The 72,089-nt window shown below is 41.2% G+C and overlaps 1 protein-coding gene across 3 annotated transcripts; it reads right to left on the minus strand.

The window, feature by feature from the left end:
* Positions 1 to 28,050: 28,050 nt before the first annotated feature.
* Positions 28,051 to 52,915, minus strand: TNFAIP3 (TNF alpha induced protein 3). Of its 3 annotated transcripts, none has more exons than XM_078383327.1 (9): positions 52,442 to 52,915; positions 44,503 to 44,814; positions 37,994 to 38,184; positions 36,102 to 36,249; positions 35,090 to 35,260; positions 34,247 to 34,427; positions 32,769 to 33,313; positions 30,976 to 31,205; positions 28,051 to 30,059 (listed from the first exon to the last, which is right to left on the minus strand). In XM_078383327.1, exons 1-9 carry the CDS (start codon positions 52,479 to 52,481, stop codon positions 29,787 to 29,789), a joined length of 2,091 nt encoding a protein of 696 aa, XP_078239453.1. In that variant the 5' UTR covers positions 52,482 to 52,915; the 3' UTR covers positions 28,051 to 29,786. The 3 variants fall into 3 exon arrangements, with proteins under 3 accessions (XP_078239453.1, XP_020634713.3, XP_020634654.3); XM_020779054.3 differs by having other exon boundaries at positions 32,394 to 33,313; XM_020778995.3 differs by lacking the exon at positions 52,442 to 52,915 and adding an exon at positions 45,004 to 45,097 and having other exon boundaries at positions 32,394 to 33,313.
* Between the last annotated feature and the right edge of the window lie 19,174 nt (positions 52,916 to 72,089).

Raw genomic sequence — 72,089 nt, forward strand, 5'->3', positions numbered from 1 at the left:
AATGTTCCTTTAACATCTCCAATTTTCCTGAACAGATCTCTGCTTTTCCCTTTCTATTATTTTCCTCTATTTCTTTGCACTGTTCATTTAAGAAGGCCCTCTTGTCTCTTCTTGCTATTCTTTGGAAGTCTGCATTCAATTTTCTGATACTTTCCCTATCTCCCTTGCATTGGGTTTCCCTTCTCCTCTCTGCTATTTCTAAGGCCTCGTTGGACAGCCACTTTGCTTTCTTGCATTTCCTTTTCTTTGGGATGGTTTTTGCTGCTGCCCCTGTACAATGTTACAAGCCTCCATCCATAGTTCTTCAGGCACTCTGTCCACCAAATCGAGTTCCTTAAAGCTGTCCTTCACTTCCACTGTGTGTTCATAAGGGATTTGGTTTAAATTATACCTGACTAGCCCAGTGGTTATTCCTACTTTCTTCAGTTTAAGCTTGGGTTTTACTATAAGAAGCTGATGATCAGAGCCGCAGTCAGCTCCAGGTCTTGTTTCTGCTGACTGTATAGAGATTCTCCATCTTTGGCTGCAGAGAACATAATCAATCTGATGTCGGTATTGCCCATCTGGTGATGTCCATGTGTAGAGTCGTCTCTTGTGTTGTTGGAAAAGAGTGTTTGTGATGACCAGCTTGTTCTCTTGACAAAACTCTATTAACCTTTGCCCTGCTTCATTTTGAACCCCAAGGCCAAAAAACGCATTAGAGCTTATTTCCAGGGGATATTTTTTTTTTCATGTACAACAATCTACATTTATTCAAATACAGCCATGTCATCTTCTTCTGGTTGCTGCACCATGCTGGAGGGTGGGGTTTCACTTAACTAGGGCTTATTTTTGGGGTAGGACTTATGAGAATCCTGAAAAATCCTACCAAGGCTTATTTTCAGATTAGGTCTTATTTTCGGGGAAATAGGGTAGATGAAACTACTTAAAAATGATAATCAAACATATAAATCGCCTCACATTGTATAAAAACTCAATAATTCCAACAACCTTTGTTGTTATGTGTTGTCAAGTTGGAACTGATTTATGGCAACCCCAATAGGACTCCCAAGGTGAGATATTTAAAGAATGACTTTACCAGTTCTGCTCCCCCAGTGAGTTTCCATGGCTAAGCTGGGATCCTAATTTTTTTTGACTTCTGCAGCCTTTGAGTTCTCTCAAGCTTGCTGACACCTCCCACTTTTGTGTGGACAGCGATGTCAAGAAAACTCATTTGGGGTATCCTTGGAGAATGTGGAGTGCTACAGGGCAGCTTTTGACCCCGAGGTATGGCATGTCACCCCCCCAAATACTCCATCATTTCATTCATAAACTGCCTATGGATTACTATAAGTATATATAATTCCTTCAGAATGAAGAATACTAGGAAAATATAAGAAATTATACAGTTTAAAATCATGTGTAAGCAAAGCAAACACTTAACATGTACTGTACATTATAAATAAACTATTTTAAGGTATTCTGTTGCGAGACTGTGAGAACAGGGTGGGACAGAGATTTCATGTTAGACAAAAGACTTTATGAGAAATAGATGCTCAGTCAGATCTTGAATATCATATTATTCATTATTTCAGGAAGGATATTCATGCTTGTTAAGCAGCCACCTCTAATTAAGCAGCATGCCTCTGCATGCCAGTTGATAGGCAAGAGCTATAGATGGCTTTCATAAGAACCTGGGTAGCCACTGTGGGAACAGGATGCTGGATAGGAAGGGCCTTTGGTTTGGTCCAGCCAGGCTCTTCTCATGGTTCTGAAACAAAAGATACTGCTAAGAGTGAATCTGAGAGTAGAAACTATCCAACAGGGCTTCAAATGTGATGTAATTGCTGAAATAATGCCCCATGAATTACACCGTGTGAGGCAGATGGCATCATCAGATTTCTCAGAGACTGATTCAGATTCCCTTCTCCCAGTAAAATACTGATAAAATCTGATGATAATTTCAGATTTTGATAACATTTGCCACATAAATATACTCTATACTAATTATTATATACACTATGTATGTGAGTTATAAGCCATCAAGTCATACTGACTTACAGTGCCCTTAATAGGACTTTCAAGATAGATGAGGTATATAAGGAGTGGTTTTTCTAGTGCCATCCCCCCTCCTACTAGTTGGACACCCTGTCAAATGCATCACATTGGGAGTCGATATAACTGGTATAATATATACTGATATATTATACACTAATATAGTGTATACTAAATACTACACTGTATATTGTACTTATACAAACTCACGCACACCTTGTGTAGATATTGTTGTTGTTTAGTCATTAAGTTGTGTCCGACTCTTCGTGACCCCATGGACCAGAGCACGACAGGCCCTCCTGTCTTCCACCGCCTCCCGGAGTTGGGTCAAATTCATGTTGATAGCTTCAGTGACACTGTCCAACCATCTCATCCTCTGTCGTCCCCTTCTCCTCTTGCCTTCACATTTTCCAAACATCAGGGTCTTTTCCAGATAGTCTTCTCTTCTCATGAGATGGCCAAAGTACAGGAGCCTCAGCTTCAGGATCTGTCCTTCCAATGAGCACTCAGGGTTGATTTCCTTCAAAATTGATTGGTTTGTTCTCTTTGCAATCCAGAGGACTCTCAAGAGTCTCCTCCAGCACCACAGTTCAAAAGCATCAATTTTTCGGCGGTCAGCCTTCTTTATGGTCCAGCTCTCACTTCCATACAACACTACTGGAAAAACCATAGCTTTGACTATTCGGACTTTTGTTGGCAAGGTGATGTATCTGCTTTTTAAGATGCTGTCAAGGTTTGTCATTGCCTTCCTTCCAAGAAGCAGGGGTCTTTTAATTTCATGGCTGCTGTCCTCCAAGGAACTAATATCTGTCACTGCCTCCATATTTTCCCCTTCAGTTTGCCAGGACATGATGGGGCCAGTGGCCATGAGCTTAGCCTTTTTGATGTTGAGCTTCAGGCTGTTTTTTGCACTCTCCTCTGTCACCCTCATTATGAGGTTCTTTAATTCCTCCTCATTTTATGTAGATATTATTTTCTGTAGATATTGTATAGATATTACTTTGCAATAAATAAATCTATAAAGAGACTTCACAGATTTGGAGGAAAATTGTACCAGGGCCAATATTAAATAGTGTCCCCTTCCACTCATTTCATTTCATTGCTAGCCTTTGTGAAAGTAGAACTCATCAAGTGGGTTCTGGGTTCTGAGCTGTCCGTGACAGATCAGGAAAGAGATCTTGCTGGTGGTGAGCTCGATGAAAGCGTCAACCCAGTGTATGGCGGCAGTGACGAAGGCCAATTCCATGCTAGGTCTCATTAAAAGGTAAAGGTTCCCCTTGATATTTAGTCCAGTCGTATCAGACTCTAGGGTTCGGTGCTCATCCCCGTCTCTAAGCTGTAGAGCCAGCGTTTGTCCGTAGACAGTTTCTGTGGTCACGTGGCCAGCGCAAGTAGACACAGATAGCCATTACCTTCCCACCGTGGTGGTACCTCTTTATTTACTTGCACTTACATGCTTTCGAACTGCTAGGCTGGCAGGAGCTGGAACAAGCACCAGGAGCTCACTCCGCCTTGTGGATTTGATCTTACGACTGCTGGTCTTCTAACCTTGCAGCACAGAGGCTTCTACAGTTTAACCAGCAGCACCACCACATCCCTTCATTAAAAAGGGGATTGAAAATAAAACAGCCAACATTATAATGGCATTGTACAAAATGCTGGTAAGGCTGCACCTGGAGTATTGCATCCAGTTCTGGTTGCGGCACCTCAAAAACGACATGGCGGAACTGGAAAAGGTGCAGAAGAGAGTGACTAAAATGATGAGTGGTTTGGGGCACCTCCATTATGAGGAAAGGGTACAGTATTTGGGAATCTTTAGTCTAGAGGAAAGGCACCTGAGGGAAGATGTGATTGAGATTTATAAAATGATGCAGGGGATGGATAAAGTGGATAGAGGAAAGCTCTTTTCCTTCTCACACAATGCCAGAACCAGGGGAAATCCACTCAAATTGAGCGTTGGGAGAGTGAGAACAAATCAAGGAAAATATTTCTTTACCCAGCATGTTGTTAATCTGTGGAACCCTTTGCCACCGGATGTGGTGATGGCATCTGGCCTAGATGCCTTTAAAAGGGGATTGGACAGTTTTCTAGAGGAAAAGTCTATCTCAAGTTACAAGCCATGATGGGGATGTATAATCCTCTGGCTTAAAAGGGAGGTACCTCAAATTGCCAGATGCATGGGAGAGGTATCAGGAGACAGGTATCTAGTTTTAGTCCAGAAACATCTAAGGACCCAAGGGGATCACTGTTCTCTTATAAAGCTGTCCCAAAGCGGTGATAACAAGTAACATCCGTGAGGAAACTGAGACAAAATTAAACAATCAATCTATGATAAATTATGGCACAAGGCTATCCTCATTAAGTTTTCCTTAGCATTGCCTTTGTAACCAATATTTAAGTTAGTTTATGTGATTACATTAGTTCCATAACGGACTCTGGTGAGCATTGACTTAAAACCAAGTACTATCTTGGCACGTGATTAAATTTGCCTCTGCTAAGCAGTTCAATAGCTGTTTGGCACCAGGATGGGAAAGTATCAGTGAATCTTATGCTAACGGACAAGTGAAATAAAGCATTAAATCCCACCAAAAGCAGGAGAATATTTGTAAAGGACAGAGAGGGATGCAACTCAGAAAAGTTACTTTTTTTGAGTATAATTCCAGAATTCTCTAGCCAGCACTGCCACTAGTTGGGAGGTTCTGGGACATTTTAGTCCGCAAATCAATCAATCCTTTAACAGCAAGTTGCACAGCTAAAGAGGGGGATTGCTGCTGTCTTCTCTGGCAATGCCACTGATCTAAGGAGGACAGATGGGAGGAGAAAAACAGATGTGGCCGTGGTATGGCCTTGTGAAGGGGTGCCTTATATATTAGAACGTCCACATAGATCTTGCTTTACACCCTTCAAGGTGGCTGCTGTCAACACACTCTGAGCGTCTAAGCATGTGGTGACTGTTGATGCACAGGGACTCTTTCTTGTTAGCACGATTTTGAGTAGATTCTGTATGTACAATTCCATGCTAAAGCAGTGTCAACAGGTTACAAAAAAGACCCATTATAGTACAAGAATATAGCCGTTTCTTCTATCAAGCTATTAAGCCATTTCAAAATGCAGATGTACAGCAGGAATGTTTTGATGTTTTATGATACCATCAGGTCACATAAGGTAAAGGTAAAGGTTCCCCTTGACAATTTTTGTCCATTCGTGTTCGACTCTAGGGGGCGGTGCTCATCCCGTTTCCAAGCCATACAGCCAGTGTTTGTCCGAAGACAATCTTTCGTGGTCACATGGCCAGTGCGACTTAGATACGGAACGCTGTTACCTTCCCACCAAAGTGCTCCCTATTTATCTACTGTACTTGCATTTGCATGCTTTCGAACTGCTAGGTTGGCGGGTGCTGGGACAAGCAACTGGAGCTCACTCTGTCGCATGGATTCGATCTTACGACTGCTTGGTCTTCTGACCCTGCAGCACAGGCTTCTGAGGTTTAGCCCGCAGCACCACCACGTCCCTTGGTATCAAGTCACATAACTTATAGCAACTCAGGGTTTTGTAGGATTTTCAGTCCCTTCTTCTGAGGATCCTCTAGGACTGTGTAGCTTGACCAGTGCTAAACAAGTTGGCTCTTATCTCTGGGTGTCTGTGTGATTTTTGTTGTATGGGTATAATATGTACATACAGTACTTACAATGACAATAAATTTGATTTGATTTGATTTGAGAAGCACAGTGAAGAATCCTACCTTTAGCTCTGCTGCTGGGTAGTCAATTCACTGAGCTATCTAGATAAGTATACCAACTCCTAATCTCATGGTTAGTAGTTCAGAAAATTACAATTGCACTGGGACTTAGTACGTTCTTCATTTTAATTGTATGAGATTTGCACAAAGTCGTATACCAGATGCAGCTTTTTAATCATCCTTCGCTGCTGTCTGTGGAATTAATGCTCCTTCTCCTGCCTCATTTCCCCTGAATAGTTGGTAGTCTTGCTTTACTAAATAGTTCCTTGTCTGCTGGGACACAACTCTAAGCTTATTTTAATTTTTGATGCTGCTTTTAGCAGAAAATATTCAAAAGTCCAATAATACTGTTTTATAAAAAATATGCTAAGATGTATTTAACAAGAAATCTGCATCCAGAAGCAGATGTTTGAGATAGCCTGTAATTCAAGCTAAAATCATGTTAATACTGCACAAAAATGATTCAGTCAATTTTTTCTGGTATTGAAATTGGAGTTCAAGGGTATTTAAGTCTTGAAGACTGTCACCAAACAAAGCAAGCTGACAGAAGGTGACAGAACTCATTATGTGATAGTCAGACCAGAAAAAGAGCTAGAGACATCTCCTTGCAGTAATGTTCCAGGCAGGTGACTGGGACAGTCTTCTTATATTTGAGAAATCAGATTTCAAATGAATCTTGGTCTTAAATCCTGAAGACCAATCCCCAAGCAAAACAAGCAAGCCTGCCTAATCCTTATAGCAAGAGAATATTGTACTGTGGGACTGAAACTCTTCCATTAGTTAATGGTTTTTCCTCTTACAGTATAACATCTGTTTCTGGTTTCCAATGTTGGCATGGGTTAAGGATTTTTTTCTCTTTTAATCCAAGAACTTCCCCTGGCCTGCAAGGAAAAGGCTGGAGGATTTAATTTAGGTTGGCAGCAAAAGAACTCTCAGTTGTGAAATAAATCTGACAACACTTGCAGAAATTCAAAACGGATCCAGCAGTGGTAAGTAACAGATTTGCACAGGCTGTAAACTTCAGCCATTTCTTCTGCACTACCATCCTTACACATTAAATACAAAAGCAAGTAAGATTAAGAGAATTGGCTCTATTAGATTATATTCTGTGTTTTATTCCTCTCTTTGTTCCAGGGTGCCATACACTGCATAAACCGCAGAATTGTTTTCATTCTCCCTGCCCACTACCATATGAATCTAAAGTTCAATGTTAGGTACACAGATGCCACCTGGAGGAAATCTAATACAGTGTTTAACAGGAGAAGCATGTATATGAGATCAGGTGATGAGACAGTGACAAGACAGTGAGGGTGCCTTCAATGAGTTAAATAAAATGTTCATAGATTTGAAGTATAACTTGCACAGACATAACTCCCAATAAACCATATTTTTTAGTCTCAGTCTCCCTCCTTATCATAAAAAGATCAGATTAACTAAAATAAATGCTGGGAAAAACAAGAACAAAGGAAGAATTCATGTGAGATAGATTAACTCAATAAAGGAAACAATGGCCTTGAGGTAGCAAAACAGTATCTAATTCACACACACACACATATAAGTTTATTGCGTAGCACACAGGCTGTTGCAAAGTACATCAAATAAAAACAACATAATACAGTACAATTCAATACACTGTAGCATGAGGAAGGGAACTCAAACCAGGTTAAATTTCTATCACAGCTAAAAACCTCTAACGTCTTAAAAAATACCATAGGGAACACTAAGTGATGGCAGTTGAAAGACAATATCTGGTGCCAATAACAAGCATCTATCGAAGAAAGGGGTCCCCAAAGGGTACATGAACCTAAATAACAGCTTGATTAGTAATAGTGGGGGCTACGAGTTTTATTTTCATTTTCATAAGTATAGATATAAACCTTGCCATTCGAAATGTAATAAATTTATCTCTGTCTGAAAGTAGGATCCTGAGCATTTTCTGGACAGGTCTTCCAGGATCTTTTTCCAGAATAGGCTTCAAAAGCATTTCACGGTGGGTCACGAATAGGGGACAGTAAAACACGACATGTAATAAGTCCTCAAGTGATTTTTGGTCACAAGAACAAACTCTCTCATAGTATGGAGTTTGTGTGTAACGCCCTTTTAAGCTAGCAAGTGGCAGCATATCAAGACGTGCCTGAGTGAAGGCTTTTCTATAGTTGAAGCTCACTAAATCTGCAAAATAAGAAGGAAGATTTATAGGTGAAGATGAAATAATCTTATAGAACGGGGCTGTTTTTAGAGTGCTTAGCGAGCCTATATCTGTTTGGTAACAGAGATCAAATAATCTCTGCTTTAATAAGCTTTTTGCTGCAGACAGACCAAGGTGCCTTACATACTCTTCTGAAAATCCAAGTTTGGCTACTAGTTGCAATACGTAGGATTTCCACGTTCCAGAATTCATTTCCCCATATGATGATGTTAAATATTCTGACTGAGTGGTAAACAAAATTTTTAGCCAATGGTTAACTATTGATTTGTTGACGAGTGTTATTATTGACATTATCGACAATTCTAATCTAACTAGTGCTGAGGGAGTTGAGGGGGGTACTGCCAACAATAGTCGGGCAAATCTGTTTTGGGTTATTTCTAGTGGGTACAGTGGGGTCTCTACTTAAGAACGTCCCTACTTAAGAACAATTCCACTTAAGAACAGCTCCATTTGCTAAATTTTGCTTCTACTTGAGAACAAAAATCCAGATAAGAACAGGAAAAAAAAACTTTCCTGCTCTTTTTTTAACCTTAGGTCATCTTAGGTTAAAAAAAAGTTCTCCCCCTAGTGGTAGAGTATGTATTAACCAGCTTTGTACGAATGCACCTCTACATAAAAAAAACAGCCAGAACGGATTAATTGGTTTTCAGTCCATTGCTTCAAAATTAGCTTCGTCAGAAGTGCTTTTAACACTGTTCCCTGACCTAAGGGGAAAAAAAGAAAAAAAATCCCCCTCTAGTGGTAGAAGGCGGAATAGCAGCTTCCCATTAGTTTCTATGGACGGAAAAGAGCAGATACGGATTAAATGGTTTTCAATGCATTCCTATGGGAAATGCAGATTCTACATAAGAACTTTTCCACTTGAGAACCACCTTCCAATACGGATTAAGTTCTTAAGTAGAGACCCCACTGTATTTCAGAACTGTACAGAATCTGGGGGAGTAACTTGGTTTTATAAATTTCTCGAGTGGGAGGCATCAAATGTCCCCCTCTAATTCTGCAGAATCTAAGTATGCCAAACATGGCTTTTTCGAATTTCTGCTTTGTAAAATCAATCTGAAATGCCCAGGAACCTGACTGGTAAAACATCACACCTAAATATTTAAAGTGGGTTACCTGTTCCAATATTCTCCCATCCATTATCCAATTATGTACTTTAGGTCTTCTATTGAAAACCATAATTTTGGTTTTCTCATAGTTAAGCGAGTTCTCCTTGCAATAATTACTAAATTGTTTTAATAATCTTCTAAGACCTATTTGTGTGGGGGATATTAGCAAGGTATCGTCTGCATAGAGTAAAATTGAAACGGACTTTCCACCCACTTTTACAGGGAAAATTTGCAGTCCAGTTAATTTGGCTACCATATCATTGATGTATAAATTGAAAAGCAATGGAGCTAGGATACAGCCCTGACGGACACCTTTAGATGTTTTAACTATGTTAGATAGTTGACCAGAAATGCCGGCTCTGACCCTTAGGGAAGTATAAGTATGGAGGTCTTTGATTCTTTGTAGCAATCTAGGATCTATTTTAAGATTTATAAGTTTTCCCCACAAACGACCTCTTGGAATGGAATCGAATGCAGCTTTGAGGTCAATAAATGCTACATATAATAGTCCTGAAGATGCAGTAGCATATTTGTTAATTAGATGGTTAAGCAAAAAAATATGATCCAATGTTGACTGCCCCTCCCTAAAACCAATCTGTTCAGGAGCTAAAAGATTATATTCTATCACCCAGTCTTCCAATTTTAAAAGGAGATGTCTTGCATAAAGTTTGCCTATTACATCAAGCAAACTTATAGGTCTGTAATTGGCTGGGTCCTTTCGCTCACCTTTCTTATAGATGGGCATGACAAGTGAAGATGACCATTTTCTAGGGGTGCCACCCACCGTATCTATGTAAGTAAATAAGGTAGCTAGGGCTGGGGCCCACCAGTCCTGAAAAGATTTAAGTATATCTGGGGGAGTGCAATTTCCCCCAGGAGCTTTATTGCTCTTGATTGTTGAAATCAATGATTTTATTTCTTTAATTGTGACTGGAGGCCACATTGTTAGATCACTGGGGGGTGATATTAGAGGTATAGGTATTTCAGTAGTAGAGGGTGGATCATTGAATAATTTGAAGTAATACTCTTCCCAGCATTCAGTGGGCACATAAGAATCCAGATCATGGCGAAACCTCCCCTCTGCTGATGCAAGCAGTCGCCAAAATTTTGTCATATCTTTCTGGGACAAAGCCAGGGCAAGTTCCTGATAAGATTCTTTTATTGAGGCTTGTTTTTTCTTTTTGAGAAGCTGTTTATATTTATTGCGGAGATCAAAAAAATATCTGGGTAAACTTTTAGACTGATTTTGTTTGTGCAATTTAATAACTCTTCTTAATTGATGCTTCATAGTTTTATACTCTCTATCAAACCATCTGATATTAGTTGGTCTGCTTCTGGGTGATAATCTTACCCTCTTGGTCAAGAAGGGTTTCAAGGTGTCTATTAGTTTACCATAACCTGCAAGAGCAGTATTGATGTCTGGAGCTGCCTCAATTTCCCCTTTCAGTTTAAGCATAGGAGCACTATACAAAATTTGTTGTATTTCCTGCTGGAGTATAAGAGACCACTTCAGTCTAATATCTGCTGTCACCAACACTTGATCTATTGGGAAAAAACTATTCTCCCCATTATTTAATGAAGCTTTAGGGGTGTGCATGTAGAATATAAGGGGCTGATGGTCACTTTCTGGCTGTGTACCCACTGTAAAGTATAAAATTTTATCTAGTAAAAGGGGGGTAATAGCTAAATAATCAATCAAATTAGCTCCATTTTTACTGAAATATGTGAACTCCCCCAATTCATCACCTTGGAAATTACCATTTAATATTACCAGATTTAGCTTATCAATCAGCTGCCAAAACCTTTTTCCAGTCTTATTCAGAAGGGGGTCTTTTGTATTTCTTGACTGATTATAAAAGTCACCAATATGCTCAGCATAGGCAGATCTAAAATGGCCATTGCCCAGACGTGCATTAAAATCTCCAAGCAGTATTGTTTGCGCTCCATGAAATTTTGTCTCAAGATCATATGTACATTTCTAAATCAGACCAGCAATGCTCGTAGTAGAAAGGAGATGAATAAGGTGGAATATAAACATTCACAACCAAAATTTCCCAGTCCTTGAAGGTCAGGAGAACAGCCATTGCAATAGATCTTAAAGATGGTAAAAGTAAAACAGCACAGACCACTGAGGTGGATATTAGACAAGCCAACCCTCCGTTTGGTCGACCTCTAGCTACTGCAGGAGTTGCAGCGAGAGTGTATGAAGTAAATCCATTTAATAACAACTCAGATAATAACCATGTCTCCTGAATAAAGATAATATCAAAACTTTTCATAAATGACAAAAATGATGGGTTTTGAATCTTGTTCAACCAGCCAGACACATTCCATGAAATACATTTTAGATGGTGCTCGCTTTGAATTGCAAATTGTCAATTTGAAGCAGGATAATCCATGGATGATTCTAAGTCAGGCATTGAACTTGCCACTGAATCTATTTCAATAATATCAGGAGGGTTACTCTGGGCATTATCTAGGGGTGCCTCGGTTATCAGAGATCAGGATGGTCTACAGGCACTGTCAAGTTAGATCTGGGAACCCTTTTATTTATTATTACCATGGGCTCCAGGGGGATTTTCATTCTGTCCTTGAGCTGTGTCTCCACTGGGCATCCTAGTGTGGGCAGTTGATGGATTACTAGGTCATCCTTAGAATTTGGGGGCTGTTCTAGATCCCTCAAGGTTGCAACCAGTGAGTCCAGGCGATTCACTAAGGACGCCCGCACATCAGTTGGTAATTTACTAAAGGATGAGATAAGACGAGTCTCTACCTCCTCTTCTGGCCTAGCAAGGTCTGGGTTGATCTTTTCTGTTACATACCCATCATCCTTATAGTTTTTAATATCATTTTTGTAGTTATTTTGCCAATCAATTGGGTGATCTTCTAAAATTTGAATAAGGTCTTCCTCTGTATGTTTGTCCTGGACATAAGCTAGTGTCTCTCTTTCCACTTTTCTAGTGTACCCACTCAAGAGAGGTAGGGGTTGTGCTTTGTTTTTAAAATATCTTACAGCAGTTATACCCCACACAGCTAATTCCTTTCTTTTACTATAAATCCTATTGGTTATTATGCTGTCTTTGAATGTTACTATCGCACGTGCTTGGGTATAATTGTAGAATAAGTAGTCCACATTTAGAATTTGGGATGTGGAAGTTAGTTCAGGAATTATAGGTTCTAAAGTGCTGATCAAGTTCCATTTGCGTTCATTCTGGGTAAGTATCCCCTTTTGTTTTGGGTATCCACAGAATGCCAAAGTGTTAGCCATTAATCTTAACTTCCATCTAGTTCTATTCTCAGGCTGCATCAACTGGGCGGTTAACTGATTATTATTCTTAGGGTTACTATTTATCACATCAGTCCATGGATCATTTCCCACTATATCTATTTTATCTTCAATGTCCTGTATGAGGGGAGTGATAGCTATTTGGTCTAGATTTGTTAGGGTCTGGCTAGTATCTAACTTTTCAGAGTTCCTTTTGGATCTAGATCTTTCTTTCTTTGGTTTCCTCTCAATAAGTTTAAATAGATTATGGAAATCCATCTTGTCAGATGACTTTTTTGTCTTGCTTGTACGCTTGATATTTTTAGTCTTTTTTGTACACCCATAACTGTGCCCTGTTTTTAGACTTCTTTTTAGAAGGTTTTTTCCCTTTGGACAAATCATGCAGTGAAAGTGCGGATGTAGTACCTTGGTCAGTTTGTATATTATTGTTTCTGGGTAAATTGCTTATTGCAATTAAGTTGGTTAGTGTAGTTAGTAAATCATGAGATTTGAAAAGGAATGATTTAATTAACTTCATCTCATCTAGGATATCTTTTACCCAGCAGAACAGTGTGCTGATTTCAGACTTATCACTTGTCTTGATTATTTCTGGCGGGGGTCCTTTTTCTGTTTGGGTGCCTCCTTGTGTTAATTCCTCTATTTGTTTTAATATAAAGTCGTCTATCTCCTTTCTTCCTTTCTTCTCCAACCCACTGGTGTCCAAAGCATTTTCTGCAGATGCTAGTTCCATTGCCAAGTTAGGACCAGGATCATCTTTGTTTAATTCTATTATTGTACACCTATTCTCAATTGACCAGTCTAAAGTTTCATTTGTGTGTTTAATGCCCTCATCTTTGGGAGAAAAGAAATTAGTGATTTTCTTTTGACTCCCTTTCCTCCCTTTCCTTTCTTCCAGAAAGCTGCCATGTGCTAGGGAAATCCCATGTTTTTTATACCCTTGTCTAGTAAAAACCATTATTCAATAAAATCAGATTATTGCTGTAATAGACTAAATTAAAAATTAAATTTAAAAAATGTAATTAAAAATAATAAAATAATAGGAAAAAATAAAAAGTAAGATAATAATAAACTGTGATGAATTCTATACATATATAAAACTATAAAAGTATAAAAATACAAAAACTATAAATGCAAAAAAATTCCAAATTCCAAATTCTGTTTGACTAGTCCAGAAAATACTCATATATAAGTCCATCAACCAGAATTGAAAATTTAAATTGATGAGGAGCTCCCGCAGACTTGGACACGATATAGAAGTATGAACAAACACTGAGCGGGCACTCCCAAGTTTTCTTTAGAGTTCTTAAGAAGCCCACAACTGGATGTCCGTCTCAGCTCCCAACCGTCCACAGGCAAAATAAAGTTGTCTTTAGACTTTTGCTATCTTTAGACTTTGTGGCAACAAATATAAAAGTTTGTAGGGAGTTTCATTCTCAAGGCAGAGAAGTAATCTCAAATGACTTACCACACCTGCCGTTCTTACTCCGTGAATCTCTACATGATAGTGAGTACTTGATAATGAGTGCCTGCTTGATGCAGAAGTTGCAAAACTTTTCAATCAAAGTTAGAGAAAGTGGGGCGCTTCAGTTGGCTTTCTGTGGGTTTGGATTAATCTCGCCAATTAATCAACAGTTGAGCAGTGTAGAGGAAGTGGGAACAAAGGGACTGCCATCCAACAAAGCATTTATTCCCTGCCTCAGGTGAACCTTCTCTTCCAAACTTCAAGGCCTCAGCGACGGCCTGTCCTTAGAGTAGCAGGAGTATACAAAAGCTCTTTAAACAGAGAACTTAGATAATGTTGCCAGCTTTCGGTCCCCAGATGTTGTTGATGTCAACTTCCCAAAGCAGCAGTTATATTTTGGTTGATTATACTTGTCCTATCACCAAAGGTATGCACAACATACCACAAAGTCTAGCTTACAAGTAGTTTGTTTTCGAATCTATTTCCGTCTCTTAGTTCGGTGTCAAGCACAGCAAGGACACTAATAAGTACAGGCTGTCTTGAACAGGATAATTGTTTGAAGAAAACTTTAGAAGATTAGACTGGAGGACGCAGCACAAACAATGTTGTCTCGCCTAACCGGAACCGGAACCCCGAGTTGAGTCACCAGATCCCCCTATCTAATTCACAGAGTTACTATATATCAGAAGCAACTTGACAACTCATAGTAGGGATGAGGTTTTTGGAAATTTATTTCACCATAGTTTCCAGAAATAAGCAGAAATTCCCTAGCTAGAATTTTTTTTACTTATTGCAAAAAAAAAAAAAAAGGGGGGGGGGTAGAAATCCAAGTTCTCAGAGAAATTTCAGGATACTCACCTGCTCATCAAGGCCCTGCCTGCCATTGAAGCATGGAGAAGGACATGGGTGAAGTTTTCAAAGCTTCATGGGAACTGCAAAGCATTAGAGGATGGTGGTTTCTCTGTTCATTAGACTTCATAGAGGGTGCCTCTCAATAAACTACCATCCTGTAATGTTTTGCAGTTCCCATGGAGCTTTAAAAAGCTCCACTTATGCCCCCCTATATGCTTTAGTAGCTGTAAGCAGAACCTTGCCAAACAACAGCCACACAGCTCACAATTTTCCAGGGGCTCTGAAGGACATGCTGCAGCAGTGGAGTCTAGCTGCAGAAAGGCAAGGCAAACATAGCAACAGCGCTGCAGACTGGGAAATTGAAAGGGTTGTGGTGTATGACCCATGCTCTCAATCTAGTAGTTTAGGATGCTTTGCAGGATATGGAAAACACATACATGCCTAATATTACTGAGTGGACCAGAAAGGCAGGGCATTTTAACCACAATGACTGGGGCAGTGAGTTGTTCTAGCAGAGGCAGGAAAAATGAGCATTACCACTGCACCTCCTAATCCAGGATATGGCAACTCAATGGGACTTCACTTTCTACCTGCTTGAAAGCAGCAAAGGGCACTCTGTGATTTGGTACTGGAGACTACCATTGGTGTGGCTGATCCACTAGCCAGAGAAGAGTGGGCATGATGGGTCAAGTGGTCTATATCCTCTGAAGCTTTGAGAGGGCAATGCAGGTCCTTAGTGGGGAGACAGCTATCCTTAGTCAGGTGACCCCAGTGTTCCATAGCTTGGTTGGCATGGAGATATAATGAGAGGACAGTCTAAGTGGATGAAGGATTCCATAGAACAGCACTTTTTTTTTACCTGCTCCACTACAGGTTTGCCTCCTTGTGGAAGAAAGAGGAGTGCATGTAACTCTCTTAGACCCTTGAATTAACAGCAGGCAATCGTTATGATGCAGAAACTGGGGTGGGGGTGGGTGGGGCGGGGCGCAATGCCTGCCAAATTTCCATCACAAGGAGCAGCAGCAGCTAACCTGTTTTCCCAAAAATAAGACCTAACCTGAAAATAAGGCCTAGGAGGATATTTCAGGATGCTCATAATATAAGCCCTACCCCCAAAATAAGCCCTAGTTAAGTGAAAGCCCACCCTCCACACTTGTGCTGCAACCAGAAGATGACATGACTGTATTTGAATAAATGTAGATTGTTATACAGCAGTGCCTCGCTTAGCGATCACTCCGTTGAGCGATGAAACCGCTTAGCGATGGGGTTTTGGGCATCGCCAGAGCAATCGCTTAGCGATGGCCCCTATGGGGGAAAGTTGCTTTGCGATGATCGCGGGGAAGCGATCACCGCAAAGCCCCCATTTTTGGCCAGCTGATTGGCAGTTTCAAAATGGCCACCAGAAAACAAAATGGCCACCCGCTGTGTTGCCTCGCTTTAGAGGCACCAAAAATGGCCACCGCAATGGAAGATCTTTGCATAAGGTTAGTTTTAAAGCCCATAGGAACGCATTAAATAAGTTTTAATGCGTTTCTATGGGCTTTTAAAAATCGCTTGGCGATTAAATCGCTTAGCAACTTTTTTCCGGAACGGATTAACGTCGCTAAGCGAGGCACCATTGTACATGAAAAAATAGTCCCCTGAAAATAAGCCCTAATGCATTTTTTGGAGCAAAAACTAATATAACGGTAGTAGAGAAGGTCTGATTAGCAATGAGAAGTCACACAGAGCAGGAAGAAACTACCAATGTTTGTAGCATCTCAAACAGCAGTACTGGCCGCTGTATTCCAGAGTCCAAGTCCCTCACCCCTGCAATGACTAGGGCAAGGTTCCTGGAACTCTGTCTTGACAAGCATGGCAGGAACCTGCCCTCCAGAGACACCACGCCAGAGGAAGAACATGGCAGAGATAGAGGTAGAGGTGTACGTGCATGAGCCCTGCAGGCCAAGAGAGATTTGTCTTTCTGGGCTGAGAAGGAGTTTATTTGGGAGGGCTGGTCGAAGTGGCAATGGGACTGCTGTTTTGCCCACCATCTTGTGTGCCCAGTGAGAAAGCGTTCTCTCAGATAGGGGCCACTGACAGTCCATACTAAAGATGAGGGTTGTTGTATTCATATACAATTATCCCTGCACAGGTGGACATAATGAGGGGTCCAGCCCCCGGGACCAGACCGTCCACTCAGAATTCCGCTGATGCTGCTCCGTGCTCCCTTCCTATCACTCTGAAGCTCATAGTTTGCGAGCTACTCTTCAACCTGGCAGCGAGGCTCATCTTCCAACCTCCTGTCAGGAGTGGCCTGCAGACCTTGAGCTCTGGAGCAATAGGAAGGGAGTGTGGAGCCCATGGCAACAGCGGAAGGTGAGTGGATAGTCTGGCTCCAGGGGGCTGGACCCTCATTATGTCCACCTGTGCGGGTTTTTTTGGGTTGACCTTTTAAAACCCAATTAAAAACATGGCTATACATCCAGGCCTTCCCTCCAGCCAATTCCTGAATTCTTTTTCTAATTTTCCTTATACTATTTTCCTTATTTTACTGTGATTGTAATTGTTATTCCATGTCTATGCACATTTTGTATTTTAATTGTATTTTATTTTTATTTTATACTGGAAGCCGCCTAGAGTGGTCTGGTAGTCCAGATAGGCGGGGTACAAATCAAATCAAATCAAATCAAATCAAATCAATCAATCAATCAATCAATCAATCAATCAATCAATCAATCAATCAATCAATCAATCAATCAATCAATCAATCAATCAATCAATCAATCAATCAATAAAATAAGTTTTTCTACAAATCCGGCGTCTAGGTATGAGTGGTATGGACTAGAGATGGGGGTATTTGTATTCATATACAAGTACCCCCATCTCTAGTCCATACCACTCATAGCTGGACTCTGGATTTGTAGAAATTTTCTTTAAGGTCAACCTACCATTGCTGAGCTTCCTTGAAGTCCTTTTTAGTAAGAAAAGATGGCACACTCTGCTCACAGCACTCAGTATGTCATGCTTCAGTGTGCTGCCCATTCATTCTTCCAACTGCTAGCATTAGACTGTGCTCACTCAACAGCGCTGTATCCCATGCTGCTGGTACAGTTTCTGCCTACCACGGGCTATCTGCTGCTCCCATCTGCCCACTGCCCAGGGTGACCTGGCCTCTGCTTCCCCAATGCTGCTGGCATTTCCTGCTGGCATTCTCAGTGTTCCGAGTTCCATGTACAGTTATTTCCTATGTAGACACTGCTGGCTCTTGATGTGGACTCTTTTTGTTTCTACAATCTCAAGGTGTCAGAGGATACAGGGAAAACCTTTTAAAAGGTTTTGCCTATGTTTTTTTAAAGTAAAAAAAATATTGACTATATAGTATTCATATTGACTCTAATGAAGTTCTGAATATCTAGAAATTCTGAATTTTTAAAATTCTGAATTCTGAATCTGAATTCCAAATTCTGAATCTTAATTCCAAATCCAAATTTTGGATCTAGTGCACATCTCTAATTTTAAATCAAGGGTGGCCTGGTGGCCTATTTCTGAATAGGAGTAAAACAGTTTTAGATTTTTTAAAAATTGGAACTACAAATTCATTTGTCAAAACACCCCCAATTTTGGCACAGAGCTAGAGCAAATTGTCCGCTGCATGTATGCCACATTTGGTACTGATCTGAACCCAGTTTAAGAAAGAGTTTCTTTTTAATTTCAGCTGCCCTCATGTTTCCAATTGCCTTATATAAGTTGATTTGCTCTGCCTTTCAATATTGTAGTTGCACTCTCATGTATACTATACTAATAAAAAGAAAAGGTCAGGAGTGAGTCTAGGGGGAAATGCCATTGTCCTGTGCTTCTTCTCTTCAAGAGGCCTGCTTTGGAAATTATGCCTCTCTCTCCCATCAATCCCTTAACAGCAAGTTGCACAGCTGAAGAGGGGGATTGCTGCTGGCAGTGCCATTGATCTAAGGAAGGTGGATGGGAGGAGAAAAACAGATGTGGCCATGGTATGGCCTTGTGAAGAACGTCCACATAGATCTTGCTTTACACCCCTTAAGGTGGCTGCTGTCAGCACACTCTGAGCGCCTAAACACATGATGACGATGCATAGGGACTCTTTTGTGTCAGCATGATTTTGAGTAGATTCTGTATGTACAATTCCATGCTAAACCAGTGTCAACAGGTTACAAAAAAGACCCATTCTGTTACAAGAATATAGCAGTTTCTTTTATCAAGCTATTAAGCCATTTCAAAATGCAGATGTACAGTAGAGGCAGTCTGAAATAAGTTAAACAAAACTTAATAAATAGTAACCAATGTTAATTTGTTTTATAATATCTAAGGAGGACTCAACAAATGCAGATTCTAAATGTTCGTTTCTGTAGGGATCTACCCTCTTCTAGCTTATAAAGAATAACTTGCATCAGCATCACTACATTAATAACAACAATAAAAATAATCAATTTAACCAGCAAGTTTTAAAGTTAGAGTTTATACACTCCTCTGACCTTGAGGTGGCAGCATAGAACTAAAAAACAACCTGGGTCAAGAGCAGACACAACCTGTTATCAAGCTGATAAGCGTGATGCTATCATTTCTCTTGTCCTACATTGCCTTCTGTTATTTTATCTAAACAATAATTTATTGACATAGTGAAAACAAAGTGGACAGAAAGTAGACATCTTTTGCTGTGACTTTTCACTCTCTTCCTCCCTTGCCTCCAGCACAGCAAGCAGGGCTTTCTGGGTCGCAATATTTGCATGCCTAGAAAGGCTGTATCTGCTGGATTTCTACCTGTCCTGTAGCAATGGTAGAGGGGGAGGGAAGAACAAAGACAGAACATGAGGATATGGAAAGAAACCAATGTATGAGACCGGGAAGGAAACCAAACTAACGGAAAGTATCCACAATCCTTCAAATCCCAGACTGTCATATATTTAGGCCCAAAAACCAACAGAGCAGTAGAAGGAGGATCTGTGACCACTCTGGCAAGCTAGCATAGCCAGTGATGAGAGACCGAGGAAGCTGTAATCCACATTTGAAGGGTCTCAGTTCCCTGTCTTGATTTAATTTGTGATTTGAATGAATGTGTTGTACTTTTGACCAGACTGGAACAAACTTCCTGAGGCCTGATGAGGTACAGTCTTACATTCAAAATTCCATTAAATTTGGGCATATTTATAGGAAAGCATCCTAGTTTAAATCAGCATTTCACAACCCACAATCCTACCCATATTTCTCTTAGGAGAATAACACTTTCTCCTCAAAAGTAATGCAACTTTTCATCCCTGACAATGTTCTTACATCTTTAAAAGGTATGCAAGAGGCAGAAATTCAGCCCACTAACTGTGAACTATGGTTTCGTGGTGAATTTTAGTGGTGAATTCAGGGATATAAACGTATCAAAAAGAACAGAGAGAATAAAAAGGGAGGTGGAGTTGTAGTAGGGAACTCCCTACTACGTGGAATTGAGACCGAAATATGCTGGGAGTATCCATAGACTCGCCAGGTATGTTTGTCCACGTGGGAACAAACAACACAGCCAAGAGGAGCTACCAAGAAATCCATCCGACCAGTGCTCGGTGCTTGGAAGACGAATCAAAAGAGAAGGGAAGATCCTCTGGGCAAATGACTGGCTATGAAAGTGTTGTTGATGAGAGGGATTTGGTTTTTGGGACCACAGGCTAAGCTTCCTGGAAGGACTGCTAGCAAGAGATGGCTTGCATCTAACAAGACATAGTATATCTTGACTTCAGCAAAGCTTTTGACAAAGTGCCCCATGATATCCTGATTAGCAAGCTAACTAGGTGTGGGCTGGATAGATCAAGTGTCAGGTGGATACACAATTGGCTACAGAATCATACTCAGAGGGTGATGATTAATGGGTCCTTCTCTAACTGGGAGGAGGTAACAAGTGGGGTACCCCAAGGCTCAGTCCCGGGCCTGGTACTCTCTAATATTTTTATTCATGATTTGGATGGGGGAGTGCAGAGAATGCTTGTCAAATCTGCAGATAATACAAAATTGGGTAGAATAGCTCATACCCTGGAAGGCAGAAACAAAATTCAAAATGACCTTGATAGGATGGAGCACTGGGCCAAATGCAACAGAATGAAATTCAACAGGGATAGGTGCAAAGTACTGCAACTCGGGGGGAAAAAACAATTGCACACTTACAAAATGAAGGATAACCAAAACTACGAGTGAGAAGGATCTTGGAATTGTCATAGATCACAAGCTAAATATTGTATGAGCCAACAGCATGATGTGGGTACAAAAAAAGCAAATGCTATTTTAGGCTGCATTAATAGAAGAATAGTTTTCAAATCCAATGAGGTGCTAGTCCCCCTCTATTCAGCACTCGTTAGGCCTCACCTTGAGTATTGTGTCCAGTTCTGGACACCACACTTCAAGAAGGATGCTAACAAATTGGAACTAGTTCAGAGGATGGCAACAAGGAAGATCAGGGGGCTGGAAACAAAGCCTTATGAGGAAAGTCTGAAAGAACTGGGCATGTTTAGCCTTGAGAAAAGAAGACTGGGGGGTGATATGACAGCACTTTTCAAATAAAGTAATTAAAAGGCTGTCATACAGAGGAGGGGCAGAATCTGTTCTCAATCATTCCAGAGTGCAGGACATGCAACAATGGGCTCAAGTTAAAGGAAGCCAGATTTTGGTTGAATATCAGGAAAAACTTCCTAACTGTTAGAGCAGTTCGGAAGTGGAACCAGTTACCTCAGAAGCTGATGAGTGCTCCAACACTGGAGGCATTCAAGAAAAACCTAGATAATTACCTGGCAGATTTGCTTTGATTGTATTCCTGTATTTAGCAGGGGGCTGGACTTGATGGCCTTGTTGGCCCCTTCCAACTTCACTTTTCTGTGATTCTATGATTTTGAAGCACAGCCGCTGATTTTAGTAGGACATCCTCATGGAGAGCCTAGAGAGGCAGGCACCTCTGTTGAGACTGTTTCCACCTTTGTCAGCAGTGGGTATTTTGAAAGGTGTCTTAATTTTCCATTCAGCACTAAGCCACCACTGAATACTTTGAATTATAATTAGGACCCATTTCATCACCATGGGCACTCATCTGGTCATCTCTGACTTTAAGCATGGAATAGGATAAGAACACATTAGTGCTTAGATGGAAGACAAGGGAGTATCAGGGATCTCCAGGAACAGCTAGGAAAGACCCCTGGATGAAACCCAGAAGAGGCACTGGGCTTGATGGACTAAGGCAGTTTAATATGTTCCTAACCAGAGCTCACAACAATTTATTGTTGTTGGAAAAATCAATCTGCCCTGTATTTACTATGAGGATTGCTGTTAAAACTCTGAGGGAACTGGGAAGATGGTGTAAGTGCACACCTATGAATACCACAGCATCTGTCATCTCCTAAAATGAACAATTGCTTTCTTTCTAGAGACCAATCTTTCTTCCTACTCCAGTCCCAAGGCGCCCAAAGGCTTCCCCAGGGCAAAAAGGAGCCTGAGGGGGCCTCAGAACATTTTTAGCCCCCAATTCAGGTTATGCCAGGTGCAAATTAGTATTCCCCACATTACCTGTTCTATGTTAAGACTCAATATGCAACAGATAATGCCAGCAAAGGTTTCTTAACTCATGCAATATATGTCTAAAAATTTAGTGCCATTTGCATAACTGCAAAACAGGATTTCAGTCATAGTGTTTTAGAATTGATTTCTGTCACTTGTCGCAATAGTTTTAAAAGGTGACTCACAGATTACTTGTTCTGCTGCTATCATTGATGGCTCATGACCAGGGTGAGAGAGGCTGCCCCTGACATTTTGGAGTGAGACAACCCTCATGCTTGGTCCATGAGCTGCCTCTCTCTGCTTGTTATTTTTTTTAAAAAACAACTATTTTAAAAACAACTATTATTAAAATTTGACAATTGCATTAAAAATTCTTGTCACGATGATCCTGAACTAATAACCAAAGTGGCCCTAAAAGTAACTAAAATGTTACTTGTAAAGCAATCTCATCTCTTCTTGTTGCCCTGATCCTGAAATTTAATACAGTTACATCCTTATAATCAAAGGAAGCCATCATTCCAGGCAGTAATGTTACCTATAGCATCTTACTTCCAGATTCCACTTCTGAGTGCCATGGAGTGCTGCTGGCAACAGCCATGCGATCACAAAGGTTTTGAACCAGATTATTCTATCCCACAATTTTCCCCTCTCTTCTACAGAGATGGTAATTAAAAGAGAGATAACCCTTCCATGATCAAGGGACTTTTTATTAGTGGAAAGGCATCTCTGGATCTCTACACGGTATCCCATAACATCACCAGGAATGATTTCCAGAAACCTATTTCTGGACTCACTAGGTAATTACTTCTACAAATCCTCCTACAATGATCAAAGCCTTCACAGGAGCACAATAGTATGTTTCATTTATGCCAAGAAAGTTTCCACTGCAGAACGTCCAGAGGGATTGGTCTCACTCTCTCACTCCCAGCCTTTTATCATAATTATTAGCAATGGTAAAAGGATAATACTTCATTCATAGTAAATAATGAGAAACCTGTGGCTTGAATTCATGCTTCATGACTTCATTAAAAATGCAGGAAGGAGTGTAAGGGAAGTCTATCAGTCTTTATTTCAGATGATGTAAACCAGGACTTCAAATAACACTCCCCATCCTTGTGTTGATACATTTTGTCTGTTGGTTTGCCAGTAAACTCTAAGGAAGTACAGTACTAGACATGAACAGGGATACTACGGCATTTCACTTACTCTACATTGCTAATAAGGAAAGTGCCCTATGCAAATATTTCTGCCCAGTGTCAATGGCAAAGACAAGAAGTAAAGACTCCCAAAGGGTTTCTAATATACATTTTACTACATTGTTACATCATTTGTCTTCTGAAATCACAAGGTGCTGATCTATCTGCTGGGGGTAGATTTCAGGAAACCCGTCAGTGTAACATGCATTTGTGTCCTGGTTGTGTGAAACCTTCATTTCTAAATCAGTCAAACCGGCATCTGCGGGAAGCCCGTTGTTCCCATGGCTAATGGACAAGTTGGGTGCAGGGGAGCATGCTGAGGTTCAACACATTGGGAGGGCACAGGGTTAAGGAGGACTGTTCTAAAAGAAGGCAGCTTTTTCAAGGAATTCCATAGCTCCAGGCCTCAGACCATTTAATGGCAACAGTGCCCAACCAGAATACAGAAAAGTAGCATCTCCATTTAAGGGAGACAAGGAGATAAAAGTGTAGCTGCCTGGAGCCCACACTGTTTTCAATCTCAGACATTTGGTCAGCTGGTACGAAAGCTCAGCTGGCCCTCCCAGGAGGAAGAACTTTCTCTCAAGGAGACCCTTGCCCCCAACTCCTGAGGGAGTCCTGTCTCCCTAGGAGACTTTCCCTGTTGCTGAACATTTCTTATATCCTCTCTTCAGATTCATTTTCAAGCTGCAGTTCCTCCATGGGCTAGGCAAGGGTCCAACTTCCTCCGAATCAGCCTCGGAGCTGCTTTCATTTGGGGTTTCAGGATCCTGGTCCCATCAGGGTCTGCCATCCTCTGGGAATTTGGCCTCCTGGATACCAAAGGGTCTAGGATCTACTGGATCTAGCAGTCCCTCAGCCTTGTTGGGTTCTGGGTGGCTTTGAGTGACTCTTCTTCAGGTGCACGATTTGGAGTGTTCATATAGGTCACAGCAGAGATTGGCAGACATATTGTACAGCCCATTAGCATCCTTGTTCTTTATTGTCCACCCACCCAAGCTTTCTTGTTGCTGCTGATCTGTTGAAATTTGGTGACACAGCAGCACCAGCAGTGGCTGAAAACCCCCACATTTTCCTTTAAGAACAAGGTAAACAGGCAGTACACATCTTATTTTGAATCAGGATCAATGCTCTCACTCAGTCCTTTTTTATACGACAAGGGAATGGCACTTTGTACTTGGATGAAGTCCAAAACCAACCAGCTAGAAAGTTGTGCTTTGACACCTCAAAGGGACTGCCCTTGCAGGAAAGTACTGATTCTACTTTCCATTTCAAAGGGAAGGTCCCTACAATAAAGTTTACTATTATGTATCTTAAAGAGCAGAGACATCACCTTGCCAACAAAAGTCCGAATAGTCAAAGCTATGGTTTTTCCTGTATGGAAGTGAAAGCTGACTCCCGAAGAATTGATGCCTTTGAATTGTGGTGCTGGAGGAGGCTCTTGAGAGTCCCCTGGACTGCAAGGAGAACAAACCTATCAATTCTAAAGGAAATCAACCCTGAGTGCTCACTGGAAGGACAGATCCTGAAGCTGAGGCTCCAGTACTTTGGCCATCTGATGAGAAGAGAAGACTCTTGGAAAAGACTTTGATGTTGGGAAAGTGTGACGGCAAGAGGAGAAGGGGACGACAGAGGATGAGATGGCTGGACAGTGTGTGCGAAGCAACCAACATGAAATTGACACAACTACGGGAGGCAGTGGAAGACAGGAGGGCCTGGCGTGCTCTGGTCCATGGGGTCATGAAGAGTCGGACACGACTAAATGACTAAACGACAATGATTATGTATCCCAAGTGTGAAGCATTCACTTGTCCTTGTTTCATGCTTTAGGAAAGGTAGAGGGACCTTTGTCTTATTAACCTTCACTTTAAAAGGAGAACCAATCTTTTCCTACTAAATAAGGCAACAATGGGAAAACCACCTGGAGCTTGTACAGTGGTTTCCTTTGCTGAATGGCAACTTGCCATTTTGAATTTCCATTCATGATCCACATGATACATGCCATTAGATGTCACAGGAGTCATGATCTCCTGTGGCTCAATTGTCATTTTTTTAAATTGTAAGGTTAAAGGGGAAGGAAAATAGACCATATAGCCTCCTACTGTAGAAAACACCATGTCCAGAACCTTCACTGCTTCATGTTACATTATTCCCCTTTGGTGGAGGGATGGGTGAGAGACCCAGACAGCCATTGTCTTTGTTGACATTGCTGTGGGAATATTCCCTGTTTTCTCCCCCTGTCTGCTTCCACTTTGGATGTTTTCATTCCTGCTTTGAGTCTACATAGTACTTGGGCCATGTTGTAGTAATTCCGTCTCCAATATTGGCTAATGTATGATAGCAGAATGTCTATTTTAAAAGAACAGAACTGGTTGTCCCCCTTCACTGCCTGTACTTTTATATTCTTAGCTATCTCTGGTACTTCATGACGACACGAGTCACAGTGGGTGGGGCAAAAGAAAAAGGAAGGGTGGTGCTTGCTTTGAACATGCCTTTGGCAAGGAAGCTGTGTTGCAAAGCTGGGCATTGTGTAACAGTAGCACGGATTGCCACATGCACTGTGATATGTGGTCAACAGAGAAAAATCAAGTGTGCCTTTTCAATCACAACATTCTATCACAAGGTTTATAGAAGGGAATTAGTAGGTATCCTTCAGTCTCGAAAGACTGTGGTAACATGCTCTGTATGGAGGTCTTGGAACAGCGTCTAGTGTGGCTGAGAAGGCCAGTTCGAGAGTGACAATCCCTTCCACACTGAAGACAAATACCATCTGTCCCCTGTCCACCTCCCTGCTTTTGCTGGTTTCAGGACTGCCTCTTTGCCTCGGCCTGCTGTACAAGTGTCTCTTCAAACTGGGAGAGACCATGATGCTCCGCCTGCCTCCAGGCTGAATGCTCAGACATCAAGGTTTCCCATCTGTTGAGGTTCATTCCTAAGGCCTTCAGATCCCGCTTGCAGGTATCTTTGTATTGCAGCTGTAGTCTCCCTCTGGGGCGATTTCCCTGCACTAATTCTCCATACAGGAGATCTTTTGGAATCCGACCATCAGCCATTCTCATGACATGCCCAAGCCAATGTAGACGTCGCTGTTTCAGTAATGTATACATGCTAAAAATTCCAGCTCATTCTAGGACTACTCTATTTGGAACTTTGTCCTGCAAGGTGATACCAAAAATGCATCTGAGACAATGCATATGGAATGTGTTCAGCTTCCTGTCCTGCCATACACAAAGGGTCCAGGACTCACTGTAGCACATGAGTGTGCTCAGGACACAGGCTCTATAGACTGGATCTTGGTATATGCCATCAGCTTCTTATTAAGCCATACTCTCTTTGTATGAAAGGAAAGGCAATGCAATGCAATGATATACAGACGTGGGTTATATTCTTCTGGGGAAACCCTTCTTTCAGTCCCATCACCCTCACAGACTTGTTTACTTAGGACACAAGAGAGGGCCATTTCAGTGCCTGCTCCCAGGTTATGGAATGCATTCGCTTGAGAAGAGATTGACTCTCCACTTGCCCTTTTGTCATCAGGAAAATACCTTTTCAGCTTTGCTTTTAAGCCATAGGTAGCAGTTTAGAATTGCTGCATTTATCAGGGATTTAAGAAATTTTCTTAAAATATTTAAAATTGTAGTTTTAAATTTTGTTTTTAAGTACTCTGTGTTTTAACTGTGAATATTGTTGTGTTTCAGTTGATTGAGAGCCTCTATGCGCCTGCTGTGGTGAAAAAGGTGGCATATAAATTAAAAGAAAAAGCAAGAAAATGCAGTGAACATCCCAGAGGAGTCAGCCCCAGGTTTGTCTCATAGCAAGGCACCCTTTATCGGCTTACAACCTCCATGTGTGGTTCCTGATCAGCAGCAGGGTTCTGAATAGGCATCTGGTTTCCACAGCATCCTTTCAGTGCTACCTGTCTAGAGCATGCAGGAAATCAGAATGGTAGCTAGGCCTAGCTAGCTGCCCAATCAGAACTCCAGGAAAAAAATTGCAGGGCTCAGGACAGGCATTACTGTTGGGCCTGGGCAAGAAGCTGTCCTCTGCTGTTGCCTGCAGGTGAGAGTCCTATGGTCGTATGGTCTCAGGGTGTCAGCCAGAACCTCAGGAAGTTGTTGTGCCTTTCTGGTTCTCAAGGTGAAGGCACTAATTTTGGGGCAAATGACACTGGAGGAGGAGAACGTTTGACTTTTGTGTGAGAGAGGTGGCTTTAAAAACTGAGCCCCTGCGCATCAGTGGCTGGGAGCATTCGTGGTATGCACGCACTCACATGTGCTGCAGAACTAATGCCATTGCATGGGTGATTCACCTTGGAAACTGGTTTCCAAGTGCAGAAGGAGGAGGATGAACTAGGTAACTTTTCAGCTTGATCCAGTGGGGCTTTTATGTTCTTAACAAGGTCAGCTTGGCCAAGTCATAGCAATTAAAGGGTGCTCAGATTGAATGTTACTTCCTTCACCTTCTGATGCCAATATAGGCAAATAGGGCTTCTGAACCCAAACAGCCTTAATATCCCTTCATGGTGGATGGCATGGGGCTGCCACAGATACTTGTCCCCACTGACCCACACAGTTCCTGGACTGAACACAATGTTTTCTGACAAAAGTAAAAAAAGAATAAATTAAAATACATTCTTAAATAATTTATTTATTCCTCCATCTCTGCACTCAGTGATAAGATTTACACAGGTTGTCAGAGGGAAGTGAAATAAAGAGTAAATTATTACACTTAGAATGTGCAAATTTAAAATTACACTTCTGAAATATAAATATTTTAACATATCTTCACATTTGTTCACAAAGGTATATATAGAAAAGTCCAACAGCAAAGGGAACATACAATGAAACTGATTATTATTAAGGAGAAAATAATAGGAAATGAAAGCTTCTATACAACTAAACAAAGAACCAAGATTGATAGTCAAAGCAAAAGCGATTCATGGGTCGACAGGGATCTTAAATGAACTCGATACAGAGACCCCAATGAACAATATTTTGTTTGGCTCGAAAGAATGTGCTGTTAGGCAGAGAACAGCTAAGGGTAATGAGTCAAGGGGCACATTGCTTCAAATCTGATCTAAAACAAAATGAAAACTGATAAGGTTTGGGCAGGAGCAGTGTTTTTGAAGCTGCCTTCAATATACTTTACTCCTCATGTGAGGGCTGGAAAGGAGGAAAGAGAAAATGGCTGAAGCCATTTTAGAGGCTCAATAGCAAGTGCAGCAATTCAAAATGGAGCTCCCTCAGAGACAGGACCACCTCAGCTCTCTTCATAAATTCACCTTGTAATGCCAAAGAGGAAAAAAATAGCTCAGAGGTCAACTGATTGTTTTCTTTGAGAAAAAAGACACAAAACATATATAAGGACTTGTTTAGGGTGTGAATAATCCCTACCCTCTATGCATACAGAAGAGGCCCTGTTTTATCTCTGCCAAAATTCATTCTATGCCCATCTATATGCAGGGAACCTTTTTTTCAATCCTCTGGTTGCTTTCCCATCTTTCGATATCCGGAGGTAATGGAAGCATACCCAAATTCCTTTCACATTTCTATGTCACTGTATTCCAGTAACTAGACTTTAGCTCTTATATCCTCAAACACATACAGAACATTAAATAAAAAAAACTCTGGTTAACATCAGATGGCCAAACCTTTTACTCTTATACATATATTCAGGTTTGATTTGGAAAAAGTAAAAACAAAACAACCAGCTTTTCACACACAGATACACACAAAAAGAACATTTCTCACACATCTTGCTAACACACTTTATTTCTTTCTCAGCTCCCATGAAATTTCATCCATGAGCAATCAGCATTTTTAGGGACAACTGCCCCAGGCTGTTGGCTGTCCTGCAAAAAGCTCTTCAATTCAAACCTTGAGTCAGGTTACTCTACATCTGGAAATTCAGTATTCACGCAGGGGGCATGAGGTACCAGCAAAAAGGTCACACAAAAAAACACAATGCGTAGTATAGAAGCTATACTCATTCTGTATGGTTCCATATTCAGCAGAAGTCCAAAGAATTTTAGGCCTTTAGCCAAGTATTCAGCATGAACTTTCCGCCCAAGCCCACCTCTGTGGAAAACAAACTGCTCTTCTGTCCCAGGATATGAAATTCTTGACTGCACACACTATTGTCCTTTGTGCCGTTAGATGCATGCGTTCTCTCTCTCTCATGTGCACATGCAAATATATAAAATTCAGCTTATCATTTCCTGTCAAAGTCACACACCCTTTTCACAGGCCATGAAGAAGACCAGAAAGGATAAATGAGTGTTTTGGATGTAGCACCATTTTCAATATTGGGTTGTGGGTTTCTGTATTCTGGCAAGGCAAGAGGCATGATGCTTATCAAGGCACATTACCCATAGAGCTGTTTAAACTGGTAACACTCATTGCAGTAGCCATTGCACTTGTTGTTGCCATAGTGATCACAAGCAGGGGCCCGGCAGCGCTGTTTGGGAAGTTCTTCTGCTGAAGGGTCTCCCTGAGATGACCCAGACTGTATCCGCTGGCTGACCCGCATACATTGCTGACACGGCTCCCCACTCCTAGAAGTCAAGTTGTTCCTACAGGAAGCTGTGGCACACCTCTGCTTTTGGGAACTTGCAGTCGTCTGCTGAAGATCTCTGCGCTGAAAACATCAAAAACACAGTCAGCTCTCCCTGAAAACATTAGAACCGCACTGCTCTCATGCCTGGTCTTCAATTGGGCCTTGCCCATGTTTTGGTTGCTTTTAGCTTTATTGTCACAATACGGACAAGAAGCTCCAAAGGACGGAAAGCAAAAGGGGAGATCTAATGGCATTTGCTGGTTCTTCTCCAACAGAAAAAAACCAAAATAAAAAACCAAACCCAAGATTGATTCTGACCATGCAGCTTGCCTTACCCGGAAACATCCCAGAGCTTGCAAAGAACAAATACGTTGTTCCTTTCCCAGAAGAAAAAGGAAACATGCAATTGACACAGGGTGGAGCAATGATTTTTAAAATTCAAATTTATTTAAACCATGATTTAAATCAAAACTTTAAATTTTAAAAACTGATTTTTTAAAAAATTTAAATTTTTAAAAAATCCAACTTTTAATTTAAATTAAATCCACCCTGATTCGATAACCAGTGCAGTGTTGTGGTTAGAATTAGTAATCTGGGATCTAAGAGCTTCACTAAGCCATTAAACTCAATGTGAATTTGGACGATCCACTCCCTCAGTCTGACCTACTTCTAATATGGAAGTGGGGCTGAAATCCATGGTATGTTGCCTTGGAGAATAATAATAACAGGATATAAACATGACTAAATAATGGTAATAATAATACACAGCAGCAGCAGCAGCAGCTCTATTTTCATGAAAATGCTAATGGCTGCAAAATATGGAACACATAAGTGATTCCCTGTAATATGCACCATGTTTTCTAAGAGCTCTCCTTGAAGCTACCTTAGATTCAGATCAGACTCTGGCACTTTTAAAAAATACATTGATATATATGCCTTTCTAGAAAGGAAGCCACAGAATTAATTAGGTAAGAATGATGCTGGTATATTTACTGACTTCTTGCTGTCTCCCTTGCTGGTCTTCAGTCCTTCTGGCTTCCCGCAGCCGCTTGCTCTGTGCTTCGATGAAACACTTCTGGCAGTATCCCTCGAGCATGGTGCTCCCTATCGTGCCACATTCTCGACCCAGGCAGGAAACAGTGTTCTGGTATATTGTGACTGAGGTTCCGGAGTGCCCCAACACAGGAGAAGTTCGCTGTGACCGTCTGCCATGAAGCATTGAAGTATCTGTGATGGAGAACAGGAAGAAAACAGTCACATCAGCTATCAAGGCCATTTTTGAAGACATAGTGAGAGAAGAGCCAAACTGTCTATGCTATAACTCTTTCGTCACTGAACTGAAAATCAGTTCACTATTACATGCCCAGCAGCATCTCAAAGCGACCCCTTATGGGGCGTACAATCTACCAAGTTTGCAGAGCTTTATTTTTTGAAAGGGCTCCTGTGTCTCTTAGCAGACATGCAAGGTGCAGCTGACATTGAACTCTCAGATACAGCGTCAGTTTCTGAACTGTTCTGCACCACACCACTTCTGGTGAATATACAAAAGAGGACAATATGAACAGCATCCATTTTCAAAAGAGCAGAAGGGCCACTGGATAGCGGCAGCTGGTCTACATGAAAAAGGTGCCAGGTTCAATCTCCAGCATTTTCAGGTAAGGTTGAAAGGGGGGGGGGGGGACCATCTGATCTGAGCAGCCAGCCACTGACAGCCACTGAAGGCAATAGCAAGATATCTGGGCCAACCATTACGATATGGTATTGAGCAGTTTCCTATGTTTAGCATTTTTTAAAAATCAATCAATCAATCAAAGCCTTCGCGAATACAAATCAATCATCTATCTGTCTGTCTATCATCCTGTCTGTCTGTCTGTCTATCTAACTTATATGCCGCCTACACTACCCAAAGGTCTCTGAGCAGCTTACAACAATTTGAATTCAATAAAAAGATAAAAACAATTCAAATACAATTTAAAATACAATGCTTTCCTCAGTATTTTAAGTAGTTCTTTTGTTCAGTGCTCTGCCCTTAGATCATGGATTTGCCCAACTGGAGAGCTGCATGTCATATTATCCAACTAGTTCCACAATGGCTTACTCTTTTATGAACTTAGAACCTTCCAGCAAAATTTCAAAAAACACTCTAAACCCCTGTGCCCCCACAACACAATGCATCTGCAAGATCACAAGTGTGAGTAGCTTGATTGGTGCTCTCCTGTGCACTTCAGCAAAACCTGAACACGCTGGAGTTTTTGCAGTGACGGTAAATGACTAATACAGGTTGAAACATTTCTGCTGCGCCTTTACATTCTGTCTTGTGACAACATATCACTGTATCACTCTTTTTCATCTGCTTTTCCTCTCCAAATCTTTAGGTGAGTGCATGGTAGTACAGAACGGCGATCACTTACTCACCTTTATTTTCCTGGTATTCAAAATAGCACAGCGTGCAAAAGCCTTCGTTCTGGACCGTTCCGAAAAAGCTGCAACCTGGCTTCCTACATTTACTGGTCCCTTTTCTCTCTTCCACTCTCTGGGACTGGATGTGGGGCAATGGCTCTACTGTATTGTTGCCGGCTACCAAGTGGCCAGAACGTTGCAAAAGACTGTGTGACAAATGGGTGGGGTCAGACGTGGACCTCTGATGGCCCGAAGGTGCAATGCCCACCTTGGTGTTGGCCAAGCAGTCTGCAGTCCTTTTGAAACAAGTGCTGCACATCCCGTTGAATGTCCTATTGGTGTCCTTACGGCAGAAGGTACATGTCACACAGTCTGGATGCCTTGGCTCACCTGGATTGTCGCAAGGGCTGAATCCTGTTGAGTTGTAGCAGCGTTCACAGAGTCCGTTATATTGCACATTCAGGGTGAAGGGGCAGCCGGGTGTCCTGCACTTCATGGCAGTGGTTTCGCTGTACAGAAAAAGGCTCGGGGCTGTTGGAGGTGCAGAGCGAGGTTTTTCAGGCCCTGGCTTTTCACAACTCTGAGCTGCAAACTTGGCAAGCTCTCCTTTCATCGAACTGGAACTCTTTGCCCAGGATTTCTCAGACCCTGTCCGGAGAGTCTGCTTCCTCCCCTTATTTCCCTGTTGCTTCTGTTCAAAGCATTCATGGCAGTAGGGCTGGGTGCTCACGGACATGTAAAAAGGGCAATTGGGAGTCTCACACTTTGCCTCCACCAGTGACAGCTGGGGTAAGTGCAACTCCAGCTGCTCCCGTCTGCCTGTTTTCCTTCCGCTCGGCCCACTGTTCTCTTGCCAGTTCTTGTACTCATGTAGCACTAGCTGAAAGTAGTCTTCTACCAAATTAATATCTTTGGGCAAGTTCCCTTCATCCAATCTGCAAGGAAAAGAAACAAGAAACTGGTTATCAGGAGCCAGAGAAAAGGCAAACTGGCAAATGCTGGAAGGAAACTGGGAAGTCAGAACAGCTGCTACCTGATATTGCCAAAAGCCATGTAAGCGACATTTATACTGGAAGGCGGCATAGCATAAGGAAACAAAAGGGCAACAGCTGGGCTTCAGGAAGGAAGTGCTGCCTCCACGTTTGTGGGGGGAAATGTTGGGATAATAACAATCTTGCATGCATCAGCACTGGCTATTTTACACTTTTACAGCCTAACGGGATTGTTGTTGGTCACCAATTCGTTTGGTAAAATTCTTTTCCTGCCTCTGGCATTTGAAGGAAGCCCCTGTCAACCTCTTCCTGTTTGCTTGTTCGCCTCCATTGTCTGTTTTAGTTAATGGCTCTTCTTCTTCCTCTGACCCCCAACTAGGCAACAAGCATGGGAGGTCTCTTCCACATGGTGGAGACTCTATCTTCCCCTTTCTTTTTCTTCTTCGGAACTACAAATGATAACTTTAAAGATATCCTTTTTTTCCTACTTAAATGCTTCAGGAGTGATTTTAGCATGCAGTTTATCAAAGTGCTACTTTGTTTGGAAAAGAAGCCATGGAAAGGGGGTTGGAATGGTTGGTTGCCTGGGGAGGCAGGGCTGGGCTCCTGCCTAGATTGGTGTGCTGCTGCCAAAGAAGGACCCCAGTGATGCGTGGAGCTTGATTAGTGGCCTGGCTAGCCTGGGGGGTGGGTGGGGGAAAGGGAATCTGCATCCCCTGTGGGGAATACAAGGCACGAATACAAGGCACCTGTGTCTAATACTAAAAGCAAGTGACTAACTTTTTCGTAAGGGCAATCGAAAGGAGAGGATGGATCGAATACTCAACAAGAAGATTTATCATCATATTATAATGCTGGGAGAAAAGTAGGACTCACTTTGCAGCATTAATGAGATGTGTTGTCCCAGGATCCCAGCCTTGCACTGGAATTTCTATTACTATTAGGTACTCTCTTAGCAGCTTTTCTTTCTCCCTTTCTTCAGAGTCTGTTAGGAAGTGCACCTTCAGATCTTCAAACTTGCCTCTTTCACAGGTGACCAATGGGACTGCCCGGATTTCTGTGGAAGGGATGGGGGAGAGGGGATAAAATGTTATTTTCATGACTGAAAGAAAGCAGCAAGAGATGCAATGCAACAGAGAGCAATGTTTAGTCAGAATTTTACAACCCTCACCAACAAACTGAAACAAAAGCAAAAACAAGTCCGAAATAAAAAACAAACACCAATAACTAAACTCAAAGGCATGATAATACAATTGTACTGGAATTATGGGTATGGGCAGAGTCAGTAACTCTTCTCAGCCTGAGGGCTGCACTGAAATTCAGGGAAGTTCTGAGGGGCTGAAATTTCAGTGCTGGGTAGAGCCTGAAGCAAAAGGGTAGGAACCAAAAAATACAACATATTTAGTGTAAAGGTCTTACTGTCATTAACTAAGTCTTAGCAGAAGCATTTTAAATTTTTGGAACTTTGGGGAGAAAGAGGAAAGTACAAACACAATAAGATCTTGAAACAGTGGTGTCACAGGGAAGTGTGGTAATCTAAAATATACTGGGTGGTAGATTTGGTTGCAGGCCTTGAGGTTCTCTAAAGCTTAGTCATGGGCTACTTCAAAATGTAAGGCGTAATTCCCTTGAAGGTTAGTATTTCCTATATGGCAATCAAAACAGGCTTGTGTCTTGGTTGGTTTGGACAAAACATGTGAGAAATGTTCAGAGACATACCTGGGCCGCTGTCTTTCAGAACAACAAGCGGTGTGAAGTGCATGCTATCATAGCCGAGGACGATGGGATAGCGGTAGCACTCTTCTGGCGGCCAATGGAGAGGCAAGTAAATTCCACCAACATTCAGAGGGGAAAAACTAGAACCTGACTGTAAGCTTCTAATCATTCTGTCTGTTTCAAGGAAAAGGAAAGAGGAATGCAGTTAACACACCAAGGGAGATGCCTCTCTTTTCATTTTCTAGAATTATTGAAAGGTCAGTTGGCAACAAAACAAAACAAAACTTGCCTGTTTTAAACACTATTTTATAGAACCCATGATGTAAGCAGCACATCCCATATAAGGAATTTAATTATCATCATCCCATATAGGGAATTTAATTATCACCACCACCACCACAGAACTGCAGAGTTCATAGATACACTACAATTTAAGCCAAACAATCTGAGGCATCCTCTATTCTCATGAACAGCAGTCATTTATCTTCCAAGTTACAAGTTCCCAGTTCCATTTCTATCACACCGAAGTGATGTCCAGACTGTCCTCTTAGAGGTGTGGTCTCTTCTATGCTACCATTGTGTCACAAAAGGTCTGTGCCCTTTCTACAATATAACAGCACTTATTTCTGAACAGGCATGCTTGAGGGAAGCCTGTGTGATATCAAAATAAAGGAGGACGACACAAGTAGGATTTACAGGCCCTTCAAATATTCCCTGTCACACCCCATAAAAGTCTGGAGGAATGTCTGCAATGCAGAAGTCTGACCAATGAGTATAGGCCTTCCCCATCGTGTGAAGTCCTGATCTCAACAGTGAGAGCCAAGACCTCTTAAGCAGCCTTTCCACTGAAGACACTTTTCCGACCTATAAATGTCCAATGTGGGTGGTTGGGTGGGACACAAAAGTGGGGTCAGCTGGCCTTAACCCTAACCCTCAACAGGCTTATGCGAGAGAAGGACTGAAGGGGAACTTACACATCTTTTTACAATGGGGCCTTAAATCTATAAATTCTTACCTGCAACAACTATAATTGGCCGCCTTAGGATGTTAACAAGGACGAATATGTGAATCTCTTCTAAAGAGTTATACTGAAGGCCTCCTTGGGCAACTGACGTTTCTGCAGATGCCATCTTGATGAGGTTCTCCCATTCATCCTCCCAGTTCTAATGGAGAAAAATATTGTTATGTGTAAATAGCCTTGTTTATTATCATGTAAGTTTGGGGTCTTTACAAACCAGAAGTTCCTTCACAAGTGTTTTTTCTTATACTACAACTAAATTACGAGAGCCAACCAAACCAGCTTTCCACAAACATCATTATACTGCAAATAAATTATATAAAGCCGCCTTGTATAACTTATCACCCGGATACTTTTAATATTATTTTTTCCCTATTTTCTTGTGTTTTATTTTCCTTTTTTACAGTAATTTTAGATCTAGATTGGTGAACTGCCATGTTGATTGTGTTGTTATACATTTGATGTTCTGAGTTTTAATTTGTAAACCATCTGGAATAGTGTTTTCTCTAAAGGAGTGATATATAAATCAAATACATACATACATTCCAAAGGATATTACTTTTTTTCTTTTAAAAAGTAGCCAGACTTTTTATTGATTCCTTTTTTTATATGCTTCATGCACGTTGACTGGGAAATAAGTCCTGGTATGTTTCATGGGGATGACTCCTTTTTATATTTAATCTTATTGAACAATACCATGTACGAGGGACACTGAGGAGATCCACATTACAGCCACGGCTAGATCTTGAACCTGCTTGCTTGAAGCAGGGATTTTTCCCTCCATTTTCCACCTGGTTGTTCTTGTTCTGAGCTAGCTGAAATGGAATACCTAGCCGGGGAGCCAGAGTTTGGAGTTCAGTTCCTCACTATGCCTTCCACAAGAACAGCCAGCCAGGGTGGCCTTGGGCAAGCTACAAGATCCAAGAGTGACCTCAGAAGAAGGTGCAGGCCTTGCTCTAACTGAATCCAGTTCATTTTAGGGGACCAATCCAGGGATGTACAGGGAGAACAAAGAGGCTCTGTAAGCCCATGGATCCAAGGCTGATCCCTATATTGAGGCCTACTACAGTGGGGATGTAATAAGTGGATGCTTCTGTAAGTTCCGCTCAACCAAGTGGGCCTATTCTAGTTGCAACCATCAGTAGAGTAGGCCCATTTGAATCCATGGAACTTATAGAGGGGTTGATTTACCAAATCCCCACTCATCCGGTGGGCCCTACCCTATTGCATCTTATTATGTCGAACATCAGGATTTCAGCTGGTGAATAAACATTAAACCTGTTAAAGAATGATCAATAGATAGGTCAGCTAGACTACTGCTTCAGGGCAGGCAGATAGGCTACTGTGTAGAGAGGAAACGCCTGTCAACCCATAGGCCAATTTATCCTTTCAAGTGGATGTGTTGTTGCTGTTGTTGTTTTTTTACAGAAGGATTGAAAAAGGGGAAGGAAGCCTCACTTGGGAGCAATCCTGGTATGGGAAGCCTATGTCTACCTGTATGTTCTTAAGAAACAGAACGGCGTTCTTTATTTTTCGCTTGTGCAGCAACAGCTATCCCAAGGGCATCTCTCTCTAACAGGCAGAACAGAGGCATGCCAACTTTCCAAAGATGTGGGTGGTTCATGGAAATAATCCATTTCGAAGGTGGTTACTTAATTTGGAAACTTTACAGCAGTTAAATTCTTTGATTAAAGAATTGAGCAATCCTGTTAAGTTAATGGACTAAAATGTTTTAACTAGTTGTGACAGCCCTATAATTTTACTTCCTTAAACCTGTTGCCATAACTGCCACCCATCCTGTATAATTATGCAGAGAATATCATTAACAATCCTAACCAGATCAAGCTTGCGAAATGTTATGTTGCTTGTATAAATCCCAAATCTCTTACCCTGGTATCATAGCAGAGCCCTGTTGCCACAAATTCCTGTGATTTCAGTGTTTCCCGTTGCCAGCGCAGCTTGAAGTTGCGTGTATCAGCCTCCTGGAGTGCGCTAAACAGCGTTTTCCTGAGAACCAAGTCAACATCTTGGACGCCCCACATGTATTGGGAAGCAGCATGCATAAGGCAATTTCCGTCTCCTGCAATGGAATGAAAAGGCCAATGTGTTTTTTTGTTTTCAAATTAGCTATCCCATAATGGATAGCACACATGGTTCAAATGAGGACCTTCAAAATTCAGTCAGTGCCATATAAGCTGGCAATGCTTCGAGCATTTCTTGGGAAATTCCCAACAAAAGAAAAATGGAATACAACGTTACTCATTTTTACTCTGTCACAGTATCGTCTGAGTCTAGGCTTCCTGTTCCATTTCATTCAGCTGAAGACAGACAAGTCTCTGGTTTTTCAAATCCTGCATTCTCATACCAAGTTTGCCAGCCAACCAATACACATAATAAGAGTTCTGACTGCACTGTGCTGCAACAGGATACTGTTACATGCAGAAAACAAGACCAGATCCACTGCTATGCCTTTCTATGTGCAAGAAGGTAAAGGTAAAAGGTAGGTTTCTGGTGAAGCCTGATGGAACAGGACTAACATTTTATACTGATCTCTAAAGATATGCACACAGCCAAAATAATAATTACTGTGCAGACAAACTGGGTAGGAGCACCTTAATTCAGAAGTGAAAGAACAGCAAATGCAGATACAAAGGTTGTTTAAAAAAACCCCTAAAATTATACAACACTATCTGCATATAGATCCCATGCACATCTATGCATCAAGTCCCACAAGTTTAATGTTTATCCATTTTCCAGCAGCCATTATCCTTGCTGCTCAAAAGAATGCATTTTAGCCTCATAAATTACAAAATGTAAGTCAATCTATTGAACTGATGACACAACTAGAGTGATTTGCCTACGCCAACTGTCATGCATATGTGTTTAAAATCTAACACAGAAGATAGGATTGAAAATGTTTTAGTTCAAATTTTGAATTTTTTTACTCCAAAGGTATAACTTCCCAAAAAGCTGACATCAGCCAGAGCAATCAGCACTGGGTTTTACAAGCACTGCATTTTCCTTCCTAGGATAGTCAGATAAATGGGAAAGCAAAAGAGAAAATAAAAGTCGATTTATAAGAAATTGTTGGATGTAAATTTGGTACTAAGAATATAAGAGCTGCAATGAAAAGGCCTTTTCTCTCTCTTCAGAAGTAATCTGTTCAGAATCTTGAGAATGTTAGTTTTGTCATTCCTATATAACACACACACGCAAGTTTCTAGACCTCATGGAAAATTCCACCAACAACACTGCATTATCTGCCCTAGCTGCAGTTTCTCAAAACAGCCACTGCTGCACCACTCTGTATTCTCTCCAAGGACACAGTAGTCAGCACTAAAAAGTTCCAGACATGGGCCTTGTTAGATGGGGAACTCCTAAAACAGTGAACTTCTCCAGGAAAGGACTACATGGGGTTATGTGAAAGGAGACAACTTTGCTTTAAATTTTGCACTACCCAAATGGGGGGGGGGGGAAACACCACCCCAGGTGAGAAATTAGGATCTCCTGCGATCACTTTGCAGTGCACTTGCCAACCAGTTCTGCTAGACCTTGCATATTGCTGCAGGGTTTTTTTTACCACAAGTGGCTCACACTTTGTGTGTGGCCTTCCTAAAGCATCTGCAGTGCGGTAAACCATTTTACCTCTCCTCAATTCCAATCCCTTACCAAAAACCCTGAGAAACGAAAGCTCTGTTTCATGAGGTGGGAGCTCTTCCATTAAAACTGTCCCATAAAGTGGATTCCTCTCTCCCACCTAGGTTGACTTAGAGAGAACACTACAACAATACATTTGCAGCAAAGATCATTATTGGATGGTTTGATGGAGAAGGGATAGCCCTAGGAATGATGAGAGTGGAAAACATGGGGAAATGACCCCCCCATGTCATCTTGGGTGACTGTAAAAAAATCACTTAAGTTGTACTGCATGTGCATAATGTAGCATCAAGTCACTTTCGACACATGGAAATCCTAATAGGTTTTTCAAAGGCTGTGAATTGTTTAAGCAGTCGTTCACCATTGCTACTTTTCAGTTAGAGGGGATTTGGACTGTATTTACTATAACACATTGGCTCTCGTGTGGTGGCAGCATACAGAAATGACTTTCATTTGGCTTTTAGAAAATGCATTAAATGGCAAGTTAGGTACAGTGGTGCCTCGCTTAACGGGCGCTCTGTTTAGCGACAAAACCACACAGCTATTAACTTTTTGCGATCGCAAAAGCGATCGCATCGCGGTGTTTCCTATGGGGTTTTATCACTTTGTGATGATCGGTTCCCTGTTTCGCTTACCTATCATCGCAAAGTGATGATTTTTAAACAGCTGATCAGCGGTTCCAAAATGGGCGCCCGCTGTGTTTTCGCACCGATTCCTTGCTTAAAAGGCAGCGAAAATGGCCGCCGTATGGAGGATCTTCGCTTTAAGGCCAGTTTTTTGCCTATAGGAACGCATTAAACAGGTTTTAATGTGTTTCTATGGGCTTTTAAAAATCACATAGTGACGAAATCGCTTAGCAGCGATTTTTGCTGCACGGATTAATGTCGCTATGCAAGGCACCACTGTACTACTCATTGAACGAGGTAATCCACTTTGGGCCAGTCATTCCTCTCTGCCTGACCTGCCTCAGAGCTCTGCTGCAAGGACAAAGGAGGGAGAAAGAGAGCTATGGATAGTCGACGGAGGAAAAGCAGGATATAGAATCATAGAAAAGTGAAGTTGGAAGGGGCCTACAAGGCCATCAGGTCCAACCCCCTGCTCAATGCAAGGAATAAAATCACAGCATATCTGCCAGGTGATTATCTAAGTTTCTCTTGAATGCCTCCAGTGTTTGAGCACTCACCAACTCCCGAGGTAACTGGTTCCACTGTCGTACTGCTCTAACACTTAGGAAGCTTTTCCTGATATTCAACTGATATATATAAATGCAACAAATATTAATTATTGTAAGCTGCCCAGAGACCTCTGGGTAGTGTGGGCGGCATATAAATTGAATAAAAAAAAATAAGCACAAAAAGTATGCTGCTTATACAGTATCTCTGGGCCGTTTTATAATTTATGCAGGCTACCCATTGCCCATCCTTCAGCACGCTGGGTACTCAATTTACCAACCTCAGAAGGATGGAAGACTGAGTCAGCCTTGAGTCAGCTACTTGAATCTGTCAGGAGAGAACTCAGGTCGTGAGCAAAGTACAGACTGCAGTACTGCAATTTAACCACTGCACCACGAGGCTCCTGTAGATATAAACAGATTTATATGCCAGCAAATTCTCACTTTCGCACTTCTGATCTGTGCACTGCTCCCCTTTTCTTGCATCAGAGGTTTCTCACTCCCATAACTAAAATATGATCTCTCTCATCCTCAAAGCACAAACATTTTTTTCTTGATGATGAATGTATTCAACACTGTTAGTCTTTCATTTGAAGTAAAGCAACTCCAAAAGCGCAGTCACAATAGTATACTGAGTTTCCTAAACAGCATTCAGGTAACCACTCCTAAAACAAAAGCTTTTACGGGTAAGGGTCCTGGTAGAGAAGAAAGTAAGGACATTTACTGCAGGACTGATTTACAGTCTCCAAGCTTTGCAAACACACATATGCAACTAGATCATTATTACATCCTGTAAAAAAATTTTCCCTTTGCAAAATGTAGAGCAAAGATAAGAAGTCTTTTTTTTCCTCATGTGTGCTTGCTTTCAGTTCTTTATTAAGAACTACCAGCCTAAAATTCCCTAAGCAACATTTGGAATTCCCCAACGTGCAGCTATTTGACTAGCAATTGAGTAACAGCTATTGTACTTCTTGTTCTGAGGTGCAGGCATTTGAACTGCGAAGTACATGCTGGACTTTCCAAGTGGGCGTGGCTGGGGTAAGGTGGAATGCCTATTCATTAGAGAAGCGAAATTGCTAGTCAGGAGATGTCAGGATCTTTTTTAAACCTTACGGTTTCTTTCACACCTTGTAAAAAAAATATCCACAATTGGGCTTCTTCCCAATATCCTCAAAGGCAGACACAGCTTGTGTGTCGCCCTGATTTTCAGACCTTCAGGTCACTTTTGTATGGGGTGTGTGTGTGTGTGTGTGTGTGTGTGTGTGTGTGTGTGTGTGTGTGTGTGTGTGTGTGTGTGTGTGTGTGTGTGTGTGTGTGTGTGTGTGTGTGTGTGTGTGTGTGTGTAAACGTTGTGTTACTGTATAGATGAGTGCATTTTGTTTCCTTGCTCTCACAACTAAGCTGTATCTCCTAAAAGTGCATGCAGTCAACTTTGGGCCTACTGGCAATGAACAAATTGCTTTTTCATCTCCCACTATTATTATTTACAGCATAAAGTATCTCATCTAAAGGCAAAGCAATGCATACGAAATAGAGAGTTCATGTACACTTCCTGAGCAGACCACCCTCTAGTCCTAAAGCTTTCAGCTTCTCCACGACATCTGCTGTCGTGTTCATTACAGGACATCTCCAGGCTGCTGGCATAGACCACTGCAGCTAGCCAATGGGTAAGGGGATAAACTCAGCAAAATGCCTGTGGCAGGCTTCCCACTCCTAGTACCTTCCCCAGGTACCATACTATGAACTGCAGCATCCCAGCACACATGAACGTGCTCTCTAGGAATGATCAGAGTTGTTGTCCAATGGATTAGGAGGGTGGTAAGCCTGGCAAGGCTGGCTTAATGGAAATCCCTTCTCTACACAGCTGTGTATACAAAAGACTCCCAACGTTTGGAACAGGATGGATCACAAAGTTTGCTTTGTCATTCTCTATGCTAGTTGTTCACTCTGGAGATACAGTCAAAGTTCCAAAATGAGTTCAGAAAAACTGAAGCAAAAAACTAGGCAACCTCACAGGTCTCCCATGGAGTTCTGTGAATGCAGGAAAATAACATAAGTGTCAACAGTGGCTTCTGTATTTTTTGAATAAGGTAGCTCATGGAAAGAGACTGCCCTCCTTTGGGACCAATCCATTCCTTTAAATGAAAAGGAATCCTTCTTAACTTCTTGTGCAGTTGCCAAATCAATGATCCATTCATTCATAAAACTTCTACAAAGAAAGCCCTGAATCCCATTTTTGGATGCAATGGCATACATCCGTATGTATTTGCTCTTTCTTCTTCTTTTTGCCTGAGTGGGTTTACTTGATTTTATTTTACCCCAGCCACGTCTCCTGGTTAGATACCACTTCTATGCTTAGGATAATGGAGAATGTGGAAGCCAGGAATAAGGCAATGAATGCATTATACAAAGAAGCCCACTATCTATTGGTTGCTAATACTATAGACATTAGAGGAAGTAACAAAATGAGGATGTGTGCACATCCTCTTTCCATGCTTTTATTGTTATGTCTGAAGCAGAAGCCTGTGCATTTCCTATGTGCACCTCCTCCTACGTCTTTCCACAGAAATATACAGAAACCATTGCTTCAATAGGGTTTACCATTACACTGGAAATGAGGCCCCAGTTTTGAAACAAACTATTGAAGCAGAAAAAAAGATGTGGTCCTGGAGTGCTCCAGCTAAGCGATCTATCAATACAGCAAGAAGACACCATCCAATATTCTCACCATGCCCTGATGGCAATTTATTCCCCAACAGTGCAAGCTGACTGTAAAACAATGGGAATACTTATTACACTGTAATTTCCACTGAATAGAATGATATAACAGCCTTCTCACTCTGCTGATAAAGTGAGGATGGGCCACTGGCTCTTAAGCACACTTAAAAATATCACTGTATGGAACGAAGACCAACACTGTTTTATTAAAGTATTCCAGAATGGAACTATTTTCATGCACAATGTCCTGAAGCCTCTGGAAGAACGGTAGGAGAAATATTATTGAATAATTGAACTTAATGGTTGCCTAAAGGAAAACAAAATAGTAACCCTAAGAGCAAATTAGTTCAAGATTCTAGTTACACAAGGGTAATTACGGATGAAGTGAGGTAGTGCCATGAACAATGGAGGAAATAAAAGTTTACTGTCATGGACAGTGTGCCAAGAGAAAAGAAAAGGGATGTTCAAATTACTTGCATATCTTTATTGGTTGCTTCACTGCAATATATGCAACCTCAATCAGTGTTCATGAAGTCTTTTGTATATAGTTACAGCTATAGTTCATAAGATCATTTTAGATGTGGGTCAGTACAAACGTACAGTGTTTGAATCCAAGATACCGATGTTCTCAAGGATAATGCCAGACTTTGACTACACAGAGCTATGAAATTTGACATAATTTATACCTAAGTGTTTGTTTGATAATAGGCGTACATGTCAATTAAAAAGGAGGAGGGAAACAAACTCTAAAAGAAGGGCAATGTTAACTAAGCAATGTTAACTTATGATTCTCTAACCAAATAAGCAAATAGCACATTTATACTACCAGATGATAAAATAAACCTGACTCACCATTAGTCTTTAATGGCAGAAGTTTTTTAACTTCTCGGCACCAGTTGAGCTTCTGTTGACGTTCTAGTGAGGTTTGGGTTGCTTGATCAATAAGTGCCTTTTGAAGAATCTCCTGAAATGCCAGGCAAAACTGACATATTCTAAACATCTCCACAGTATATTTGTGCATACTCTTAAAATGATGGATTATTCCACTGGCACACTTGACAAGGTCTTCAGGCATTCTCTCTCTTATCTTCACAGCTTTCAGCATGTTGCTCAAGTATAAAGCTTGAGGAATGATCTGTGAGCCAGCCATTTGCAAGAAGAAACCTAAGAAGGCACACCGACAGTAAAATGAGTTAATTTTGAAAAATACCTTCCTCTTTCAGTATGGCACATAGTACAAAACTTTGTACTCATGGTTTACTTCACAGAGGAATTTTGTTCTAAGTTCCCTCTCCAATGGAAGTAAGCAAACAAAGCAATCAACTTCTCTGACATTGATGTCATATACGTTACCAGAGAATTTATGAATGGTCTTTGTCATATCTTAAAAGTCAACAAGCACCACTGCTGGAAAATAAAACTGCATCTAAGAAAGGTTCTTTGAATTATATCTGTTCTAGAGATAATACCCTGGGGTGTACCTAACAGAGCAGAACTGGAGATCCAGGATTACTCAGCTGTCAATCTATTCAGATGACAAAGAATTTCCTCTTAGCTCAGAATCCCCCCATGAATTTTTCCATCCCATATTTCTCTTATGATCAGACTGACTAGTGACTCTTGGACTGGGGATTTTCTTTTTTTTCTTGTTCAAACAGCATGTGGTATAGCTTGATTTCTTTTGAATTGACTCCCTTACTTCAACATGCAGCACAAAACCCCATATATTATGTTGATGACAGAGGTAATATGTTATCACTGGAAGGCTTAGGAAGATCAATCAATTTTCTTGTAAAGTAGGATCTTTGCTTATGGGCAAATGATAAGCCAGTGAAAACTTGTATTTTATGGGGGTGGGTTGTGAAGCCTAGCATTTAGTTAACACACAACACTCAACAATGAACAGGTTAGCAGATGTGAATATACTGTACATAGTTCACATTTTATGCCTAAAACAAGGGTGGGAAATGTATGGCCTTCCAGAATTCCCATGATCCTTTTGCTGGGCTAGTAGTGAGGAATGAGGACAAGTGCAGTCTAAACAACATCTAGAAAGCCACATTCTCTCCCTATCCATGAGGTAAAAGATGTATTCCCAACTGTCTCTCAGACTTTCTCCTCTATGCTTACTTTTCCTTCTCTATTTTCCCAAATCAGGTAAATTTTCTCTCTTCATGAAAGCAGCAATGATTCACCACGTCTAAACACATGCTTTTTTGTTTTTTGCAAAAAGGTAAGGTATATTTTAATAAATAAATAATATTTGTTCTCTTTATTTAGAAAACAGGAGGGATTTTTGAAATCACGCCATCAAAACAAGGTTAATGGGACAAAAGGCAACCGAAAGTGGGAATTACTTGGCTTGTAATGGAAAAAGACTGAAAGCTGGAAATTTCTAATCCCAAAGCACTTAGTAGATAATTTCCAGTAAAACAAATGTGATTTTCTTCTAAATAAATATAACTAAGACCTTGTTTTAAAAACACTGCTAAGATATTTATCATCTACAGCAATTAAAAACGAATTATGGGGTCTAAAGGACCCCATATTACAAATATAATAAATAAAAATAAAAGATAAATAAATAAATAAATAAAAATAAATAAAAGATAGAATTTTTCAGGGAAAGAGCATATTCTATAGTTTGAAAAGAGCATTAAAAATAGATCAATGTACCAAGTTGCTCATAATCAATGGTGTAAGCAAAATTCTAATTTTCCTTTATTTTTCTGTAATAGTCTTCCAGGAACTATCACCATCCTGTGCCACCGAAAGCATATTTTAAACTTACTGGAATGTACATGTTCCGTGTCTATGTATTCTGAATTCTCAAAGTAATAGATGAGAATGTAGTTCCCATTTTAAGTTGGAGTTTGATCTTGCAAGTGCTTAATATCCAAAGACAATTTTGAGTCAGTGGGAAAGTTTATGTGAATAAGGGATGATTACATCAATAGGAGACATACACACTTAGGCTCACTACTGGTTGTTTCCAGTATTAGGTAATAATAGACTATCCAATTTGTCAAGCTCAATTATAATGTTAATTAAAATTCCTATCTTCCCAACCACAGCTCTTTTCCTTTGTAGTGCAACCAGTGTCATATAAAACAGTATACTGCTCGGCAAGAAGTTACCAAAAAAACAGCCTGATTCTAGGCATGTTTATTCAGGAGCATGTCCCACTGATTTCTATGAGATTTTTCCCCGTAAAAGTATGCATGGGCTTTTAGCTGATGAATTTTAGCCTCTTGTATTTCACTATCTTTCCCACATACACTATAACAGGAATGCCTCAAAACCACCCACTTTTATTATTTTAGGTGCCAAATTGTACTATGAGAAGAATATTAACTTTTCATTAACCACATAAATACCATATTAAAATGTTGTGTATTGTCTTGTATTTTTAAAAATTATTTTGTACAAGGCTTTTAAACTTTCAATGTAATCAGTATTCACAAACAAGTACGTATCGGCTAAGGCTGCCAAATATTTTAGTAGTCACCCAGCTAGTTAACTAGCTCTCAAGTAATCATTCAACTTTTCAAGTAGAAAACAATGTTTTTAACAGGAAAACCGCTGTGCACACATTAACAGGGGCTTCTATTATTGATCCCCATGCTGTACAGAGTTCACACTGAGACAGCATTAACAGCACAAAAGGAAGGCAGTCCATTTCTCTGGTCAGGACCCCCCCCCCTTCTGACAAACCTTTCCCTCTTCCGTTTGCAGCAGAATGCCCAGGGAGATGGGGTATACCCGAAAAGTACAGTATTAATTACTATGTTGATGTGTATTTCCTTGTATTTTTTGAAAAAGAAAATGGGAGGAGAAAGGTAAATGAGGGGAGACTGGAATTGGGCTAACAATCAGATCCTGGAACATCTCTCTGTTCAGAGTAGGTTTCACAGAGGGGATGATCTGAAAGCACATCATAACATCTCATCAAGTGGTGCTGAGTTCCACAGGAGGAAGTGATTTCTGGGAAACAACCAGAACTACAGTATATTTCTCTCTGCTCACTTTACAAGCAATTCTATTCTTTATATAGGCCTTTGACCTATTGCACTAGCATAGGCATCCTTCAGTCTCGAGAGACTATGGTAACATGCTCTGAATCGAGGAGTGTCCTCTCCAGAGCATGAAGCCCGGGTAAGGTAATATGGAGGATAGGATATTACCCAAGCAACAGATCCCCCCTCTCCACATTGCTGAAATGGTCCAATGGAAAGGCAAGAGCCAATACAACTGGTTCCAGCAATGTCGCAGGAGTTGGCAGAACGACACATGCTGCCTTCGGGACTCCAGGTCCGGATTTTGCCTCAAGGTTAACTCCTGAAGCCTTTTCCATGAGCGGATATAGCCACAAGGCAGTGGAGGTTTGAAATTGGAGTTTTCCTTCTCCTCCTATTGCACTGAACTCTCCTAAAAACCTAGGCTGAAATGTCAGATCACCCCTCCCCAATTCTCTCTCTCACACACACACCAAAGTCAGAAGTCTTGACCTCACTGCTTAGGAATTACTTCCTCAAATTTATCTCCTTGCACTGTACAAAAAGAGGTTTTGCTTTTTAATTGCCAACTATACATGTTATAGTACAAATTTAATTTACACTGTATATCCTGGCCCTATGCATGTCTATTTGAAAGTAGATTTCCTTGATGTCAGCAGGGCTTATTTCTATGCAGAAGTCTTATATTTGTGTTTTTTTTTTACTACATCTCCCAGAATGTACATGTTCCGCTCACCACCTTAGTACACGCGCTCGTAATCTCAAGATTAGATCACTGCAACGCGCTCTACGTGGGGCTACCTTTGAGGCTGATACGGAAACTCCAGATGGTGCAGAATGCAGCAGCCAGACTCCTTACCGGAGGGAGAAAATTCCATCACATTTCTCCTACCCTGGCTAGACTGCATTGGCTGCCCATTCGTTTCCGTATTGACTTCAAAGTTTTAATGCTCACTTATAAGGCCCTAAACGGTTTGGGACCTCGATACTTGGCGGAACGCCTTCACCCACCAAGCTCTACCCGGACCACCCGCGCGACCCAGGAGGTGAGGCTGAGGAGCCTGACGCCGAGGGAGGCCCGGAGGGAGAAGACACGAAACCGGGCCTTCTCGGCGGTGGCTCCTCGCCTTTGGAACAATCTCCCTCCTGAGATTCGCGCGGCCCCTACGCTGGGTACATTCAAAACTCAACTGAAAACATGGCTGTATGTCAAGGCCTTCCCTCCTGCCAGCACCTAATCTAACTTAATTTATTTTTCTCTCCTTTATCTATTTATTATTTGCAATTATCTATGATTTTTGTCATTTTCTGTTAATTGATTTTTAATTTATTTTATTATAATTGTATATATGTTCTTGTTAGCCGCTCAGAGTGGTATAGATTTACCAGATGAGCGGGATATAAATCAAATAAATAAATAAATAAATAAATAAATAAATAAATTCCCCAGGCAGAATAAGCACTGAGTAATTCTGGGAGTTGTAGTCCAAAACATGCAGCCCTCTGCTTCAAAGAATGCATGTCTCAGGCTCCTCTAAGTGGCTTCCAAGTATTTTCTAAGTAACAGTGACTGATGAAAAATATGTCTTTGTCTGGGAAACAATGTCTCAGGGCTGCTTCCAATACGCCACTTCTATTTGTATATGGTGACTGAGATGATGTGAGCCTATCTGAAGTGTTGTCATGTGAAAGATGAAGAAATTTGGTTTCCAGATGGCAGGGTCTGAAGTAATCCGTTTCACATTAAAAGAAGTTTTGACAAATCATTAGAAAGAACTTCTGATAGGAAGAGCTATTCTACAGTGGAATGGACTCGCTCAGAAAGTGATGCCCCCCCCCCTTCATTAGAGATTTCTAGGCTGGGGTTGGATGGATGCTTTAATTGTAACTTCCTTTTTATTCAGGGGTCAAACCTGATGACTCTTGGAAGTCCCTTCCAGCTTTACAATTGTATGATTTTGTTCTGAAAACATGTGAAGGAAAGCAGCTGGAAACTCCCCAAATGGATATCTCTCTAATGCTGGAACAGTCAGACATGATTATTAGCCATTCATTCTGCAAAGCTCTTGAAAAAGGAAGCAGATCAGTTCGAGGGCACATTCTCTGCTTGCACAGTCTCATGCTCGTTTCCTGGACTCTTTCCAGATAATGCTGAGAAAGACCCCTGACTGCCATCCTGAAGAGCCATCTCCAGCTCTTCCATTAAGTCCTGTTTGGGTAACTCATGGCCCGGGGGGGGGGGGGCTGAAATGCTCCCTCCCTCCTGCTGCCATGTTCCCCCAAAGTCCCCACCACAAATTTTACTGCACAGGTTGGCAAAATTGCAGCTTTCTAAAGCTTTATTCAGGCCTACTTCGCCTAGCCCCCACCACCCTGTGCTTTCTTCACATGGATAGCAACACTTCTGCAAAAAAGGGGCTACTGTCTGCATGGCTGCTAGCCACGTAAGAAACAATCTTATGGTGACTTGACATATAACCAAGGCATGTTGGGGTGGGGACACACACATTGTTTTCAAAGAGAACTGTACCAGGAAAGGTTATTAGCCCCATGAAAAGTCCTGCCAGCATGCTTGATTTACACATAAATATTCAATATCTGGTAGTACTGTATTTGGTCTTGGATTTATTGCATCAGATGCCCAAATTACATTGTGACTGATTTGGAGGAATACGCACCTTAACTTTTGGAGTGAGGTCTGCTCTTCTGCCTCAGCACCATAATATTTTTGACCAGATGATCCTGCCATCAGCAGGAATACCTTTTTGTAGGATATAGTTTTTAATTGTAATTTCAACTTGCATTAATAAACTTGGGTATTCATAACTTTTGCCTCTGCTGGAGTTTGTTAAAGAATAATCAATCAGCTGTGGCCAGAAGGCATGGCTACGTGACAGCACGATCCAATGGTACTTTGTTATGCCTCGCCAACTTATAGTGACCCTAATAGGGTTTTCAAGATAGGTGAGATGTTCAAGAAGTGGTTTTAGCAGTGCCAAGCTTGATGGACAGCTCAGTATCTGGCTGCAGAGCCAGAGGTTGGAAGTTAAATCCCCACTGTGCATCCAAGAACAGCCAACCTGTGTAGCCTTGGGCAGGTTGCACAGTCCCCGGGCGCCTCTAGAAGAAGGGAATGGTAAACCATTTCTGAGTATTTTTTACCCGGTAAACCCTGAAAAGATTTGCCAAAGGTCAGCATTGACTTGATGGCACATTACAATGATAATTTAGCAGTGATACCATCTCTCCAGTGAGCTTCCATGGCTGAGCCCATCACCCCAAAGTCTCCTGAGTTCATCTGGTCCATCAGTCCACTACACACTGTACTGAGAAGTAAGTTCCACTGAGCTGAATTGGATATTCTCGCTTGTAAAGTTATTTAGGATCACAGTCTAGATATCCTAGGGGTAAAAAAGTCTCATTCCTAAGATTTATCCTAGTTTCTAACTGAATTTGCTGCCCTGTAATGAAATTAATTTTTCTGCTGTCACAAATTGTTATTAGTGCTAAAAGTGTAGTGCATGCACTAATGGGGTGGCTTACAAACAAACAAACAGAGGATAATGTTTCTGAAGTATACAGGAACATGCAATATTCAAGTATTTTCTTAAAAGTGAGAAAAATGCTTATTTCATAACTATTTGCACAAGCCATGGCATAGTTATGTAACATTATGGAACAAACAAGTATTACTTGTACAGTATGTGTGCAGTATTTATTGTAACAGCTTTCGTGTACTAGAGCTTATGCTTGGAATTTATTTTTTTGTTCTAGATTGAATTATTAAAATATAATAAGTAGTAAAGAACAGCCACTGACCATACATTATCCCACGTGAAAGGAAAGGCAATTACAACTTGCACCCTTTTCCACACACACTTTGACTGAAGAAGTCCAGCCCCATCTCACCTCTCCTATCTCAAAAGTAAACATCCTGTCATGACCTCCCTTCCAAAATGCAAAGCAACTTAAGGCCTAAAGTGAACCTGCAGTTCAGTGTCAATCTTGCTCTCCCTGACATGCAGTTGCCTCTCCTTTATGCCTGATTAGGAGTTCTGTGAAACTGGGAAACTTGCATAAATATTTCCCCTCTTCCATACTATTTCAGTTCACATAATCAGAATCTGTTTCTCTGCTCCTTCAATAGATTTCTGTCTTCAGTGCATACTAGCCAACCTATTCAATGCTCATTTCCTCCACCTGGGAAACTAGCATCCAACACACGCCTACCTGGGAGTAAGCTCCAGGAAACTGAACGAAGTTTACTTCCCAGTAGACACAGGACTGCACTATGAATAATAATCTTAGAACTGCACAGCTGGAAGAGACCCTATGCAAAGGCCATTACACAGCTGTTTGTTGTGAGGATGGAATAGATAAAAACTGCAGTACACTACACACCCTGGCAATACTGTTTAGAGAAACAATAAATAGCTACTTTAAAGAAAAGTCTTCAGAGAGCACTGTCTAAAAACATTCAGACAATTAACAATTGCAGAATGGGAATACTGAAATATGATCAGAAGGAACCGTCCCGATGCTTGCGGTGCTTCAGAACAAAATGAGTAAAATTTTTCTTTTTGAATACGAAATTATTTACCGCCGATAAACCAATAGAAGAAATGCGCCGTAAAAGTGTCAGGGGGACCGCTCTACTTCCGACCAGCATCTGCAACTACAGCAAAAACCAAGGCCCGAGAGCCCCCCCATCATCCCCCCCCCAAAACAATCCCCAAACTGCGAAAGGCAGCAAGCCAGCCGGGGAAAGGACTTACTCGTGTCCGCTTGGCAGCAAAGGACCCTCGAACCAGCCATGGAATAATCCCTCTCAATACAAAAGAGGCAGGCTTCGGGCGATGCTGCAGCTGGCGGGAGCCATTAAAAAAAAAAAAAGAAAAATATCCAGCGCTTGCTCCACACGTAGTTCCTATGTAATTCCCCCGCCGCTGTAGGGAGAACAGGCTGGGTTGCTCCGAGGCGCTTCTGGCCGGGCTTTTCCTATCTCAGCGGCCGCCCCCCCTGCTTCTCTTTCTCTAGAAAGCTGTATCAAGAAGACACAGACAGGCGACGTACGTCTCTAGATTTCTCTTTTCCCCCCCCCTTCCCTTCCCTTACGTGGAACATAAAAAAAAGAAAAAAGTCCCGAGTCTAATGGACCTGGGGATTTCCACGTCCATTAGACTCACACAAGGGCGAGGGACTTTCCACGATGTGACACCAGCACCACAACAGCTGCAGTGTCTCTGAATAGGCCCCTCTAGGGGGCGCTGTGAGAACAGTGACGCTCCGGAACAGCACGTGACCTTTCCTCCACCCACCCCCCATTGTACGGGAAGGCGATTTTAAGGGATCGTTATTATGACTTTTCGGGGTGTGGGTGTTGGATGTTCAGGACGCTGAGCTCTTTCTCTGGGGATTGTTCCTTTTATTTATCCGTACTTTAGACAACAGTTCCTTTCCCCTGCCCCCTCAGTATTTATTTTAGCCTTCTTTTGACTTAAACAGCAAGCAGTTCCCCCCAAAATAAGACCTAACCTCAAAATAAGCCCTAATATGATTTTTCAGGATGCTCCTAATATGCTGTACCCCAAAAATAAGCCCCAGTTAAGTGAAACCCCGACTGCCATCATTGTGCAGCAGCCAGAAGAAGATGACATGACTGTATATGAGTAAATGTAGATGGTTGTATATGAAAAAATTAAAAAGTCCCCTGAAAATAAGCACTAATACATTTTTGGAGCAAAAATTAATATAAGACCCTGTCTTATTCTCAGGGGAGCACGGTAGAGTTAAATGTATTATTGTATTCGCGAATAAATGTATTATTGTTTACTAGCCGCATTTCTATTCCACTTTTTCCTTCAATGAGTTCAAGGCAGCTTGGCTTTCCTCTCACATTATCCTTAGCATAATCTCTGAAAAGTAGGTCGGACTGAAAAGTCCAAGGTCACCAAGTGAGTTTCAAGCCTTCCTGAGAATGTGAAACTTGAACCTCCCAAAATCAACAGTTTAACCACTACACAGTATTGTGTTATGTCTAGGATCAAGTTTTTGTACAGTAGTTTCCTATATTGACAAAATAAGAGTGCACAATACTTTTAACAGATAACTAAAATGTCAAAGACTAGATAGCTTTTGAGTCCAGCAGGTTTCTTCATCAGGCCAAACCAAGCATTCCAGGGGAGGGGGTGAGAGAAGGAAGTTTAAAAATCCCAAACCCATTCTGCCAGATGTTAAGCCCACAGTTTCACAGTTTAAAGTAAAATTCCTCAATGAAATCCTGTAAATCACCCTGAGGAATAAGGTCTTTTGGCTTAGAGAGTGTAGACTTCAAACATGATGGGAAAACATGATGAAATTTACATTATTTTCGCTTTCAGGGAAGGAAAAGGGTAGTAAGGGGAGCTGATAAAAAGAATGTCATGTCCTCCCTTCACAAATGAGTACCCCTAGGTTTTGATCATCTATGTTGGGGCACAGATGATGCACTGTGGCATAGTCACACGACTTCTGGAGCACAGCAGGAGTGGGTCGACTGGATGATTCATTTTCTCTAGTCTAAAGAGTGTGGTATAGTGGATAGAATGTGTGGTGTAGTGGATAGAGTGACAGATTAGGACTCTGAAGACCAGAATTTGAATCCCTGATTAGCATGGAAACTGACTGGGAGAGTGAAACTGGTAAAATCACTCTTTAAATATCTCCCTTGCCTTGAAAGCCCTAATAGGGTTGCTGCAAGTCAGTTCTGACTTGACAGCACAAAACAAATACAGTGGGGTCTTGACTTAAGAACGACTTGAGTTAAGAACATTTTGACTTAAGAACCGCTCGCATAGGAAAATATTGACTTGACTTAAGTACTTAGATTTGAGTTAAGAACTGAAAAAACCCACGTGGGAGGCAGGGAAAGTGCAAAATTTGAACTTTCGGTTAACTGTTGGCCAGTGAAAAGGGTGCCTGTCTGCTTCCTCACTCTTCCCAGCGTTTAGAGAGTGGATTGGGAGTCTTCAGACTGCCTGGTACTGCCTGGGCTGTATTTTCCCTGCCTTCCCTGAACCTTTCTTGACCTAAGAAAAATTGAAACAAAATATCCCCCTCTAGTGGTCGAAGGCGGAATAGCAGCTTCCCATTAGTTTCTATGGACGGAAAAGAGCAGATACGGATCAAATGGTTTTCAATGCATTCCTATGGGAAATGCAGATTTGACTTGAGAACTTTTTGACTTGAGAACCGCCTTCCAATACGGATTAAGTTCTCAAGTCAAGACCCCACTGTACACGCAAAATGTCCTATCATTAACAGCCCTCCTCACATTTTTCAAACTCAAGGCAATGTCTTCCTTTATTGAAGTTAATCCATCTCATATTTGGTTTTCCTCTTCCCCTGCAGCCTTCAACGTTTCTCAGCCTTATTGTATGCTTGTCCTTGTATGGTAAATCTAAAGTATGATAGCCTCAGTTTAGTCATTTTTTATTTGAGAGAGAGCTCGGCCTTGATTTGATCTACGTAGGACCCACTTGTTTGTCTTTCTGGGCAGCCCACTGTATCCATTCTCTAAAATCTTGACTTTTTTACAACCCTGGGACTGTACAACCCTGATTCAGAAAAGTTCATTAATTTAACTAGTCAATATTTCAACATTATATTATGTAGACAAGTGTAAAAAAATAGAAAGGCATATTTGTATGTTTTCAGGATGATTGCAGGATGGAGATGAAAGAAAGCCCAGAGACAGTAACAAGGAACCAATGATGTCAGATCCAGGGAATGGGAAAGGTGAAGGCAGAGGGAAGGGACAGAAATGAAAGAAGTGCAGATGCCCTGCATTCAGTGTGCTATCCTTTAAAGGCAGAATTTAATGTGGCTTTGCCAACTACTGCTCTTCTTAAACCCTTCACTCATTCCCTTCCTCGTGGCTGCCTTAGGAAGCCAACTGGGACTCTTTCATGGTGGCTGAAAAGAAGGGGGGAAAGCTGGGAGGAAACAGAAATGAAACAGAGCATCCAACTCTGCAGACTACTTCCAGTGCCCTACTATTCTATGTGCACCACTCAGTCTAGGCTAGGGCATGGCCTTGCTCTTTGTGCTTTTCCATTCCTGTGAACAGAATGTTAGGGCAGGCTATTTGCAGTTTTTGAACACTTACCAGCAACACTGAATAAATAAAACATATTATTTTACCATCAGTTAGGTAAAGTGAGTAGGAGAGATTTATGAAGATCTAGTTCAGCAGTGGAAGACAGGAGGGCCTTGTGTGCTCTGGTCACGAAGAATCAGAGATGGCTAAACGACTAAACAACAATAAAGTTCATTATGATGTACTTGACAGAATATTAGATTTGGATAAGCAAGAGAAAAATAGACCTTGGGCTTATTTGCTGTTGTTTAGCATAACCTACACCACAGGGCAGTTGTGAAGGTAGAAAGGGATGAGACAAGAAAGATGTGTGAATTGTGAAGGGAAGGTAGTATAAAAATATCCATGAACTGGAGGGTGCTATTGCCCATGTGTCTTGCTTGTGGGTTTCCCAATAGGCCTCTGAGGAGGAACAGAAGGCTGGACTGCAAAGGCTTTTGGTTTGAGCCAACCCATCTCTTCTTACATTCCTCCATATACTTCTTGCTTGAGAAAAGACAAAAACAAAACAGAAAACACTGTAGCAGGAAAATAAAGGGAGATGAGAAAAAGATTTTGGAACCCAACAGTATCTAATATGACAAGGAGTAGCACAGCAAAGAAGAGCCCAACAGAGTCAGGGCACAAATTAGGTAGAAGGGAGATGTGAAGGATGAGACTTGGATCTTCAAATACCCTTACAGTATCAGGGATTCCTGTCTCACTGAACACAGCATGATTTACCTCCAAGAAGAAATGCAAGGGATTGTATTACTATACTGTTATTTTAAAAATGCACACCAACTTGGGGAAAAATAATGAAACAGAATGTCCTGAAAGTTCCAATTTGTATAGATACAGGGCAAAAGAACACAACAGAGCTCTGTATTACATAATGTTGCTTCCTCAACTGCACAACTTAAAACAATAAGTTTGGGTAACCAAAACAAAAATCTGAGAGCAAAGACGCATGTACTGCAATCTGACATATCAGATGAAGCATAAGTAAGACACACCTCCAGATTAGTGTTTATAAGATTGCAGCCTTAGCAATGGAAACAAATGCCTCTTGTATCTAGAAAGTCCACATAGAAATTCATGACCCTTTTACAGCCATACCCCCTCAAGATCTAGGGGCAGGGTTGTGTACACCGGCCCCATCTCCTACGCCCCTGTATGTTTTGGCATGCTTGGGGGGCTTCCAAAAGTTTCACTGTAACAAAATATGTACTCAGCAATTATTATGCAAATTATGCATGCAGTAGCCTGCACATGAGTACCACATGTTGTTTTAGGCATCTCTATTATGCTTTTTTGGTAAACCAAACAATGTCAAACATTACAATCTCAAGAGAGTTGCTTCAACCACTTTATCATTTGGTTACTTTTTTCTGCACCTCTTCTATCTCTGCTGTATCATTTTTTAAAGTTCAGAATGTTGTACACAGTATTTCAGGTGTAGCAATGTCAGAGTTTTGTATAATGATAATATAATATTGGTAGTTTTATTTTGCCAAAAGTACCTGGGGAGTTGTAGCCCAGGGAAGGGAGGAATGAATGAATGTGATAGTTGCCCTTGGTGGAGAGACACTATAAGATGCATTTCTTCTGCTGCTATATTTCCATGCTAGTAATTTCTAGTAATATGTCAGCTTTGCAATAGCTTTCTGTGTTGGTGTCATGGCACTCATAGCTAATGTTGCCTGCATTTAGTTTAGCCTTTGATCTGATACTTGTCCTAGGGTCATAGTTTTTTTTTTAATAACACTTAGGTTTCCCAGTTGGAAAAAACAGAGGAGAACTTTTCTGCAGTGTAAGTAAAGCTCACACTGTGCCTGCAATCAGCCATCTCTTATATTAGTGCTGTTCTTGTTTGCCTGTGAGCAAAGATCTTTTGCAAGCTTTTCAAAAAGCAAGCAAGCTTTTTGAAAGAGAAATGTTCCCATGGTTGGCTGAACCAGAGCAAGCAAAGACAAAACAAGGATTCCATATAGGTTATGTATACAAGGGCCTAGGCACATATGGATGTCCAAATGAGCATTATTATTGTACAGAGGGAAGGGGTCAGGATCACTTCCTGGAAATTTCAGATGACTTAACTATTGTTAGCTCTGCACCTCATATTTCAGTGACAAACTCTTATATCATCCGGAGGACAAAACTGTTTCATGGAAAAGGAAAGATGAAGAGCAAAACTGGATGATTGTTTGAGGAGTTTGATTTTTTTTTAGTGCAGGTATTCTGAAGGGAGACTTTTGTGAAAAACCAAGTGCAGAAACAACACATCTGATGCCTGCAAGTCACATGAGCACTATGTAGCTTGTTGTGAAAATGAATGAACTTTGAAAAAACAGCAGCAGCTGTTCCACATGGCAGGTCTTTTTGCAAACCATGCTGCCTACCCCATTTCCTTTTTGATGTTGCCGTTGCAGCTATCTCAAGAACCGTTGAGAGCTTTCTATCTCCATTTCCTGTTGGCCAATGAATTTTAACATACATAAAATAGCTGTCAAAGGGAAATGAGAGGAAGAATGTGGCAATGAAGGCAAACTTTGTACTACCCCTTAGTTTGTATAATTTCTGCAGGAGCAGGGAAAGTTTTATACAGATGGGTAGGATGGCAAGAAAGCTTTTTTGAACAGATTGACAACCATCAAGGAAAAAAAAAACCAACCTTGAGCAGGAGTCACAGAAATATTATATTATGGGAATGTCGTGTTGATTGATTCCGAGTTGTATTATGCTGGCAGCAGTTCCTACTGGCATGCTGCTGATAATTTGTAGACAAGATTCAGCACTCCACCACTAATAAAATCAAAGTTAGCATCATCAACAGCCATTCTTAACAAAGTCCTAAAAGTCCATCACCGACAGGGCTGGCTGAAGACACTGCCAGGGATGCAAACCCTAGTCTGTATAGACAAGCTGCCTGGGCTGGCAACTGAATCCTACCTCCAAAAACAAATGAAAGAATATCATCTTCCAGCATACTTAAGGCCTAGTTTAGGTGGCCCAGGCAAGTTGTGTGATATACAGTCCTCTGTCCTCCAAGAAGGGGAATGACTAGGCCACAGGAGGACCCATCACCCTCCAGCATCTGTTGCCTCAATCTCTTCATTTTATCTAGTGACAGGGCTGGCACCAGTGTCTCTCCACCTATCATAATATTCCTTGGTGAAGACCCTACACAGACCTCCCCTTGCACTGAAGTAAGAAACAGTGATGTCTGGAATACCAAAATCTTCCTTATACCTTCTACACAGAGGAAACAGGTAGGCTGCTAGAATGAGCTCACGTGCCTTCTTTGGAACACACCTCCATAACATTGTGATTGGGAGACAGGCAACTACAAACCATTAAGTCTTGTATGGTTCTTTTTTTTTACGAGAAGGCCCTTGACACCTGAAACATGCTGGGGCAGATGGCAGCGGGTTCCATCCCACAACCTCACTGGGTCCACAAAAGCCAGGTTGGTCATTCTCAACATGTATGTTCTCCAAACATGATGAAGTAGCCCCCCTCCCCTTCCAATGTTACTTGTGTCATGCAAAAGTGACCTTCTGAAGAGGGGAACACTGCTGTGAACCAGAGCATGAAAAAAAAATCAGGGGTGTGGCTCACATGGCAGGCATACACAGATGCAGCAGCCTTCCCATGTTGAAGCTGTAGCTTTTGCATATTGAAAGCAGTAACACAGGGGGTGGGACCAATGGACAACCCTGTTCCTCTGTGAAGAACACACAATGGTATGATTAGTATAAGCAATGAACATTGGGAGTATTGATTACATAAACATCCTGGGCTAAATCTGGAGTAATTACAGTATATGTCTATCAGGTGATGGAACCTTGACACAACACACACATGTTCATTCTGCCTGCAGGGAAACATCCCAACCAAGGACAGAGGCTGCTCTTCATAAAACATTGTTCACAAAATTGGCATGTACCTTCAACATTCAGGAGTGTCAGATGCCAGAGAAGGGCCTGATCCAGCCTGCAAAGTGTCCGGGTCCAACTGCCTAGAGCCCCCACCCCCAGGATTTTCTTTAGTGCTCTTAGCCAGTCATTCCAAGAACTGGCTGACAGTGCTTTACTGTTTCCCCGTCCTGTAAGACGAGGGGAGGGGAGACATATGCAGTACAGAGGAGCCTCTGGCTTATTTTCTGGATCTCTCCATAGTTCCAGTTTTCCCTGTGTGAAACTGAAAAGTCCTAAACAGGGTGTAGGGGAACTATTCTGAATAGTTCTGTTTCCTCCACCCCACCCCCATCTTCACTTCTCTAAGCTTGTGTAACAATCTTTGTAGGCTGGTAACCATTTCTGCAGTTGTTTAAAGGCTCCTACATGGAAGTGTAGCTACAGGAAATATTAAGGCTTTTTTGTATAATAATAATAATAATAATAATAATAATAATAATAATAATAATAATAATAATAATAATAATAATAATAATAATAATAATAATAATAATAATAATAATAATAATAATAATAATAGGTACCCATTTATATCCTTGAAGACAGCTGCAAATAAACATGTATGGAATCATGCTGCCTGCCTTTCTGTCCATATTTCAAAGAGGCTAGCTTTCCTCAAAGTTATCTATCTGATCTGGAGTCCTGCGAGTTGGGAGCAAATGTTCAGGATATGTTCACCAAGGGATTCTCACAGTTCTATTGGGAGAATGCTCTTCATGAACAAAGCATTTAATTTTTATCTGGCAACCAAATGTGGGATTTTTGCAGTAGGAATGTTTTCCTCATTACGAGGATACACCCTTTGTCACTGAGGGATAAATGGTGGCTCATCCATTAACAAACACAGGAATACTGTCTTACAGGATGTATAATGGTGTGGATATTTACTTACTCAGAATGACTATATGCAGGAAATTCTTTCTTTAACAGTATTGCATCACAAAAATGTTTTCTTCAACTCTATCTACCTTGTGGAGTCTAACACCTGGTGCTTAATACTTGTATGTTAATATCACCCTGTCACTGCTCCTAATATTAAATTTTCCTTTTAAATTGTGGACACATATGTCTGCAGACTATTGCTGGATTGCTTCCTTGTGCACATTTTGTTATTGTTTTTACCAGTGATAGCCCTTGCTGATCTTGATGGCTTTTTGACAGTGGATAGTAAAATAATAATACATCAGGTGGGAAGGCAAATTAAAATATTTCATAGTTAAAACTGTAGAGAGAACCTCCGTACGGAGAAGCAGTACCAAGTTTTTAATAAGATTGCAATTACTACCTAGATTGTAAAGAATTAAATGAATTTTTTTAATTGGGCAGAAACTTGTGTTCATGTCACAGTTAATCATTTTGAAATGTTGTGCTGTTCAATGAATTGTGTTGGAAAAGGAAAAAGATGTAACCTTTTCTCTCCCCAGCCCACATAAATGCATGAAATTTGGACACAATAACCCCTGAGAAGTGATTAATCTGTATAAATTCCAAATAAATAGGTCCAGAATTTTTTTGTGTCAGTCACAGTTAATGTTTGTTGTAAAACAGCACACACTCAGCTCACATATACATTTGCAACACCTACATATATTTTTACAGTTGATCAACACTTAGGGCTCTTCACCCTTTGCTCTGTTAAATTTGAATTCACCAGAAACATACTATGTCATCTGTCCTTAAGCCTACCATTTCAACATTTTAAAAATATTTTGAATTCACTGGAATGTTCAGAAACTTAATAATGTTCAGAAGGTCAGATCATTTCATAATGGGCCAATAGGTAGGTCGATTTGAATTTAGTGAAATTAAAGGTCCAAACAGACAATAACTATCAGGACTGGATCTTGTTTTTAACCTCAGGATTTTTCCTTTCTTGATTTTGTATGGCAAATGAGGAATATGCTTGCTTTAAAAACAACAATAAGCTAGCACCATTTTAGGTGCCTCACAACTGCAGTTAATGCCAGTCATTCAGATCCTGCGTATTAGGAGGACTGTCCTTTCCATGAATTACCGTATTAGAGTGAGCAACACATTGTTGCCAAGGTTTTGTCACTTCAACTGCAGTGTTCCTCTATTCATGCTCTTGCTGCTCGCAACAAGGAAAAGTTGGGAAATTGCTCAAATCCAGATTCTTAAAGGGGCAATGGAGGGAGTCCAACTCACCATTCCTAATGTCCAACACAGTTCAAAAGGAGGGCTTTACAGAACCAACCTACCCTTTCTAATGTCCTTGTCCATCTGAAGCTGAAACTGTCTCCATCTGTGCGAGTGGCATAGGTGGGTCAGAGTTGTTTCAGTTCCTTTGACTTCTCCCAGTTCCCGTCTATTGGCCCCTTGGTCCATGCTTATACCATCGAGGTCCCAGATTGGTTCTCTCTCTTCCTCGGCCAGATTTTAAAGAAGTGAACAAGGCAGGGCACTCCTGAGAGAGAAACTATCCTAGCTACGAACAAGCCAGCAAAAATAGGGTCATGGGCTCAGCCCACTGTTATTCTGCTATGTCCATCCAGTTTGCGCCTCTCCTCCTCTACCTCTCCACAGGCTGCCCTTGCTTCTTTCTCCCTCTGATTTTGGATAGGACCACACAACGAGGGAAATGCAAATTCACTCATTCACTTGCTGTGAACTCACACCAGGGAATTCAGATTTAAGTGGCCACACAGAAAACAAGAAAGAGTACTTTTTCTTTTCTGTTTGCTTGCAAGTGGTGCTGTTCCAAAGAATTCCCTTACAAACAATATGTAATACAATCGTCGTCATCATGATCTTAGAATTGCAGAGCTGGAAGGAACACTGCGGATTATTGAGTCTAGTCCCTGTCAAGGATGCACAGTGGGGAATCAAACTCCAATGCCTAAGGTTCCTACTTCAGTTTCTTCATCTAGATAGGTTTTATTTTTTTTAAACTCTCACCCTTGGAGACAAGTTTCATTTCTTAGTCTAAAATAACTGAATGAAGTTTTACTCTTTATAAGTGTGTGCTGCGGGGCAGGGGTGACGGCGGTGGCGGCTCATGATGCAGGAGGTGAGGGGGAAGGTGCTCTGCCAAAGCATTTCTTTGTGTGTGCTTGAATGGGCTTTCTCTCTGCATTGAGAAAGTATAACATACTTTGAACTAAAGAGAAAGGGCCTGACTTTTAAAAAGTTGTAAGGCCTCTGGTGGGGAGCAAAAACTATGGTTTGGGGCTGTAGGATTCTGGGCTGATCGCTGATTCATATTTCTCATTGCATCATGTGATCTGTCTGGAAAAATGTGAAGCAGACTGCCCCAAACCCGTAATATTTCCTGCAGCCCCCCCCCCCCATCATCAGGTTCTGACTTTCTTTGCCTCTTTTATATCTCTATTTAAGCAGGAAACTTTTGTGGGCTTTTTCCTGCATTTCACCATTTCCCAGCTCTTCTAAATTCAGATCTGTCTCTCTCTTCCAAAGTAGTTGTGGACTTGGGATGATGTCCTAGATGAGGCTTCCACCGCAGCAGCCATCATTTCTTCATGGCATGGCCAGAAGGATGTAAAGGCAGAACACCTGCCTACAGAACCAACCCCACCTGCTCACATGCCCACTAGGCTCCTTTTTTGTTTTTGAGAAATTTTGGGAGCCTCAGGACAGTGTGTGTGTGTGGAGAATCCTTTAATAGTAAAAAATTATTGCCAGATCACCATTGCCAGGATCAGGACAAACACTGGCAATCCAGTGCACATTTTTTGACTATTAAAGTCCCCTCCCCATATTATACTGAGAATTCCCTCAGGGGAACCCTAGGGAGCTTTGAAAGCTAAAAGAGAGGGCATAGAAAGCTTTCAATTAATCTAAATTAATTATTTCTGGCTCCAGATCTGGTTTAAGCCAGCATAGTTTTATGCAACATACAGCTATGCTTAAAACATAAAACATAAGGATTTTGCCCATTGGAACAAAGACCTTCTGGTTTAGAGCTATTTTTCCCACAAATTACAGAAATTGTGGTCTTACAGAATTATGTTTCTCATGAATCTTCCACTACAAAGTGTGCTTTTTGTGCAATTAGAAGTTGCATAAGCACGTTTCAAGCACATTTTAGTCTCCCTGCCCCTCCCACTTGCTAAATGTACAGCTGGTAGCCTCCTTTTAAGGAAACACTTAGTCACCTGGTCCTGTTACTCAAATCTGGCATTCCCCTCAAGGAAGAGTGTAGTGTGTGCATATGTGTATGCACTGAACAAAAAAGGGCAAAGACAAAACTTGTATCTTGTTTATCTATAGCCGTAGTTACAGCTGTCTATGTAATCTGTCTGTAGCATCTTATCTACAGCATGGATAGAAACTACAGGCAGATTATATAAAACTCTGTCATGCATTCTGTTAATATTAGCTTAGGAACAAAGCATGTCTAAAAATGTCTTGGCAAACACTCAAGATATGGTATACATTATTGCCTCCCTCACATATACACATGCATGAAATCATTTGATAATCTTCTTAGGCATTCGTCTAGTCATCTGAAATATTTACCACAGTCCTCCTGTCACTTGCACAGAACATGTGCTCTTTGTTGGCCCATGACTGTGTGGCATGTAACATCAAATGTGGCACGTTTTGCTTGTCCTTCATTGCCCTATTGGAGCACATTTACTTTGCATGCATATATAAGGAAATGTTGTTTCCAAGTTCTGATGGCTCCCCCTGCCTTGGTTCTTCTTATTGGGAGAAAGGCAGTTTATAAATAAAACAAATAAACTGAAATAAATAAAATGAAAAGGCAGATAACTCCTTGCACAACAGGCATCACATGGCAAGTAGGATGAAGGAATATAGCCTGGCAGCTGGTCATAATAAACACCATCTGATTCACTGGCAAAGTCAAGCATCTGGAGGAAAAGGTGCTGCAGGGCGAGTGGAGAGAAAACTCTCACAATCCCTTATATATGAGAAAGCAACAAAGAGGGAAGTAATACTTTGAACACATTTCTCAGTTTATCTGTTTATAGGGAACAGAAATATTTGAAAATCTACTCATCTCTTAAGTAAACTGTGGAAAAAGAAAAGAATTTACATCTCTTGCGTCAATATTTCCTCACTAGAAAATTGCTAGGGCCTCTACCTATGTATATAGGCAACAGGATTTCTGATACATTCTTCTTCTTGAGGCAAAAGACAAGATGGCTTCCACTTCCCCGTTCCATGAACAAGCACTGATTGGATTGGCAGATACCTGTATTAGTTCCCAACCCCAACGAAGAGCAGCTTTGGAGGGTGATTAAATCAAGGGAAGAGCAGAACCAGAAAGGGTTAAACTTCCCACTCATCCACCTCCTCTTAAACCGACTTGCCTCCCACCCAAGAAGCTTTAATTATTAATGATTAAAAATATTTTTACCATGCCTTTCTCCTTAGAAAGGACCCAAGGTGGATTTCATAATTAAGAGACAGCATGTAAAGCTAAGCAACAGTGAGTACACAATACTAAAAAGATCAAACTAAAACCAAACTAAAAATGGTAAACAAAAGCAACACCAAAACACACTAAAAGCAGTAGAGTACAGCAATCCATTTAACAAACCCCACTCAGCCACTAAGGGAAAGCTTCCCTCTCTGCCTGCTTGTGGCAGGGGAGCAAAGATGGTGTCAGCCTGGATTTGCACCTGTTCCCCTCATTCATGTCTTGTGCTACCATGACACTTCTTTGGGCAAGCCTCTTGATTCATATCCCTAAAGCCAGAACTTGTAAATGTCGCTTTGGTGGACTACAACTTCCAGAATCGCTGCTCGTTGGCAGTTACACTTTTCGGCAAAGAACTTCTCTTCTTGCTTTATTCAAAACCTGGCTCTGGATGTATGCGTAACTGAGAGGGAACTGCTTCCTGCTGCAATTCCTGGCTTCTGGTTTTATATTAAAGACGTTTGTTGAGCTAAACGCTTCCTCTGATTTTTCTTGGACAGAAAGGATAACACAGGGAAGTCTTTTGTGGCTCCCATCTCCAAGGAAGAGACATATTCCTTCAAAGAGGAATAGGAAGCTTTCAATAATTAAATAATTATTTCTGGTGCCCGGATCCAGTTGACACCACTGTCATTTTACACAAGAGGATTTTTCTAAGTAAGTCTCTCTGAAGCATGTGAAAATAGACAATGGCTCCCTTTGTGACACATATGTGGTGAAGTCTGTCTGGACAATTCATCTTTTACTCAAAATCCAGCCACTTCCCTTCTATGTTGATCCATTGGGATTAACAACATGGTCACTGCTTGTAGTCACACAAGTATGGTCTGCCCTGCCTAAATGTTATTAGGACCACTATTTAAATAGGACAGACCATTAGTCTGGCATCCTCTTTTTAAAATGATACCTTGTATAACCACAGTTATGTATAATTTGAGGGGGGGTATGTACCTTGTATGAGTAACTGACTACTGTTACCAATGGAAGTCAAGCCACAGGAAGTCTCTTACATACATACCTGGTACACAGAGCCATTGAATGGTTTATAACTGTGGTTACGTGTGATCATTTTCAGAAGTGAGTGCCAGGCTAATGGTCTGTCCTATCCAAATGAGATTAATAATATTAATATGGATATATAACCAGAGTCAGAATGCATGAGGACGTCACCTGCAACCCCTCCCCCAAGCTTTCATACAGGCTGACCTTAGTTGCAGTCCTTTCAGTAGCTTGGTAACCAGTTGGGATTAAAACACTGACCCAAATCGTCTTGCTTAGTTATGCTGGCATGACACAAAGGGGTTTACTTTTGAGTAGAAATGGGCACAAAATGAACCATGAACAACAACAACAACAAAAACCCCACAAACCAGGCTGGTTTGTTTCACCGGTGATTTCGGAAACATTGCTTTCACAAAGTGAAACAAAATGCAGGACTTTTTCATCACTGGCATTTCATTTTGTTCCCCCTCCCAAAAGCCGCCCTTCATGGTATCATAGAATCATAGAAAAGTGAAGTTGGAAGGGACCTACAAGGCCATCAAGTCCAACCCCTGCTCAGTGCAGGAATGCAATCAAAGCATATCTGCCAGGTGATTATCTAAGTTTTTCTTGAGTACCTCAAGTGTTGGAGCACTCACCAGCTCCAGAGGTAACTGGCTCCACTGTCATACTGCTCTAACAGTTGGGAAGTTTTTCCTGATATTCAACCAAAATCTGACTTTCTTTAACTTGAGCCCATTGTTGCATGTCCTGCACTCTCGGATGATCGAAAAAAGATCCTGCCCTTCCTCTGTATGACAGCCTTTCAAATGTTTGAAAAGTGCTATTATATCACCCCCAGTCTTCTTTTCTCAAGGCTAAACATGCCCAATTTTTTCAGACTTTCCTCATAAGGCTTGGTTTCCAGCCCCCTGATCATCCTTGTCACCCTCCTCTGAACTTGTTCCAATTTGTTAACATCCTTCTTGAAGTGTGGTGTCCAGAACTGGATACAATACTCAAAGTGAGGCCTAATGAGTGCTGAATAGAAGGGGACAAGCACTTTGCAGGATTTGGAAATTATACTTCTATTAATGCAGTCCAAAATAGCAGTTGCCTTTTTTGTAGCCACATCACACTGTTGGCTCATATTTAGCTTGTGATCTACAACAATTCCAAGATCCTTCTTGCTCGTAGTTTTGCTGAGCCAGGTATTCCCCCCCCCCCCACATCTTGTAACTGTACAATTGGTTTCTTTTTCCGAAGTACAGTACTTTGCTCTTATCCCTGTTGAATTTCATTCTGTTGTTTTTGGCCCAGTGCTCCATCCTATCAAGGTCATTTTGAATTTTGTTTCTGTCTTCTAGGTTATTAGCTATTCCGCCCAATTTTGTATCATCTGCAGATTTGACAAGCATTCCCTGCACTCCCTCATCCAAGTCATTAATAAAAATATTGAAGAGTGCCAGGCCCAGGACTGAGCCTTGGGGTACCCCACTTGCTACCTCCCAGTTAGAGAAGGACCCATTAATCATCATGCTCTGAGTACGATTCTGTAGCCAATTGTATATCCACCTGAAACTTGTCTATCCAGCCCATACCTAGTTAGCTTGCTAATCAGGATATCAGGGGGCACTTTGTCAAAAACTTTGCTGAAGTCAAGATATACTATGTCTACAACATGCCCTCTGTCTATCAGGGAGGTTACCTGATAAAAAAAATGAGATCAAATTAGTTTGGCAGGATTTGTTCTTTACACATCTGTGTTGGCTTCTAATTATTACTGCATTGTTTTCCAGTTGCTTGCACAATGGCTGCTTTATGATCTGGAATTTTGCCTGGATTGATGTCAGGCTGACTGGCCTGTAGTTCCCAGGTTCCTTTTTTTTGCCCTTTTTGAAGACAGAAACAACATTAGCCCTCCTCCAATCCTCTGGCACCTCACCCGTTTCTCATTATTTCAAGAAAATAATGGATAGTGGTTCTGAGAGTTCTTCAGCCAGTTCCTTCAGTACTCTCGGATGGAGTTCATCCGGCCCTGAAGATTTGAACTTGTCCAAGGTGGTAAGGTATTCCTTGACTATTTGTTTATCAATCTCCAGCTACAGTCGTGTCCCATCCCCCCCCCCCCGACTTCCAATTTGTTTGGAAGTTCCTGGTCTGTCTTATGACTGAACTAAAATAGGAATTGAGCACCTCTGCCTTTTTTTGGTCATCTGATATCATTTTTCCATCTCCATTGCGGAGCTGTGCCACTATGTCTTTTGTTTGTCTTTTGCTACTCACATACCTGAAGAATGCTTTTGTGGTTTTTAGATCCTCCCTGAACTTTTTCTGAAGCCACATTGGCCTTTTTTGCCACCTCACACCTTTTTTTTTCTTGTTGGAGTTGTTTGAAGTTGTGCCTTTAGAATTTCTTCTTTTAGAAGATCCCACCCTTCTTGGACTCATTTTCTTGTTAGGATTTCCTGCCTTGGGACCTTACTTATCCTTGGTCTGAGATAATTAAAATTGGCTTTTTAAAAATCCAGAAGAAGTGTGTAGCTACACTCTGCTTTCGTTTCTTTTGAAATCAAGAATTCTAGAAAGACATGGTCACTCTCGCCTAGAGTTTCCCTTACTGCCATTTCCCCCACTAAGTTATCTCTGTTGGTCAGCAAGTCAAGGATAGCAAACCCTCTAAAGGGTTGCTATCCTCTGAAGATGCCGGCCACAGAGACTGGCGAAACGTTAGGAAGAACAACCTTCAGAACACGGCCAAAGAGCCCGAAAAACCCACAACAACCATTAAACCCTCTAATTTCTTTATCCAATTTTTGTAGGAGAAAATTATCAGCCTCCCAACATATATCTGGATAATTGAAATCTTCCATCACTACTACATTGTGTCTCTTTGAAAACCCTGCAATTTCTTTTTCAAAAGTATCGCTCACTTCTCTTTGATTGGGTAGTTGGTAGTAGACTCCAAATACCAAGTTCCTTTTGTTTTTTGCCCCAACTAGATTGATCCAGATGCTCTCAATAGGACAGCCAGTCTCCTCCTCCTATATTTCTGTGCATGAATGCATATTTTTGACATATACTGCAACTCCACCTTCCTTTTTTATTCTCCCTGTTCCTTTTGATCAGTTTCTATCAGTCAATTGTTTTATTCCACTCTTGGGAGTCATCCCACCAAGTTTTAGTTATTCCTATCAAGTCATACTTATCCTCCTGAATTAAAATTTCCAGTTCTTCTTGTTTGTTTCTCATACTCCTGGCATTTGTATGCAGACACCGGAGGTTGTATGATTTGTGGCCTGTTTGTACATCTTTATGAATATTATTATGATTATATTATAATTATTGTTATGATTATTATTGTGATTATTATTGTTAATGTTATTATTGTTGCACTTTTGATCAGTTTGGTCCATTCCTCTTGTTGTGTGTAAGGCTTCATTTACCCTTAACTCTGTGCTTCCATCTCCCTTCCCATTCCAACTCCTGATGAAGTTCTTCATGCTGTCCGACAGACTCTTCTTTAAGTAACTGAAAGTGGCTTTGTAGTTCCACCGAGGAAGAGTGTCTTCTCCTTCTTTTGCTCTGAATGGTGATTCTTTTCCATGGTGGTTCCTCCACTATGTTTGTAGCATCTACAGTATTTTCATCTGCTGCAATGTTTTGGTTTTCTTCCATCAGCAGCTCCCCCTCTGACAGCTGCTGCTGCTCAAGAATTGTATCAATGTAGGCTTCATCTTCCCTTATAGTCTTGAGTGTGGTTACTCACTGCTCCAGGTCTCTGACTTTCTCTTCTAACAGTGCCACAAGGTTACACGTCTGACATGTATACAGCACTTTACTCAGGAACAAAGACAAACATAGCACAAACTTTGCAGGTAACCTTTGAATTGTCTCCACCCTCCATAATCCCATCTAGCTTTTTTACTTTCAACTGTTTGTTTAAGTCTGTCTTGTTTTGTTAGTTTAAATGTAGTTGTACGTATACCCAAAGAAACCAACAACATTTGTTAGGGGCCTCCCCCAGCTAACTCCTTGTTTGCTATCCTATTCGTGAGCTGTTGTTACAAACTCCCTTTTCGTCTGCCTTTAGCTTTATTTGTCAGCTGTGCTCTGCCTGGAATTAGGTATCAAAAGGCCCTCCCAGAACTGGTATTACTTTAGAGAAAATCCATGTACCTCTCTGTCTTTGTCTCCTAGGTCTCCTTCCTATCTCTCCAACAGCAAACTCCCTGTTTGTATCCAGGACCCACCTTACTTGCTCTAAGCCTCCCCCTCCCCCTTGGTGCTGCTGTCCATCTGAGTAGGACAGTGGGCTGTCTGGGGCTTGCTTCCTGTCCCAGTGTTACTTGAGATGTTTAGGGTATTGTGGAAACTGTAGTTTTGCTGCCCATTGGGCTATAGAGGCAGAACCCCTGAAAGAACTACTGTAGCTGAGCTACACAGAAAGCCCCCTCCCTTCACTTAGAGATGGGACTGAACCGAAGAAGCCATAAATCATTTCAATTTAAAAAAATCAGCATGGTTCATGGACACTGTTGAACCCTGAACTATCATGAACTGCCATTGTGCCAATCTTTACTTTTGAGAGGTGAATTGCCTCTCAGAATCATTGTACACAGAGTTCTATCACTCAGGCTGTGACTACATGGTCAAATGCTGCAGGATTTGCTCTGCGTATAAGATGGGTAAATTAGAAGTTTTTTTTTTAACTGACCACATGATGCAAAGAATTATTAAAATTAATCTAGCCTAGCCCTTTTAATCCCGAAGTGTTTTTTTTCTTTTTCTTTGCTGCTGGGGGCTTCTACCTCTTCAGGTCAGAACAATGCAAACAGGCTTTTACTTACGTGGTTAATTGCAATATGTTCTTGTAAAGACAGGGGAATATGTCTGTTGTTGATGTTTTGATGATGTAGGCAGTTGGAATGTGATGTTCAAGACCAGGAGAACACCCCTCTGCGTTCTTTCCTCTCCAGGATCATTCTCCATTATTATTATTTTTAAATCTTACATATATGAGATTAGTGCTAGATCACCTTGTTGCTGGGCCAATGCTTTCTATTGTTGATAGTGACAGGAAACAAATGTCATGTAATAGCGAGTGACATTTCCATGATGCTCTGTCCTCACAACTAGATCTGTAGGCTAATCTTCTTCCTGAAATGTTCATATAAGCTATGTGACTCATAATATGTCAGGTGTCAAAGACACACTTATTCTCAGATTTGCACTTCAGTTGTTCTGTCTTTAACCCTCAATGGTGTTATAAAATACTACGCATAGCCGATTTGACTCTACCATTAGGTGGAGTGAGACAACCTACTGTAGTAGCAGATTTGGTATAGTATGAAAGGAGAACAGATTGTAAGTCAGTGTCATATATTTACAGCTGGAGTTAAAGAAAGATGCTTGTGGGACATTCTTCTTGATTTTCTGCCCCTGTTGCCAACGTAACTTGGCTGATCATTGGTACTGTGCACCTTGACTTGGTGTTGGGAGGGAGCGATCTTTGTCTCAGGCAGCAAAATGTCTTGAGTGAGACTAGACATATGCTACCAAATCCCATGTGCATGGGATTGAACAGAAGATATTTGTTTTTGGAGAGTCAAATATCCTTATTTATCACAGAGGAAAATGCCTCAGTGCTACCCAACAGCTTTTTGTAAAGATATCCTATAAACATCTAGGGACGATACCAATGACTGTACCAGCATGACTCTTTAGTTCAGTTTACAGTGCCAACATAGAACCAGATCTTGTGACATTTCATCAATGCAGCATTTTGCCCCGGCCTGAATACATATTTCCTGGTGCAGTGACTCACTGATGGCTGATTGTGACAATTTGCATTAACTCAGAGAAATCAGAAAGAAAGAAACCGTAAATTAAGCACCTAAAAAACTTGGTTTCCATGATTT

The sequence above is a fragment of the Pogona vitticeps genome, chromosome 1 (assembly GCF_051106095.1).
Source record: "Pogona vitticeps strain Pit_001003342236 chromosome 1, PviZW2.1, whole genome shotgun sequence".
Lineage (NCBI taxonomy): Eukaryota > Metazoa > Chordata > Lepidosauria > Squamata > Agamidae > Pogona > Pogona vitticeps.

Excerpts from the sequence above, each read along its gene's own strand:
- TNFAIP3 (XM_020779054.3), bottom strand. The coding sequence starts at position 52,481 with ATGGCTGGTTCGAGGGTCCTTTGCTGCCAAGCGGACACGA. Across the intron at positions 44,815-52,441 it reads TTGCTGCCAAGCGGACACGA|GTTTCTTCTTGCAAATGGCT; the intron begins GTAAGTCCTTTC and ends GTGCCTTCTTAG. Across the intron at positions 34,428-35,089 it reads TCTGAAAGACAGCGGCCCAG|AAATCCGGGCAGTCCCATTG; the intron begins GTATGTCTCTGA and ends TCCCTTCCACAG.